This window comes from Vanellus vanellus (assembly GCF_965231255.1).
Source record: "Vanellus vanellus genome assembly, chromosome: 3".
NCBI classification, from domain to species: Eukaryota; Metazoa; Chordata; class Aves; order Charadriiformes; family Charadriidae; genus Vanellus; species Vanellus vanellus.
In genome coordinates, this window is record NC_138907.1 from 106,796,252 (window position 1) to 106,859,999 (window position 63,748).

The 63,748-nt window shown below is 40.7% G+C and overlaps 1 protein-coding gene across 1 annotated transcript; it reads left to right on the plus strand.

Annotated features, from left to right (window-relative positions):
* Nucleotides 1-28,555: 28,555 nt before the first annotated feature.
* TDRP (testis development related protein) lies at nucleotides 28,556-58,766 on the plus strand (the record flags this gene model as incomplete). The annotated part of the gene is made up of 4 exons (XM_082480570.1): nucleotides 28,556-28,681; nucleotides 43,877-43,936; nucleotides 55,675-55,778; nucleotides 57,984-58,766. The coding sequence occupies 4 exons, from the start codon at nucleotides 28,556-28,558 to the stop codon at nucleotides 58,327-58,329; spliced, it is 636 nt and encodes a 211-aa protein (XP_082336696.1). The 3' UTR covers nucleotides 58,330-58,766.
* Between the last annotated feature and the right edge of the window lie 4,982 nt (nucleotides 58,767-63,748).

A 63,748-nucleotide genomic window follows, 5' to 3' on the forward strand; every position in this document is an offset into this window, starting at 1 on the left:
GCGGTTTGGTATCTCACACTGAGGATCAACACATCTACTCATGGATCAATCAAGCCATGGGTTGGGTGTTATTCCTCTTGGTGAGGAGACGGGATCTTGATGGATCCTTTGGGACATGGGGGGGGGCTTCTGTCTCTGATGGTCAGTAAAGTCCTGTGCTACCTACACTTTAATTCCCATTAGCTTTATATGCACATGGCTAATGCGTTACAGGTGTTGGCAGGATACCTCATAAGACAGTGAAATCATAATATTTTCAAGTTACCTCATCCAAGTTTCGTATGAAAGCTTTTTGTATGAACTACAGCTCCATTCCAACAGGCCAGAAAAAAACACCTAAAAATCCCATGTAGCAGCAAAAGATTCTTCACTGCTGCAGCTCTCAGCAAAAGGACAGTTGAAGTTTCTGCTGGGCACAGCTGAGTGATTGGTAATGCTGTGCCGTGGCCTGGGCTGCAGCGAGGCTGGAGAGTTGGATGGAGAGGAACCTTATGAAATTCAACAAGGGCAAGTGTAGGGTACTGCACCCGGGGAGGAATAACATCAGTACAGGTTGGGGGCTGACCTTCTGGAGAGCAGCTCTGTGGAAAGGGACCTGGGAGTCTTGGTGGGCAACAGGATGACCATGAGCCAGCAATGTGCCCTGGTGGCCAAGAAGGCCAATGGCATCCTGGGGTGCATCAAGAAGAGTGTGGCCAGCAGGTCGAAGGATGTCATCCTCCCCCTCTACTCTGCCCTGGTGAGGCTGCATCTGGAGTATTGTGTCCAGTTCTGGGCTCCCCAGTTCAAGAAGGACAGGGATCTGCTGGAGAGGGTCCAGCAAAGGGCTATGAAGATGATTAGGGGATTGGAACATCTCTCTTATGAGGAGAGGCTGAAGGACTTGGGTCTTTTTAGTCTAGAGAAAAGAAGACTGAGGGGGGAACTTATTAATGCTTATAAATACGTAAAGGGAGGGTGCCAGGGAGATGGGAACAGTCTTTTTTCAGTACTGCCCAGTGATAGGGCGAGAGGTAATGGGCACAAACTTGAACATAGTTAGTTCCATCTTAACATGAGGAGGAACTTCTTTCCTTTGAGGGTGGCAGAGCACTGGCACAGGCTGCCCAGAGAGGTTGTGGAGTCTCCCACTCTGGAGACATTCAAAACCCACCTGGATGCCGTCCTGTGCAACCTGCTCTAAGGTGACCCTGCTCTGGCCGGGGGGAGGTTGGACTAGATGGTCTCCAGAGGTCCCTTCCAACCCTGACCATTCTGTGATTCTGTGAGGGATCTCTGACCATTCTGTGATTCTGTGAGAGATCAGCGCTGCTGGGCTTCAGCAGAGGACCATTGATGGTTTCAGCAGAGCACAGAGCTGGGATATCAAAGTTTTCTGATTCCAAGTTAATAGGCAACTTTTAAATACTCAAGTAGAGTCCTCAGATGCCACAGATCAGATAACACACTTCCAGTCTTTTTGTCACAAGCATCTGCCTTTTGTGCAGCCACTTGTGTACCCTTTCCAATAGGAGAAAATGATGACAGTCAGCTATTTCTTGGATACAGTCATGTTTATTGGCAAAAAAAGTTCTCATAAGCACAAAGATCACACTGAGCCAATTTCCCTTTTCATATTTCCAAACCTGCCCTTCGACTAGCACTCTGTCCAAAAAAGTGGTCTTCTGGTTTTCTTTCTGACTCACAAATGTGACTTTTCCTGCCTGCGTGGCTTTCTGCTGAAATTCTGCCTGTTCTATAATGCACACACACACACACACACACGCGCGCACACACACACACACACAAGCCCTGAACTAATTAATTCTCAGTGTTAGTGTTTATGTTCAGTCTAGTCCTTGGCAGCCACTACCATTGTTTTAGGTCTGACTGAGCAGTGGGATATTTAATTGTTTGCTCATTTAGTTGGAGGAGAGAGCAGCCAGTGTAATCATATAACCCAGTGAGGACTGTATGCGACCAGCTTGAAAAACAAAGATACGTTTGCTGGATTTCACCCAACCTCCCGCAATACAGTGCTTCAGCAGTGCGTTCGGAGAAGGGCTGCCCTCTTCACGGGCTAAGGGGAAGACTCGACAAGCGTCTCATGTGGAGAGCACAGATCCTCTGCGCCATCTCTCCAGCCCACAGCGTCTGGGGGGGCTAATGCTGCTGCTTTCTCCTGCCACTCTGCATTCCCACCAAGGCAACCGTGTAATTAAAAAAAAAAAAAAAGAGGAAAAACTCTGCAAAAGTAAACTATTTTTTAAAACGTAATTTAATATGCTTTAAAAAAAAAAATATTTAGTCTCCTGTGTGGAAGTGGTCCTATGAGCAATTGTCCAGACATAGCTGAGGAGCGCAGCAGGGTTAGGGACAGTGGGTAGCTTAGGTGGGGGTCATGAGCCCAGGAATGCGTTAAGCCAAGCATTGCCACCAGCAGCGAAACCGGTACATGAAACTTAGGAGGGAAACCCTGCATCTTACTTCCCTTGCCAGTCCTGTGCCTGATTGCCCTTCCCTATATTCCCGAGGACCACCTTAAGACGTTTTTTAACATCAGGAAAAGCTTTGAGGTTCCTGAAAGGAAAACAATGCCATTTATAACTGAAGTTTGTTTACTTCTAACGCCTACAGGTTATACATCAATAGGACCATTTCTGTCACCACAGTCACTCTGTAAAGATACTGTATAAGTGTTTCCACTAAATAAATGATTGGATGAAGGAATATAATTTGCATAATTATTTCATTTCTATAATTTATACATTTTCAACACCCATTAACTCATAATTCACAACAGCAATTTATTCCTCTGTACTCATCAAGTATTTATCTCTCTGCTACAAATAGCAGCAGCCTATTTTTGGCCAGCCCTAGTAAAGAAATTAATAGACTGACTTTATTGTTATTTATTACCCCTTGGCCTTGTAGCAGTAACCATGAGAGTCCCCGGCAGCCTGGCATCTGTCTTTTGACAGGTGTAGCATCTTACCTTTTTGGGCTTGAGTGTAGGTGTAAGGAAAGTTCAGCCTTCCTGGTGTTGCTCTATGCTATAATTTTATTACTGACCTAAATGTTTGGAAGCAGTTAGCATCACACACTGTGAGAGGGTCTGTTGGAGAGGTAGGTAACCTTCCTCTACAGGCAATGGAGAGAAAGACTCTTCTAGAGAGCACTTCAGAGCACCTCAGCTTGGCAGCTGCTCTGACGTGTCCTTCAAGGGACTACTGACTATGAGGAAGGGTAGCTGCTCAAGGACCTTGAGCTCATGGCACCAATCACTTTCCTCCCATGCTTTCAGACACCCATCTTTACAATTTGTTACTGGAAAATGTATTAAATTGACAGTGGTCCTTACTGGAATATATACAATAAAAGAACTGGTCGACTCCTTCAGCCCAGTGGCATTTCTGTTCCAGCTGGCACCTCACTGTGGAGCTGTATGAGGCAAACACGGAAAACAAAAGCTACAAAAGGCCCCCCGGCCAGTGTCCTTCAGGCAGAAGGGAACAGAACCGATTCTGTCCGCTTTGCACTGCCTGGACACTGTTGTAGAAATTCAACAAATTGTGCCCGAGCACGGGGACATGCAGTATGGTTTAAACTGGTTGTATCCATGCTGCCTTGCTGCTGAGCCTGGGTTCGCGCCAACACTGTCCTGCTGCCGGAGTTTCCCCACCTGGCAACCCCACTGGCTAGCACCAGGGTGTTTGAACAATCAAGAAATTTTGGTTTAAATGAGATCTTGAGACCCAAGTACACAGCTTGAAATTACCCCCTGAGTACCAGGGTCCAGCGCCTATTGTCAGTACCTGCAAAACCCAATCTGAATAACAATGTCAGAGAAATAAACTGATGTATTATTTCAGCATCCTAAATGGCATTTCTCTTCCTTGCAATTAATTGCCCATGAATCATCTTTAGTTAGGTTTAAGGCAGTGAGTAACTCAATGATGCAACAGAAGCTACAGCTCAGAATTCATCTCTTCAGGCACCAGAAAGAAAGTGTGATACCTTTGATTGATCTATTGTCAAAATAACTGCAGTTTAGAGCAGCATTTTGTTTTAAAAGGTTTTCATTTTATTTCCCAGAACTTCAGCAAAAAGATTTTTCTTCACCTGATTGAGGAAAACACAGGTGGTAGAACGCTCAGGGCTCACCTCCATGTGGCAATACACTAGAAGAGATATTCCCGAATAACTCTGAGGCAGAATCTGATGCAGAAATGTGAGCTGTAATTATTATTCCAGAATAATTATTTTTGAATAGCTATTTTGGTTTTAAGTCTCTGTGCAGCCACACTGTTACTGAATTAGCTCTGAATATGGATTACAGTCAATCCAAAAAAGCACTCCTATTCTGAAATAGGAGGATCCAGAGAGGACATACGCCCAAATGATGTTCTGGAATAGCTATTTCAGAGGCTTTCCAAGCACTGAGGAACCCTGAGGGTAGGCAAACTGAGGTCTTTCAGTGGCATCAGGGTGGCCAAATTTTGTATTGCCAAAGTGCTGTCAAATCTAGGGCAGGGGAAGGGAAAGCTGCTGCTACCAGCCCTTCGTGAAGCTCCTGGGGGGGTTCGGTGTGGGGGGTTTCCACAGAGAAACAGATCCTGTCCCTCAACACACATCTCCCTGCTCCCAGAGCTGCGTACCCGTGATGCTGAATGGGTCTATGTCCGTCACTCCTGCCAGGATATTTTAGCCTGACCGCCTCTCTCTCGTGTTTTGGCAGACCTGCAGTTATTTCTATAGAGGTAGCCCAAATACACACTGAATATTCTGAACATATACATTTTAATTTCTGCTTCTCATTTGCCCTATAATGCGTTACATATAAAGAACGCTTCTGTGTCGCTTTTTATAAGGCAAAAATTTGGTATGGGAACTTCTCCTCACTATTCTCTAAAGAACTGTTTATCTTAATATTTTAGATTTTCTTTTTTTTTCTTTTGAAAGAATACTAGCGGCAGGGGTGTCCCAAACAGACCTGTGAGTCTGGAAACAGAGGGAAGTTCTCAGAGAAAAATTGCTTTTCTTTTCCCATTGCTATTCTCTTTCCTCACCTGCTGCAGAGACCTGAAGAATAATTGAAATAAAACTTCCACATGAAACATTTTTTTCTCAGACTGAACAGTGAGAGAATTATTTGAGTTTTATTTACAGTATAATGAATGCATAGATGAAAGTATAAAACATTTGCATATTCATTTTCCTAGCTTCTTATATAGAAATACAATTTTTCCCCTTTATGGCATTTCAACCTATTTACATATACAATTATAGCTTTCCTTTTTGCCAGTGAGTCAACAGCCATGCCTTGTTTTTAGTGTTTCTATTATTTTCACATTATTGCAGACATATGTTAACAAGTACAGTATATATGTAAGTAACTTTATGTTCCTCATAGCTACGAATGCAATACTAAGTGTATTTGTCATAACCCAAAATAAAAACACATTTATTTTTTAAAGACTTATAGAAGATCTACACAATATCTATCATTTCATTTCAAATGTACAAGATATATATCTATCAGGAAAGACATGGACCTGTTGGAGCATGTCCAGAGGAGGGCCACAGAGATGATGAGAGGGCTGGAGCACCTCTCCTATGACAACAGGCTGAGAGAGTTGGGGTTGTTCAGCCTGGAGAAGAGAAGGCTCCAGGGAAACCTTATAGCAGCTTTCCAGTACCTAAAACGGGTCTACAGGAAAGATGGGGAAGGACTTTTTACAAGGGCATGTAGTAATAGGACGAGAGGGAATGGCTTCGAACTGGAAGAAAGTAGATTTAGATTAGATATTAGGAAGAAATGTTTCACTCTGAGGATGGTGAGGCACTGGAACAGGTTGCTCAAAGAAGTTGGGGAGGCCCCCTCCCTGGAGGTGTTCAAGGCCAGGCTGGATGTGGCCTTGGGCAACCTGGTCTGGTGGGAGGTGTCCCTGCCCATGGCAGGGGGGTTGGAACTCAATGATCTTCAAGGTCCCTTCCAACCTAAACCATTCTATGATCCTATGATTCTATCAATTTCTGAAGCATTTAATAAAATATAGTTTTGGTAAGCACATAGCTACTTCAGATATTTCTGTTTCCCATATTTCCATTGTTTTGGAAGATTTTTCTGGGAAATTTTGTATTTCCATGGATTTTCTTCTAGCAATCGTACTCCTCTTGCCTTTGCAGGAGTCCAGTAGCCCCCTCGCCTCCCTGAATGCAGGCAGGCAGAACCGACCCGAGTAAATGGCTGATGGCTCATGATGATGTTGCAGTGTTGTTTGGGCAGGTGAGCTGACACCGCCCCCACGCGAGCGGGTGGGCAGCCCTGCCGCCTGTGCTCCCCACAGCGCCTGACCAATTCCCATTCAAACAAAAACATCTCAGGAGCTCCTAAGTAAATTCTAGCTCAACATTTGGAACTTGAAGTGAAGCAGCTAGGATTGTTTGCCCATGGCAGGTGAGACTGATAACACTCAAAAGTGGCTGCAAATTGTGGGGGGAGAAGGTGCTGAGGCTGCAGGTTCCTGATGCAATAGTGCTGAGGGCACCACCGGCGTCAGATGGGGCTGTCTGTAGGTATGTCTGCCATAAGCCAGACTAGGGCACTAATTAAGAAAACAGGATATGAATACAGGTTGTTCTGCTGTTGTTCTTTAGGTAGGTGAGTTCCTTGATTCACTTCTTAGCTCAGACACGTAAAAGGTTAAGCAGTAACAGGAGGTAACGGAGCCCCAGGAGTCATTGTGGATAATGTTAACAAAATATCAGGCAGAAACACAAAATTAGGGTTTGCTAGGAAACAACTAGAGAACAAACCAGAAAACATGCCATTACAGGAATTCATGGTGTAGCTCCATCTTGGATACTGTGTGCTCTTTTCTTTCCTCACCATATATAGAGAAGCAGAACCTGGTAGAGGAGTTGATGTGTGTCTCTGACGACAACATCTCACCACGGTCATGTTGATGCCATAGAAACCAAGAATGGAGGACAAATCGTATGAAGAAAGTGTGGCTTGTTACCTTGACAGGGGCAAGAGTGATGCCAACTTTGAGAATAGTCTTTAAAACCGTGAATAGCATGGATACAAGAATTAGGGAGCATCCAATGAAATTATCAGGCAAAGTTTTGAAATAAAAAAGACTAAACCACTTTTTTTTGTGCACTGGCAAACTGAAATGTAAACATGTATTGCTGCAGGATGTGAAGGGCTGCATTATGTCAAGGGTTAATAGTTTCACTAAGTGGGAGATTGCTGGAAGCTAAAGGCAAGGTGTACTTGGAGAAACACCACTCTATATTGTAATAGTGCTCCCTGAGGAACAGCTACCGGCTGTTGTCAGCCAGCAGAAGGATAGATCTTTGGTCTGACTCACTGCAGATGCTGTTATCTTTGTGATGAAAATCTGTTTTTCTTCGGTGTCTGCGTGAATCTTTCCTGCAGAACAGTTTCTTCAGATGTTGTCATATTCTGTAATGTCGGGTCACTGAAAGGGAAACAGATGCTTCAGAATAATTTTGAAGTAATAAATAATTTTTGTTTGAGGCATCCACAGAAAGCTCAACTATATTAACGAAGGCAAGGAAAAAACCACATTTTTCCTTTAGTAAGTTTACCCAAAGTGGCCTCAGGTGATTCTATGGGACGATGTGTACCCTACTGCTGTTATTGTGTAAATTATTATCTATAAAAAGGATATTGGTGCCTATAGTACAACCTATTAATTTCAAGTTTAATAAAAAACCTGTAAGAGGTCTTCTTCAAAGTTTATGCTTATATACTCTAATTCTCCAAGTCCCTGCCTGGTCCCGAGGTCTGCAGATATTAGAAATAGCAGGGGGGGATGGCTACACCAGCTAACAAAAAGACTTAAACCCTCAAGCACCTGCTGATCTCTTATGTCGCCGAACCATGGCACTCCTCCCCTCGCTGCTTGCTCCTCCACGGTCCATTGCTCTTGCACGCATCCGTCCCACTTCAGAGAGATGTCACACCATATTTCACATGAGGCACAACTGAGTGCTAATTTTGAAAAACACATGACGGTAACACCATCGTAGAGGTGGAGTTTCCCTTGCACTCACTGCACTTACTGAAGCAATATAGTGATAGTGTAGAGATAAAACTGTACAGAAACAATAGAAACCTTGATAAAGTGCATCTAAGCGTGTGTGTATGCGTTGAAATATGGCCCAATTATTGCCTGAAATTGTGAAGAGAGCCAGCTATTGTGTTTCATGCAATCTGTCTCGGAGATGAGGGATAGGAAAGCTTTCACAGATGTTTGCTTTTTTAATCACTGTTTTCAGAAGAATAAAAGGTATCTGCCCAGTCACAAACCCACTTTTTTATATATATATGGGGGGTGGAGAGGGTGGGAGCGGAAAGAGTCCTGTAAAGTGGATGGGATGATTACTACTTCCTTTCAGATCAGGGTGAGGGCTCTAATCACTAGGGTTTGGAGTCCAACTCAGTGACCTTGACTATTTAAACTGCATGGAGCCACCCTGTGATCAGGAAGCCACCCCTTGCTGGGCAGGCCAGTGGTCAGGGATGGGGGAGAAATCACTCTTTTGGTCTCATCTGCTCAGAGCTGTCATCCTAGAGCCCCACAGCTCATGTGGGTATGATGATTGCCCCTCTCCACTGGAAGAGGTCTCTTTTGTCCTTCAGGGACAGGGGTGGTTTTTATTGGTAGAGGGAGACCTCATGAGCTCTGGTAGAACAGAAATGCAAATACAGATTGGCTTTTGTTGTTTGGGGTTTTTTTTGTTTGTTTTTGTTTTCAAAAAACTACCTCTAGTTCTGCTATTTCCTATCCAGTCCTAATGATCAGTGTGCTCTGAATGTATCTTTTTCTTTTCCTCTTCCTGCTGTAAAACCATACTCACTGCTCTGTATACTCCTATAGCTCTGGTTTTGGTTTTCCCTGGAGGATATCCTGTGGACATTTACCAAAAAAACCCAAGAAAAATATTTTACCTTGTAAAAAAAACCAAAACACCCTTCTATTTTCTTTTGTTCCTGGATGTAACTGAACCTTTTGTACTGAGTTAAGGTGCTCTTTCAAGCTTGAATGCAATTCAAATACAAAGTACTTGTATACCTCCACTGAAATTTTTACTAGGTTCATGTAAGGAAGCAATGAACATGCCTGGTTGGTTTGTGTCATTGAACATACTCACTTTGGAGGTTTTAATCCCCTTTTTGCTTATCTTGAAAGACATCAGAACTGCTCTGTTGGCAGGAACTGTGAGTGGAAGGATTTCCTACTCCCACGGGAATATCTGAGGTGGAGAACCAGAAATGCCAAGGTGACCAAAGCCGCTGTTGTTTCTCAGTTGCCTACAAAAGGCTAAACCTGAGTCTAGAAAATGCTGTGCTATGGTAATGTCAGCTAGGAGTGCCATTTTTAAGACTTAAACAATTATACCAACAAATTATACTGACAAAAAATGTTTTTTTTTTTTCTGTTTTCACCTTTTTGCAGTTTGGGAAAATAAGGTAAGCTCTACCAACAAGCCCCACAAAAACAGGGAAGGGCTAAAACCAAGGGGATCTGATGGCACAAGGTGAAAACATACTGGTGTTCAAGTTAATTTGGTGATCCATTTGCGTTGGCTTGCTGTGGTATTTTCATCTACAACAAATGCATATCATTTCCTCATTGAGTTGGCAGGAAATTAATGCATGTGATGTATTATTACTGCTGTTAATTCAGTCTTCCACATACAGAAGTATAAAATGCTCACTTAGGTGGTGTCATCTACTTCAATCAGCAGTTATCAGGCACTAAAGAGAAAGCAGTAAGCATTTCACTGGCTCTTTTGTTCTCCATAGACTATTAAGCCTTGAAGGGAAGGACCAAATCTCAGACATACCTGTGAGGCAGAAGGGTTTCTTCTGTTTATTGGTATATAAATCTCAGGGATTGTCTATTCTGGTCTTTGCGCCAACTGGATGCCTCCTATACACAAGATTTGCTGAAAGCTAAATCGAGTGCCTGTGCCTGACCCAGCACGGATGCTTCCCTAAGCCCAGGCTGTCTCTGCGGTGGTTAAAAGGGTGGTATAGGGTCTCTTTAGGGCAGAAACACATCCACTTTGCATTATTAATCAATGAGCATCCTCGCTTAGCCATACTCTGGGCAGCGCAAACACAGATCTCATTTACTGCTCATCCCATGCACTGTGGCTAAAGGTACCTTTTAAACTATTTGGCAGCAAAGCAAATGGAGTCACCTGCTCTGCTCCGCTTCCAGCATTGCTCCACAACCTCCAACAGCGCTTTGCTTTACTGCTTACAACTGTGCAAAAGGGCAGAAAGCGCCTAGAAGTATGCAGAAGGGAGTAAAAGGTTACTCCCACGCTGCATTTCTTTCCACAAACTTCAATATTTACAGTGTGCTGGGTCTGCTGACTCCAGCCCAACATTTTTATGTTGGCAGTTAGTATTTCTGCCAGAGCGTTGCTAACTGTTCATCTGAAAGAATGAGATTTAGGGAGTTATTTCATCATGTGGAAAAGAAGAAACGTGGGTTTTTTTAAAACATGGTTTTACTACTATTTACTGAAAGCTGTCCCATATATCTTCCAAGGTTTAGGAAAGGCTAACTGCTACTAATTGAGGATTTGGGGAGTGTTTTGGAGGGTTGTTTCAGATATCCAGAGGTTTCAGACAGCATTTTCAAAACTGAATGTCTTAAGTTACCTGAATCCATAGTTAAGTATCAGGCCAGTTCTTTCCTGGTGCTGAGGGGCTGCAGTATTCCCAGCATCCTTTGAAGATGGTGACATCTGGAATTGTTCAGCAGCTTTAAATTCCATCCCTTTTAGGTGTCTAAGCATGGACTTTAAAAAAAAAAAAAGTATCTAGTTCTTAAGATACTTATCATGCTTTTTTCCTTCCTTAAATATGCTAACACAGTCCCCTGTGCTCATATTTACAGATAAACCCTGCAAGTTCTCAGTCAAAACTGTTGCCACATGAGAAATACAGAAATTGATTGAAGTGGGTCACTGTCATTATTTCCATTATGTCAGGTCCCTAATACATGACCTCACCAAATCTCAGAGTGATAACAACAATATTTTATGGTCCTCCTGTGTCTGTTTCTGAGGAATCTCAAAAAGCACTTCTGAAACATTGAGCCAAGTAATGAATGTAAGCCACCTTTTTATACTTGGAGGGCTTCTGCTAGGTAAGTAGTACACCAGTTTTGCAAGTGAATGAACTGAGATTTGGTAAGAGTCACAGAACAAAAACAAAACTTAAACTAGAGGTAAATGACTGCAGTAATAATAAATAAACACTTCATATTCTGTTTTTGCTATCTGAACTTTTCATTCTCTGATGTTTATTTGATCTGCTTTCTTGCCTCTTCCCAGGACTAAGGCGACTATTCTTCTAAATTTGATTAGATTTAGATCTTCCTCTTGCTCCAGCTTTGTAAGGGAGCAGAATGAGGTTCTTTATAATACTGAGGATCTGATTGTGCTGCTTTTCTTCAGTTTTGATTTCAATTGCCCTTTTTTTTTTCAGCCTCTCTTCCCCCCTTCCCACTTGTCTTGCCCTTATGCTTTGTCTCTGGAAGGCTGTGTTTCAATGTGCTGCTAGGAGTGCTCATACTCAGGGGCACATTGTATGTGGACCTTGCCTGGGGCATGTTGTGACTGCCTTACAGCCCACAGGTTTGGGGATGCTTTCTGTGGAAACTGAAGGGCAAGGAAGATGAGCCTGGTGCACACTCTGGGATGAGCAGTTCAGGTCCACTACAAAATCTTGGAGGTCAGGAGCTCTGCCTTGCAGGTGTAGCCCAGCAGATCTTTAGAAAAGCCAGATTCTCCATCCTTCTAGTGTTTGCAAGGAGGAAAACAAAACAGACAAAGTAGCTTTTATCACCAGAAAAAAAAATGTATTTTACTAATTGAGCAATTCCATAGAAAAAAAAATACATGTTTTTTTTGTAATGATTTTTTTTCCAATGATTTTTTTTCCCTATAACCCCACATCATTTCATATCCAGCTCAACATTTAAGGAAAAATGGGGTCATACAAAGCTCTAGGATCTACAAACTTGACATTTCCACCTTGCTCTGTTACACTTTATTTGGACGTAACAAAATTTTTAGCTCAGTGGTGAATGCTGGCCACTTTGTACGTCACATTGTACACCATACACAGCAATTGTGGACTGAATAGGAAATGTACCTTTCCGATTCTCTTGCTTTCTACAGCTTATGCTGTAACTTTAATACTTGCACATATTTTTTTGTGTTACTATACCATAGGTTAAATTATTATCAGCCAAAATCTTTTCAGCAATGCCAATTCAATAAGAACGGACTGAACTTCTATGCAGTTTTCGTCCACAATATAATAGCTTCAAGCCACAACTTGTAGACCTCCCTAAAGGACCCACATGTTACATTGCAGCAGCCTGGTAACATCCCCACAGCCACTGGCAGTGCGAAGTCATAAGCTTTAGATTTCTGTACAATAGCTTAAAATGAAATAGCTACTGACCGTTGTAATGGGCAAGAGAAATAACTTTACCATAGGGTTATGTTTCATGAAATACCTCCAACCACACAAGATATTAATTAGTGGGAAAGCAAACGCTACAAAAGAGTTTGTTTTTCTGCTTGCACTAAATAATCATGAGGGACTTTGCTGTTTCTGATGGCAGAGCATACGCACTGTGCACTATTATCTTAGAGTGTTCTTTTCTTACATTATAACTAACAAAGAAGCATTACTGATCACATCATAAAAATCAAAAATGTCAGCAAGAAAATTTTGAATACCAACGTCTCTCTGTGATGAAGAGCATCTTCATTCTGCTAGAAATCACATTTTTTAAGGCACTGTAAATAATTCTTCCATGCCAAAGTTAGAACACTCACTTCCACTTTCTGGGAGATGAATACTACAGGAAGATACAGTACAAAAATATTTTTGTGGAATATTTAAAATGCATTGTTATAACATTACTTACTCATAGATGTCTTAATCATTCACAGATGGGAATTATAAGATAGCAGAAACAAAAAGGGGAATAGATATTAATGGGCATGACAGATTTGTTATAGATTATTTTAAACTTAGCATGAAGATTTATAGTACAACACCACACACAATCATTTTGACACATGCATAAAAAACAAATAAATATTCCATTAAATAGAAAATGTGACTTCTTTTTTTTTTACTATGGCCAGTAGTTTTATTCATTCTGAGGTTGAAACTACAGGTTGCTTCAACAATGACTCTCTTTCATTATCCTGCAGCTGCAGAATTGGAGTAGGAAGCGAAACTGGTACTACACATTGGTGCCACAGATGGTGCTATGGATGATCTGTCCTATTAGCCAATGCTCTTGACTAAGCCGCCATGTATCACTTTATCAATGTAAGGAAATTTACTGGCAAAGCCACTCTTTTTTACTAGTTAAACTGTTTAAAGTGGAGATTTACCCTGCAATCAAGATATTTTCTACTTCTGATCTAACTAATGTTGCTTCAGGAGCAATATCTGCCTGCAGAGAAAGGCCAGTGTACCCAGAGAGATGTAATTCTACTGGAATAATGAGGAACTCCCCCATATGAACACCATGTGGGCTGTGGGACCACAAGGAGCCAACATTCACTTAGACTATATTGCATTTCTAGAGTGAAATTCATCAGATAATTTGCATCTCTAGTAAACATACCTAGGAATAACCTGTTAAAAATGCAACTACGCCGCCAATATTGGTGGGTAAGGAATATCTTTAGTAAGTCACCTTCCAGCTGTGTTTGCACAATTTAGACATGATGCTTCACATCTAAAACTGTCCAACATTATTAACTTCTGCCTTCAGAAAGCAAGAAAAAAAGAAGACCAACAAACACAACCAAACAAAAAGCCCAAATATCTTTTGAGCATGAGGTCTCTCTGTGAGCTATTCCCTGACTCATGTCATGCATTATAACCCCTGCTTGGGATTGTACTGAAAAGCAAAAGCTAGGCTTTATTAATGTTATATTAATTTTTCCACAGACCCTCAGGAGAAACACCAGTGACGTTTTTTCATAGAGTGGGGTCAGCACTAGGATGGATATTTTTATTGACTAGATCTATTGATTCATATGCTAGTGTAATTCACTTGTTTACTCAGGCATCTCCCTGCAGGCTTGTTTAATGGAGAAAACCTCTGCGTATGACTAGAAGAGTTTCTTTGGACTTTTATGTAACTAGGTTAAGAACTTTTGTTTTGTTTGCCTCAGTTTTTTATAGTTATTGTCAGAGATAATGTAATGGCTAAGTTTTCAAAAATTACCCAATAAAATTATGCTTCCAGATCTCTACACACCACAAAGCTCAAGTAATTAAAGAAAAATATGCAACATTTTATATATTCAAGACCATGCCCTGTAAACAATTCCCATTCTTTCTTGCAGTGGTGGTTAAGACAGAGGCGGCGTGACCTCTGCTAGACATTAGCCAGAGGTTTATTGAAGAGTCACAGGAGGAATTTTTGTGGGCTCAGGTCCTGCCTGTTGGGGGGCTCTCTTCAGTAGCATAAGGAATAGTGGCAGAGGGTTAAGATGGGCACACTGGTCACTGAACACACTGGCAATCAACGTAACACCATTGTGTCTCCATGTTAAGTCACCTACCATGTGGCATCTCCCTTGCCGCATCCATGCATCCTGAAAAGACCTACTGTGGGCCAAACAACTGAAACCTATTTGAGGGAGCTTAGCAGAAATAAGATGCTTTCCTTCTTAACACCAGGTTGCAGAGGAGGTAAGGCAGGCGCTGACCTCCCATCTCCTCTAAACCAGGTGCTCCTAAACCCAGGGATGCTGCATTACAGGGAACTTGCAGTCCCTGTGCTTAGGGAATTTGCTGCTCAGTTTAAACAGTGCTGGAAAGCAGGGTTTCTGGAGAGCAAACTAGGATTTAGATGGACAACAGGTACCCAGCTCCCAATCTAGGTCAATGGGATGCGTTCCCTTCCCACTGAAATGACCTCACCGCTGGGTTTTCATCAGCTTACACAAGAAAGATGTGGTGCAATACCGTATTAAGATGCCAAGCCTTTCTTTGCAAAGAAAACAAAAGAGAAGCGTTAAGATCTATTGTGTATAAATTGATTAATTTGGTGGCTTGATAGCTGAGTTATCCTACCCCATCTGAAACAGTTCAATATCTGCCTTTAAAGGCAGCGGCAAACTGATCAACTGCAGGCTCCTATGCTGCTGAAGTCATCCAGAAACCTTGCACAGGATGACTAAACCAGATGTTATTTGCTTTAAAATTCAAAGGAAACTTTACCTACTAGGTATTTCTTAAGACCAAAATGTAGGATGACGGACTTCACATGCACACATAACGGCTGGTTACCTTCAAGATCAACAGGCCAATTACCAAATCTAACATGAGGATTCAAATACAGTTTTGCAGAAGCAGGATTATGGGCTTATAGCACTACAACACAGCAGACGACGGGGAATTATTTGCAATGGCACTTGTAAATCTAAACATTTTTCCTTGTAGGAAATGTATGCTTACTAGTTTTGATATTGATTTATGTCTTTCCTGAAGCATATGAATTTCTTAGTCCCAAATAACTAATAGGTTTTTTTTGCTTTTTGTTGCTGACAATAGATGTAAGTTCTTGACCAAATGTAAAAGTACACTAGATAGATAGTAAATTATCATGATTTTAAAAGCAAAAGCATTTATGCAAAGTACATATTGAGACTACTAAAGCCAGGAGGAGGATATAGTGCAATTTCAAAGAAACTAGTGATTTTACAGTCTAACTGTAATATGTGAACATGTAAAGTCATCACCAGTGGATGAAACAAAGGAAGGGAAAGCTATGAAAAAAATTAAATTACATTATTTTAAATCCAAATAAAAACTATGCAAATTTAAGTTACAAAATTCTTATGAGAAATAAGTACTGGTATGCAAATTTCCCCACTGAAGATAAACTCTTGTAATTGAAGCCTTTGCTAAAATCTCTGAACTCTCTAAATCAAAGTAAGCTTCTTAAAACATAAGCAAATTCTCAGCCGGTATAAATCTCTCCAGCTTTAGCCTAAACTGAATTCCTAGATTGGAATAAACCCCTTGTGGCTGAAGCAAGCTTTATATTCCCTTACTACCAAACATAGGGGATGTAGTCTCTTTTACCTGACCTACATTAAGCATAACACACACAAAGCACTGTAAGTTTTTAGAAAGTAACTCTCACCTGTACCTGCTTTACAGTAAACCTTCTCTCAAGTATGACTGAGCATATTACTAGTGAACACCTGGGGAAAAATTTATTCAGAGCTAAAATTTAAAGTGCTGTAAAAAAGTGGCAAATCTAGATTATTGTAGATTTATGACTCACTGGAGATATGCTAAGAAAATTGTAAAGTAGCAAGCTGTCAGTTTCCTTGGTGATCCACCCTGGATTTATGTGCTAGCGTATTGAGAACAGTGACAAGCAGCAACTGGTTGCTGAAAACCTGATGATTTTGGAAGCACTTTGTATTGGAGTTCTGGTTTCTGAATACTAAATGCTGAGAAAACTATTGTCAATGAAGGTTGAGTTAGAGATAAGCAAATCTGCAAAGACTCAGCCACATAAACTGATATCTAGGTTTCCTAAATTTAGATTATCTACACAATTGGATAAAGTATGTAGAAAATTGGTAGAATTGCTTGTATGAGCTCGGCTCCAAGGGCTAACTTTAACAAAAGTGTCATGATTAGGAGATGCTTCTGTTTCAAACTCTAATCCTGAACACTTTTTATGTCTACACCACTACGCAGAAAACTCAAACGTCCCCAGAAGACTGGACCAGTGTTTTCAGAGAGCTGCAGCTCCAGTTTTGGAGCTCAGCTTGCCGTCAATGAGAGGTGCCTCAGTGTTTGGACAGGCTTTTTTAAATTTTTTTGCAGTTGGAGAGTCTTGGAGGCCTGGTCCAATATCCACTAAAATCTACATCCCTCATTTTAAGCATTCATTCAGAAACATTTTATGTAAGCCTCTGCCAGAAGAAATGGGGCAAACGGGAGGTCTCCTTTCATGTTATGTACCTGGTGCTACTGCTATGATCAAGAAGGAACAGAGAGGGGAAAGAAATCACACAATTGAAGTGAATCTTACTCTCGTGAAGTTTAACTGGGTAAAAAAATCTCATTTTTACTATCAATATCAAAGGCATAAAAAAGAATAAAACTACTTGGATGGATTATTAGTGTTTTTATTAACAGATTAGGAAACCTCAAATTACACACATCTTGATCTATCCATACAGAAAAAATTTACCAAGAGCTAATCTGCTAAAATACCTGTTTAGATTGCATTGATATTCCTACACTGTACACATGCAGGTTTTTTCTCTCTTTTCTCTTTTTCAAGTTATTTTGAATTAAAATAGACCTCTGCTAAAGTCAATGAAAAACTTTTATCAACTATGTCAGTGAAGCCAAGATTTTAGCACGTCGGTCTAAGTATAGAAATAAAAAGGAACTCTGTCTTGCATCGTTAGCCTGTGCATAGGAACATCTTTTTTCATGCTAAAGAAAATTAATAGGAATGGAAAATACTCCAGGCAAATTTAGGCAAATGCCACTGACTCCTGCACACTTTATTAGAAAACTAATTAATAATCAAAGCTGACTAATGACTTCTGTAGAAATATTTATAGCTCTCTTCCTTACTCTGTCATTATCCAATGCTACAGCAGAGTTTCCCATATTTGTGTGTCACACTAGCCTTGATTATGTAGGAGCATTCAGGGAAACGATGTGAATTAACTACAGGTGTGACTTTGAAGTGTATTAATAAAACTCTCTTTAATCCTGTGTGGACACCGGTTCAGAATTAAAGCACTTTTAATTTAATTTTGCATATACTTTACTTCAGAAGCAAAGTAAACAAAGTGAAATCAACGTCAATTCAATAGTAAGACTATATATATATATGAGAAGTAAATATAATTTAATCTACTTTTTAAAGACTTCCAAAGTATAGTAATCAAAATTCTTAATTGCAAAATGCTTCACTCTGAATAAGAGATTCACATGCAGTTTTATTGAGGTCACAATAACTTGCTTTAAAATTATTTGAATTTTCAACTTCTGTGAATGATAAGTCTTATGCTACAGAATTCTGTGGAAAATATATGGGTATAATTTCATGAGCCATAACTTTAACTACACCTGTCACACGATTGGCTCAGTTTTGTTGCTTAGCTAGTATTTTGTTACTTTTTCCAATTCCCTTCAAACTTTTAATTTCTTGGTGTGTTTGATTCTTTTATTTGACTAAAATTCTATGCCTCCATGATACACATCTACACTATGTACAGTTCTGTATTTCTGCAAATTAGAAATCAAGCATATATCTCAGATTCCGGATTCCATATTCCACTGGCATTCTCATACTCACAGGTTATAAACTGCTGAATGTTTAAAAGGGCAAGAGATGATGTCTTTGCATCATATAATGACAATAAGACTTGAGACACTTAGTAGTTTGGGCTAGAGCTTTAGCTTCTGCCAGCAATAGAAAGTCAAATTACTGTAAGTCCCTTCATCCTCTGAAAGTCCTTGCTAGAGCAAACACATACCTGGGTGCTGGGTGCCCTGGCTGTGTGCAGACGTGAGTGGAAACTAGAGGCCTGTTCAGATGGGCACGGGGCTGTCCTGCAGCAATATACAGGAGACTTTTTGCAGCAGATGGCATTGTTTCACCAATAGGGCTATGAATAGATTTTTGGGGGCAACCTTGTCCCACATTATCTTTTCCATCACGCTATTAACATTCCTAACTTTTGTTCTGTTGGTTGAAAGCAAAGTTCTCGGTGTGTTTGCTTTCATTAAATTAAAAAAATAATTAAAAAAAAAGAAATACTTCTTATGTATCATTGTAAGAAGTTGAATGCATAGTGAAAACTCATGGAAGAAAAGTCCATAAGGTTCTATTAAACCCAAAGATGCTGATATAGCTCCTAGCATAGGAAGCTGATGATGGCAGGATATGCCAGGGGAAGTATAACCCTCAACTTACCCTGTGCCTGTTTCTTTTCTTAAACACCATTGTCAGAGACAGGATGCTGGAGCAAATGGACTTTTGGCCTGATTCAGCCATGCTAAAGCAAGCATCCCTTTACTGTTCCAGAGGGATGTTTGTCTTTTATCAATATTGCTTCTCATTCCTTGGGTTTGCATCTCTTCTGTTTTCCTCATAAGTGTGGGTATTCCTACAGTTGCACCATAAATAGCATTACACATTCCCTTCTCTCCGAGGTGAGGAGATTCATACTCTTTCCTTCTCTCCAGACAAGAGAGTGGTATTTAAGTGTCTTCTCAATTTATGTGAGGCAATGTCTGCAATGTCTGCCTGCCTGCAACCTGGGATAGAAGTGGAGAAAATAAAAAGTATTTCTCAAATATGAAAGTTTCATATCACATTGATCCTATAGCAATAGAAATCAAAACCCCAACGGGACAATTGTTTTGAGGGAACAGGACATTGTGGAACTGGAAGATCGTTAGGAAGAACATAAATGAAGCAACATCTATGCTCCTGTTCTGTTGTAGGCTGGATAAAAGCTTCGGTGGCTTTGGGGAGGTTGTATCACTCAGATGAGAATAATTTGAGGTTTTGGTCACTTAGAAAAATGATTTGTAGATATACAATCCATGACTACTTGTTGACAGTTCTGCAACAATACTTGATAGTGTAGATGTGGCATTTGAAAAGAAAGTGGGCTAGTGGATAAACGGCAAGAATGCCAAGTCAGGAAATTGCTGCTTGCTTAGTAATGGATTTGACAAAGCTTGCTGGAAAAATCTGTGTATTTTGGCTTCCAGCATATATAGAACCTTATTATTAACATGATTTGTTGTTTGATTCTAGTAATAGCAAACTTCGAAAAAGAGACAAAAAAGATAAGATGCAGTTTCCAGCTATGAAGATATTGAGAAATACGTTGTCAGGATTAATTTACTAATATATAGGTGAGTACTTTCAGATCATTGCACTGAAGCTGCACTGTAAAGGAAGTATGTAAATTGTTTTCTCATATCCAAAGCCCATTTATTAATATAGCAAATAAGGAACATTTTAACTGTCAGGAAAGAACAGAAGTTGCAAATAAAAAAAATTCTGTCTTAAATCATATATTACATATAAAAAAGCAGGCTTTCTCACTACAGAACAGTATTTCAGTCTTGCCTAGATTAAAGAATATGTATTCTTCAAGCACATTTTCATTACCGATCACTTGAGATGATGGGCAGTAAACATAGGACCTATTCAGCAGTCTCCATCATCTGCTTCCAGTCCCTCATCTTCTCATGTCTTCTCAGCACTGTTGGGCAGCATCCACTGCTTCCCTTGGCACGTTCCAGGAGTGATTAATGGTGTTGGTGGCTGCCCTCCTCCAGTGCCTCTCAATCTTTTTTTTTAAGTCTGTGATACTCAACACACCTTCCCTTTAACCTTTCTTGTCCCCTGGAATAACTTTTTGTTCTCCTCCTATTCCTTTTTTTCCTCTACCCCTTTCTCTGCTCAGAGGGCTTGAAGGTTTGGTTATGGTTGGGCTAGCACCTGGCTTTAAAAGGGAGAATGACAGCTAACATGGTTTAAATAGGACTTAATTAAAACTTTTTAGCTCCTTCCTGCATGGTCTAGTGAGAGCTTACGTGCTCACTGCATCACTGAGCAATACTTGCAGAATAATTGGCCCCAGGAGAATCACATCCCGGTGTCTTGAGATTCTCCCTTCACATTGAGTAGTTTCCTTTGTTATCTTTCCACTGATGTCAACCAGCAGAAGAAGAGTTGAACTGGAATGTTTCTGGAGTACTTTTCTTTGCCAATCACTTTCTTCTGGCTGTCTTTTCAGAGATATTTTTTTGTGAGAACTGGCCTCACAATGCAATCAAGGAGAGAACATGGAGGTAAGCTTTGCACTCTTCAGAGTCCTTGTGCTGTAAATTTGGACCAAAACTGTAGGTGAGAATTGGGTCTCCAAAGAAAACTGATGCCATCTCTGCTATAGTCTGGCATACCCCTGTAGCGCAGAGATGTCATTCATGGCTAGAGCAGCTGCACTGGTAGGTAGCCGTTTGTAGGCAAATCAGTCCCCTGTTTTTCCCCAATACACTCTGTTTTGCTCAGATAATGGTGGAACTACAAAACAAAAGGCCCTATCTGCAGTAAAATTGTTTTGCCTGTTTGGAGCACCAGTATATCCATGAAAATATTTCAGGCTGAGATCACCAGTACACCTGGCAGAGAAAGCCTGAATATGCAACCAAAGTTTTACTGTTAACTTAAATAAAATGCTGGGGAGGTTTCTTTAGGTTTAACTCTTTAATACTTCTCCTGCAAAGCTGATCACTGAGTAGTCTAGAGGATAATGCATGTTTGATGACATTTACTATTCTTGTGTGAGTCTGGGCAATCTCTTTCGTGAGCAGTGTACCCTGTGGTTTCCACATTCAAAAGTTAGTCTCATAATTTTTCATTTTCATTAGCTTTTGGTAATTCAAAATTGTAAATGCACTAGATTTCTTGAAAAAACGCTTCTGACCAACATAATAGAAAATATAGCATACCTCAAAAAATGAAGAAGTGTGCCTACTTCAGATTATGACATTTTTTTCCTGCAGACAATTAAATTTTAGTACTTGCAATCTTCTGAGTGCACTTCTATCCAATGTATGTATTGCAGAGAACAGTACTGTTTCAGGTCATTCTATTTTAACTCTTTTGTACCTAGGAAAATTTTTGGAAAAGAAAAGGAATGTAAGTCCAGAGAGGTTAGGTAGTGGTATGCTTTATCTAATATTCTGTTTCCAGTAGAGGTCACTGCCAATTTGATTTCCATTACAGCAAGAAATTCTGCAGTAGAAAATAATGGAATATATTCTCATAAAGCTTTTTTATTAATATCTAGCTTGTGAAAATTAGCATATTCCCTGAAATCTGAGCCTTATACATCATATTAGCTTTTTTGGTTTTACTTGGGTTACCTCATGGTCTTATCCTCATAAACTTCCGGTTCATAAAATTCCTGCTTCAATGACATTCTTTGGAAATGAGTTCACACAGTGTGCAATTACACAGTTGAAAAATATCTATTTCCTTTTATGAGTTATAAATGCATTATCGTTCCACTAACTGGATGCCTCCTTGTTTATAACTGATTAGAAGAGGCAATTCTATTAGGTCTATCTACCTTTGCAGTCTTTTTCTGTGTACGTTTATTCCATTTCCTTTTATTTCTTTCTGGTTTAAAGCATAGTATTAATCTATCTTCATAAAAGTACTTCTCCATGTCTAACAGTCTTTGTCATCGGTTCTGGCCTTCTTCTATTTCTGCTATGTCATCCCTGGGGACATAAAATATAATAAATTGTAATGACAGAGTATAAATTAATTTAGCATGCTTTTGCATGCACTAAATCTGCTTCCTTTAAGACTCTTGGTATTTCTGGATCTGACTTCCAGTTGATTCAATCAGCTGTCATTTTTTTTTAATAACTTTATTTTTCAGAAGTATTTTGCTTTTCTCTCTCACACATTATCTTTGGACAAAGGGCCACAGTGAATAAGTGTCCCGGCGTGGGTGACACAGGACTAATTTATTTTCTAATGCTTGGGAAGACTGCACTTTTAAAAGATTCTAGTGTCTGGATTTGTGAAAATATTTACTTTATAGCCAGCTATGGTGCGGGGGCTTCATGGTCTCAGTGTTTTTGAGCTTGCCAGGTGCAGGGATGAGGAGGAGCAAGGCCTGGGCACTTGACCCAAGCTGGCCAACAGGATTACTTCATACCATGAACATCATATTAAATATAAATTAGAAAGTTTACTGTGAAGTTCTATCTCTCCCTTGATGGCTGCGATCCTGAGAACTTCTTGTCCCAGTGCTGGACCTTCCGAAGCCGTAGCGCTCGCAGTGTCCGACATTTGCTGTCCAATGCTGGGAGTGCACAGCTTCCTACTGATATAGTCAGCTGAGTATAATCTTTGCATATTCCGTATTAGTACCAGGATCAATATTGGTTCTTTAGTGCTATTATGTTAATTATCCATTATTCCATTAAATCTGTTTATGTTTCAACTCCCATCTTTCCTTTTTTTTTCCTGATTCCCCTTCCTGGTGGGGAGGGATCATCAGGTGATAGAATATTTGTCTAAATGACAATAAATTTTTATGGCTTTCTCAAACTATAACAATAAGATATATGCCAAGCCACAAGCAGCTTTCCTATACATGTCAGTATTTTAAATCAAATTGGTTTTGTTATCAATAAGAATTGAGTTTGGCTAGAGACCAATTCTTGGAATGGACATCACTTTTCTGTTGGTAAGTCTTAAAACAGTCACGTGACAGTTTAGAAAATAAGGTTCAACCATTTTGGGGTATTTTCTGACTCCTAAAACTGCTGTATTTTACAATTTTATTTAGTCAGGAATTATACATAAGTTCCAAAAAAGTAAAATGCAATGTTCTTCAAATTGTTCTAGAACAACTTTTCTATAATAAATGTGACTCATGCATGTGTATAAAAGGGTGATATTTAAGCATTTTATTTGAATGGGCTTGGACATTGTGATGACTTGCAGAACTCATGTACTGTAGTGCATATTCATGAAAACTGCATATTGTATCACACAATATGTATTCTTTCATACATATTACATATGTTTTAGCTTAAAGTATTGCTAGGGAACTGCTAGAAAGTATAGGCGAAAACACAAAGAAGAAAGTCTTGTCGTCCCTGGACTCTGTTATTGCTAGATGCTAAACCTTCCTCCACTTCTGCAGTTCTGAAGACGTAGCACTGGCATTGCTTATTTTTGTGAACTTTGATGTGGTTATAGCTAGATGCCTACAGTAAACACCTAAGAAAACTAAGATGAAAAAGGCAAAACCACACAGTATTTCTCTCCACCAATTAGAATGGGAGAACAACTGAGATTAGAGATTTAGGCATTTAAAATTTCTTGAGATGAATTCCAGCCTAGGACTCTGGCACTATCAGCTGCCAGAAAGTGAAAAACACTTGCTTCTAAACAGGGGTAGGAATTCAGGAAAGGATATACTGATACTTCAGTGCCTGTGCTATGTTCTGGCACAGTGCCATAAAGACAGTTTTCATCATAAAATGGCTAACAATGGGACACTGCAAGAGGAGAAGGGTGTCTCTCTAACACTTGTTGTGCGTGCCTAACACTGCCGGGAAGTGGTGAACCTCATCTTGCTGGCAATAGTTTCCAGCTGCTTGGTGAAACACTCTGAGTGCCAAGCGCAGCTAAGGAGGCTGCTGGTGGTGGCAGCAGTAGTGGATTTGTGGTTTCCAGTGCAATGTGGCTCGCTGTCCCTGGGCTTCTTTTTGCTTCTTGCTTAGAGCAGCGGCACTTCTGCATGGCTTGCAAGCTTTTCAGAACAGGCGGCCATGTCAACTTTAGTTTGCCAAATGAAGGGTGATAGACCCCTTGCATAAGATTGTGGCACAGATGAGTGAGAAATGCCATGAATAGTAACAGAGATTTGAAGGGCAAGCCCTGAGAGCTATGGGGGTAGATATGGTACCTGAACCATTGTGCATGTACCTGAGAGCATGGTAATATCCAAAGAGCCTGCAGCCTGGAGTCGCTAAAGCCACTAACTGTCATGCAGTTACTTGGTATGACACAAGGGATCATCACTTTACTGCTCTTTCCTACCTTTTCCAGTTTTGCTTTCTGTCTCCTGAGAGCCTGGTTTAGTCCACCAAAAGAACTCCACCCATCTCTCCCCTGGGTGAGAGCTTGGAGTAAAAGAGCAAAGGAGAAACAAGTTTTTCAGTAGTGTAATGTTTTGCCAGGTCATGAGGTGGCTGCTAAAACCATGTTGTCTGGCTTTGCATTCAAAACAGCTCTGTCTTCCCTGGGAGTCAGAGAAAAGGCTGCATTTTCAGTTACTTCTCTCACTTTTTTTTCCCCTGCTCTTTTTGTGCATGTCCCTTAAGAGACGGGATCAGCATTCAGAAGCAAAATCATCAATTTTTCTTCATAATAATATTTATAAATATGTTCACAACATTTTAAATAACATCCAAGAAATTTCTCAAACAGGATTTCACAGCCTTACTCCGCATACAACTTAGGGAAACATGACAATGTAGTTGCTTAGAGGAAGAAACTTTGTATTTAAGTGTTTTGTACTCTTTTTCATCCCAGGCACTTCCAGTCTGTTGATGTCAGCTTCTTATTCCAGAAAAATCTTTTGCTTAGATGGATATAGTTATTTTTAAAAAGAAATAATAAATTTGTAAGCACAAAGTCTGTAGAACAGATCAGCAGAAAATAATATTAATTTTAGAAGAACAAGAGATAGTGCTCAACCATGGCTTGGGGGCTTGAAAACAAATAGAAAATCTGGAATGAAATTCTCACCTCTCTGAAGTCAACTAGACTGATTTTCAGTGACTGAAGTAAAGCCAGGATTTCACAGTGAAGTCCAAAGTCATAAGAGAGTACCTAAGGAAAGAAAAAAAATTAAAAACTTAGTAAAACTAAAAAAGACCAAAGCCATGTAGTTAATTTTATTTGTGTGCATTGGGAATGCTGTGTGGATTTCTTCATGAGACCAAAACTGAGCAGAATCATAAGTATTTGCAGGATTTAAGCCTAATGGTAGAGCTGGTGTTTCAGATAACCATAAGAAAAATAGCATACGGAAAGCACTGAATTAAAATAGTAGGATCACGTGGTGACCAATAACTTATTTGGTCTTTCCAAGGGTCTAAATACAGAACTCAAACCAAATGAAATGGTTATTTACTACTTAAAGTTACCCAAACATGCATCAATGTAAATTAGAAACATTCATCTCTGCCTACTGAATATTTTTGTTTATAAATTTGAGGGAGGAGTGAGAGGTTAAAGAACTAGTTATAAATTGACCCAGCCTTCTAGAGGAAACCCCTGCTAAACCTGATCTGTCTTAATAACTAAGAATGTGTTCTGTCTCCTACCCTCTTGAGATTTGGTTAATATTAACACAAGATGTGAAAGGGAATTCTGTGCTTCTCTTTTTAGTAGTACTCAGTCTGCCAAGAGAAGGGATTGAAAATGAGATAAAGATTTTGTTTGAAAACTTATTGTAAAACTAAAAGCTTTTCCAGTCCTTCAAACACTTGTGCACTTGCTTTATGCGCATCAATATAATGTTGCTCAGTTCTTTTTCAAGACAGGGCTAAAACTGCACTGGTGTAAATTCCCTGATTCCAGATTCAAGTAAAGTGAATGTGTCTTCTGTGCAGTTAGGTAATAAATTATAGTTAGTTACACAGCATTCTTAAGTCATTACAGAAATCCTTAATTGGTACTAAAGTGAGATTATAGTTAAACCCATGATGCCTCTGAAGTTTGTCATTATGGATAAGGATGTTTTATGACAGAAAAAGTAGTGGTTTTATATTGATTTGTAAACCTTGACTCTGTGAGTGTTCATACCCCGCTGATGGGGAGTTAAAGCAACTCCCCTTACACAGGGGCAGCACACTCGTGGGAACCGACGTTCCAGCCCCGGGCTAAGCCCTTTTCTGGCTAAGCAGGTAGGAGCGCATTGCAGCCGAAAACACCTTCAGCAAAGCATTGCTGCTGCCTAATCGCAGCCCCAAAAGATCAGGCAGTCAAAGCAAGACTTGCAAGTCTTTCATGAGGGATCCTTGAGGGTTGTGGCCTTTCACTAGAGAAATCACAGCAATGTTAAGCAAGCAAAACAACCAAAAGTTGCTTTTTAGCACACTTTCATGGTTCTTTAGACATCCAACCCTAACAAGAACTGTTGAACATGGGAACTGGTTCTGTTATTTGGAGAGGTGATTCTTCTCCTCTGCTCTGGTGAGACCTCACCTGGAGTACTGCGTCCAGCTCTGGAGTCCCCAACATAGGAAGGACATGGACCTGTTGGAATACGTCCAGAGGAGGGCCACAAAGATGATCAGAGGGCTGGAGCACCTCTCCTATGAGGAGAGGCCGAGAGAGTTGGGGTTGTTCAGCCTGGAGAAGGCTCTGGGGAGACCTTTCTGTGGCCTTCCAGTACCTAAAGGGGCCTACAGGAGAGCTGGGGAAGGACTTTTTACAAGGGCATGTAGTGATAGGACGAGGGGCAATGGCTTCAAACTAGAAGAAGGTAGATTTAGATTAGATAGTAGAAAGAAATTTTTCACTCTGAGGGTGGTGAGACACTGGAACAAATTGCCCAGAGAAGTTGGGGAGGCCCCATCCCTTAAGGTGTTCAAGGCCAGGCTGGATGGGGCTTTGAGCAACCTGGTCTGGTGGGAGGTGTCCCTGCCTATGGCAGGGGGGTTGGAACTCAATGATCTTCAAGGTCCCTTCCAACCTAAACCATTCTATGACTCTATGAAAATACCAGCTGGTACATAGGGTGTTACATCTGGATCATTCAGCCACCGAACTGGGAGCTACTGGGACTCACTGGAGTCTACCCGGTCGCACCAGGCTTTTTTGCACCCGCTGCGGGGCTCGGCGGGGCAAGGGAGGCGGGAAGGGAGAGGTGTGTGGCGGCCGGCTTGGCCCAGGCCCGGCCGCGGAGCCTGCCCTGCCTTAGGTGCGCCCCAGGTGACCCGTGGGGGAAGAGTACCGGCGGGTACACGGGTGGCTACACCGGGACGCTTTGAGGTGGCACCGCGGCCGCCCACGGCGCTGTGTGGAGTGCCTGTCCCACCTTGCCCCGATGGGACATTTTGCGGTCACCGCTGCCGGGACAGCGCCATCCGCACCCTCCACAACACCCGCCAGCCTCTCTTCTGGGGGAGCGGGGTGGGCCCTCGGCGCGGCCTTCTCCCTGAGGGCCCCTCCTGTGCCAGCGGAAGGCTGTGGGAGCTCTTTTCTACCCCGGAGCGAGTCTGGGGGTGCTGCCGGGCGCCCGGCGGCCGTGCAGAGGGCCGACCTCCACAGCCAGGGCCCGGCGGGGCGGGCGGCAGCCCTGCGGGCCCGGTGCTGTCAGAGCGGGGCCGCCGCCGCCGCCGGTTGCCGTGGTGACGGGAAAGTTTCCCCCCCCTACCTCTCCCCCCCCCCTCCCCGTGCCCCCGCCCCCGCAAACATGGCAGCGGCGGCGCGGCGGCTGCGGGCGGTGGCTCCGGCGGGGAGAGGCGGCAGGTGAGGAGCGGCACAGCGGGGAGGCGTCACCCCCGCCCCGCTGCCCGCCTTACTGCCGCCGCCGCCGCCGCGGCGGGTGGGACCGTCCTCACACCCGGTTCCCCTCAGCCGCCAGGCGGGGCGGCGGGGCCGGGGCCGCCAGCAGGCCGGCGGGTTGAGGCGAGGCAGTGGCGGGGGGAGGCGGGCTCCCGGTACCACCAGGCAGCGCTCCTCCCTCCCTCCCGCCCGCCCCGGGAGCCCCCGGCGGGGTGACAGCCCTGCCGAGCCCAGCCCAGCCCCAGCCCAGCCGGCCCGGCCGGGGCTGCGGAGGCAGCGCCCGCTCCCGCTTCGGCCCTCTCGCTGCCGGGAGGAAGAGAGGCCGGCAGCCGCCACCCCCGGCGCCCGCCATGTGGAAGCTCAACAAGAGCAGCAAAGTTCTGCTGGACGACTCGCCCGAGGAGGAGGAGACGCGCCCCCGCGGCCCGCCGCCCGCCGCCGCCTGCGCCGCCGCCGCCGCCTTCGCGGCCCCCCAGGTAGGGAGCGCCGAGCGCGGCGGGGGCGGCGGCGGGGGAGCCCCGCGGGGCCCGGGGAGGGGTCGTGGGGCTCGGCCCCGCGCCCCGCTGCCGCTCCCCTCCTCTCCGGCGGCATGAGTAATCACTTTTCCCACCGCTGGATGTGCCGGCGGGTCGGAGAAGGGGGTGTCTGCGCAGGGCGTGCGGCTGTCACCCGGGTTTTCGGGGTGCTGACTGGTCTGTCCGCCCGTGTTTTCTGCTAACAGCCTGCCTCCGGCATTGCTGGGACTTGCTGTCCTTCATTCCAGTGGCTTCGTACCGCAGGGTACTTTCTCTCCCAGCCCTAGGCAGGGGCACTGCAACCCATCTGTTAAGCACAGTACATTAAACAGGGATCGGTAAGAACATAATCTTCGTTTGCAGATGTGTGCACCTTTGCGTAGAGCACTGATGTTTTGGCAGCATTGCGTTTTCTATAGTTTCAATAATGCTAGTTGGTTATCTTTCAATAGCCACAATCTTATTTGAAAGCTTTCATTGTTAAATGATAAGTTAAATACCAGCAGTGACCTTCTCAAAGTACTGGTTGCCTAACAAATACAACCTGAAAGGAAGGGTTGAGTATCAGGCAAACCAACTAAAAGAATGTTGACTTGCTTTCAAAAACTTGATAACAATTAGGCATCAATTCAGTTCAGAAGCCTGTTACACTGGCCAATACTGTTTTGTTGCTGAATTGATCTTCTGTTGCCACAGAGTATCTTTAGATGTATGACAGGTTGCAGGAGCTCTGCTTATGTGGAGGAAGAAGTTGCCCCAGGCTGCAAACTGGTGAGGTTTGTATTCAAAAGAAGGTACAAAAGTCCACCCAACTTCCCGTCTCTGTCTTGCCTACATTACCAGAAGGGCTGGGGTGTATCTGGATAATCTGCCTTCCGTTTGAGTTTCTGGTTGACAACTGCTATGGGTTGTCAACATGCATGGCTACTGCTGAAGAGCAGCCTCTCCCAATTGCAGCAGTTATTCCCTCCATCTTCCAGTAACCAAAATCACCCGTCTGCCACCAGTTGAGCCTTGCCTTGTCCTTTCCCCTGCGCAGTGAAGAGAAGAGCAAGCCCTAGCCCTTGCTACTTGTTTGGCAGCAGCTGTGAAGATTCATATGGTTGAATAGGATCTTCTCCTATGGGAGAGGAAGAACAGTTAGTGATTTTGGAGACTCCCTTCAGGGAATGAAGGGGGATTGTGGACTTGGAGGTGATCGGAAGTATCTCCCACAACCTCTCATTCAATATCTAAGCTCTCCCTCCTATGGTTCCTGTCCTCAGGTGCTTGGAAACTTCCACTGTTTTCACTAAGCTGCTGGCTTGTGCTATCCACAGCCCTCCTAGAGTTGCTTACCTCCTGAAAACCTACTTGAACACCAAAGGTAACCAAAAGCTTCCAGGAAATCCCATGGACTGTTCACCGCTTTGCTTCTCTACCACAAATGCTCCAACCCCCCTCTGAGGCTCCTGACCTTAGCCTCATAGTCAAAAGATGATTCTTCAGACTTCTGTCCTGACAATTCTCCCGATCCTCTACTTTAGCCACAGAGGTTGGGGTTGGTTGGTTTGTTTATTTGGTGTTTTTTTTTGTCCTGTCCAATTATCATTACTTTCCTGGGCTTCTGTTCCATTATTGTTGGCCTCAAGTTATAATGGTGATGACAGTGATTTCCAGTGCAAATAGTTTGCCATTTTCATGCATTTTCAGAAAATTCATTTCCAAATCCCATATGGTCTATTATCAATGGCACTGGAATGAGTGATGCTTTTTTGGTATTGGAGGTGGCAGGGGAAAAATAAATTATTCTAAGGCACTAAATGAAATATTCTTGAAGATAGAGGATTCAGAAAAATTAGCAAGGCTGTAGTGTAGCTTGGCACAGAAATTGGAACGAAGACCATAAGCTATTAGTTGTTTTGTTAAAATCAAGAAGATTTGACAACTGGGGCAAAAAAACCCAAACCCCACCCCATAAAAACCATTGAAATATAGTTATTTTAGAGTTTATGTACGCGTGAAGGAATGATACACTATATGGAAAACTATGGCCACCTGCCTAACATTGTAATTCTCATGATCTATCAAAGGCAGCTAATAACTAGGTCAGCCATAGGTACAGTGTGTCTAAAACATGGCTTAGACAGGTGTCAAGGAGAAAGCGTGAGGTAACCGAATGCACTTGTTCAGCTTGTTGTAGTTGATCTGGTTCAAGGGTCTTGCTTTTAGCCTTTGACATTTTTCATGTTTCATCAGAACCTGGTTTTGCTCCCAACAATAGGGTTGCAAGGGAGTGATATCCAGTAGTGTGTAGGGGGATTTGGTAATGATCTGTACTTTGCTACTGCTGTGTCCTGACCTGCATCGGCCCAAACCCCTGCCTTCAGAGGACATAGCACCACCAGAGCGTGGAGCAGTTACTGGAGCAATTCTATTGGTACCTTAGCTGTGCATGAGAAGGCCTCGGTCTTCTTCAGCCTCTGCTCTGTTTAAGATGTCATGGTACAGCCTGCTTAAGCTGTGAATGAAGGATTACCTCATCAAGAAGATGAGAATCCAGGACTTCCCTAATTTTCTGTCTTGAGGACCAATATCCAGCTAATTTGTTTGAGTGCTTTTTAGTAAATTAAGAAAGCCCGGTATTAGACTTCATGCAGAAGTTTACTGTTAGATTTCATTTCCTCTAGGTTCTTTTCTGATATGTCATTTGGTAAAAGAGAAGATGAGCCATAGTCATCACATTTTGACTTTGATTTATGATATGCCATTTTCCCCAACAACTATCTGTTGTCTTTATTTTCATTTTTAATGGGCAAGCAGGAAGAAAATCCTTAAGCTTCTACCACTTATGCTATAAATAGTGCTAAAATTTTTTATTTCAAAGAAAAAAAAAATGGTAGTCACATCTGCGTCATTAAAACAGACCAGGTTGAAAGTGCTCCAGTATAATAAAATGTTCATGCTATATGTTGTTTATTCAAACATGAGAAAGAGTGAAGGAGTTCTCACTGTGCAACCTAATAATTAGGACATTGCAGTAGCAGACAGCAACAAAGAATTAGGCTACTATGAGTTTAAAAAAACAACCAACCAAACAAAAAAACTTTGTTACTCTACAGAAATTTTAATCATCCTATTTAGATATGGAAGGCTGATCTGGACTTACTCAAGCAGACATTTGAATTTGTAGAAGTTCATAGTTCTTAAATAGAAAAGCTTAGTTTGATCTAAAAAGAGAAGTTTTGACAGTTCTGGTTTTGTGGACTACAGAATGGTTTGATTTTGTTCCAAGGGAGAACAAAAACAAATTTTAGAACATGAAAATTGCAATGGGAGGGAATTGTCAGCCTCTGGCCACTTTTTAGCAAGAGTTTCTGCATACATTCAAGTACTTTGAATTGTTAACACTTATTTAAAATAGTAAGGTGTTTCCTGAGATAAGAAAGACAAGTAAATTTTGAAACAGTGCTTGTGTAAATAAATGTGTGGATTATTGTATATTTTTTTAGACCAGACAGTTTTAGACTGAATCTTAGAAGTTAATTTTAATTTATGCTTCAAAGCATAAATACTTTGAAGTTATGTGATGAAGATGCTTTATTGGCTAAAGTTACAATTAATACATGAAGGCAACTGAAGACACATAAATAGTACACATGCATAAAATGAAATTAATGTGCTTTTTGTGTGTCTCTCCAAATATGCTAGAAATGTACAGTGAGGCATGCCAAACTCACATTCAGTTTGTAATATAGTCATTATGTTTGAAACTGTAGTTACATTTTTGGAAAGGGAAAAATGTTGGGTTTTGACTTCTGGAAGGCAATGTTTTGGCAGTTGTACCAAGTTCTCTTCGATTCAGTCCTGCTATCGTGTAATCAGTCCTCAGAGATGTCAATGCTGTGTCAATATCGCATGTAACTGACGTAAGATGGCGCTTGACTTTAAAAATACATCTATATATTAAGGGTAGTGGATGGGTGTCAGGCTGACCTATATTATCTTCTTCAGCTTTATCTTTCATGTAAAAATCTTTCAGATCCTTAGCCTTGATCTGTTCTCCCTGATTGTATTTTTTTGTTATGTTCAAAGAGAATATGTGCAAAAACATGTTTTATGCTGAATTTTGTTTGGACTTGCTCACTGGATGTTTTAAAGTTAGCTATACAGAATTTTAGTTATCTATTTTAATGAAGATGTTTGAGTCGCTGGTACAATTTTAATACTGGCTTTCATCTTGGAATGAGTCGAACTCAGACAGGCCCTGCAGGAATGGGTGGGAGCTGAGCAGCATTTGTTATGTTCTACTAATACATTGAATAAGGGTATTTTTTAATTAAAAAATAAAGCAGTCAGTGTTAATCCAGCTAATGCCTTTCCTTCACTTTCTAACCATTGCAGTGTGTCTCAGGCTTTGCCTGCAGTACTCTTATAATTCCTTCATACCTTCTCTCTTCTAGCCTGTTTTTTTCTTTGCATCAGAGTTGTTCTTGTGACATTTCAGTGACATTTTCCTGGCTAAAATCCATCACCTGTATTCTGTCATCATTCTTGAACATTAGATTGTAGGACTGACAGCAAAGCCTTCCCTGAGCCCTTCCTTGGCCTGCCTTTCTTGCTTTTCCTCCTTCTTGTCACATTTGTCTTTCAGCAGCTTCTTGAGTGGGTCCTGTTTCTTTCTCACATTCTTCCTGGAACTCTGAAACTCTACAGAGCTGATGGTGTCTTTTGGGGATTTAGGCTTTCTTCTTTTCAGCTTCATTTTCTGATTTATACTGTCATCTTTACACAGTTGACCTGGATCAGATCTGCTTCTCTCCTCTTACCCCCTCTCTGTTGGTTTATTCTCTTAGAAGTCCTACAAAGTGCATGTTGTCTGGTTCGTCTCCTACTATAGACAACATCAATATCTATCTTTTTCTTTCAGTCAAGCCTGTAAGCTGAAGGTTGTCAGTGGTTTTTATCTATTGTACAAAAGAGAATTTGTGTCCAATACTTAACTGCTGTTTCCTCTATAAAGTCCATGTCTTTTTTTTTTTAAATAATTATTTTTCTTTCTGTCTAGACAGCTGAAATTCTTGTGCAGACCCTCGCTTCTCATCCCGACGGTGATTACTTCCTCTGCAGCTTGTAGTAACCTACGCTGCATTTCCCCATTCCCTAGTCCCTGCAAATCCCATTGCTGACATTAATGTTGTTGCCTATAGCATAAAGTTTAAGTCCTCCTCATCCTTCAGTTTCCTTTCTTCAGCTGGCCTCCCTTTGTTTCAGGACATTTACATTTAAATCTCTGTCCTTGCTTTCAAGGTTTTTCTTAGTACATCCCCTTCCTCTCCCCTATTTGTCATTTTTATCACTTGTTGTATCTTTCCTAAAAGCCAGTTCTGCTTTACTGGCTCTGATCACCTTGGTTTGCCAGCAGCCTTGTCTGTCTGCCTCCCTCCAGCCTAGTACAGTATTCTCCCCTTTCACTGATCCATAAACCCACTATCTTCTCTACATCATTGCTTGAGATCCACTTTCCCTAAGCTCTTTGTTGTATCTTCGTGGGGTTTTGTGAGCTTTTTGGAGCCAATACTCTCCTAGCAGTGCTGGACTTGCTACCGTTAATGTATAAACTAAAATATACTGTTTTTTGAGAAAGAATTAATCATTTTAATACATTTAATTCTTTACTGGTAAAATAGGTTTACAATTTTTTCTGCGCTTTTATAGAAACTATTTGCCAGATTGCGTGAGGATATCTGTAACATAAGTAGACTTATTAGATGTTACTGAACACTTTACCAGGTAGCCAGTCTTTCAGTCCTGTCATCATCAGAGGTACATTTCCGACAACTTCTGCTGCTGGTTCTTTGTGAGGAGCTCCAGGACAGGTCTGTGTGAACACCACAAGTGCTGATAAAAGCTATGTGTCAAAAGGAAGCAGTGCATGTGCTGGTGAACGCTATAACCAAAAATAATGCGTTCAACCTGTTTTGCAGAAACTATACTATGAAAATATTGCTGTTACCCATGCAAGAGCTTTTTTTAAAGATATGTAATTTAATTACAAATGCCACGACTGAATAAAAATTCTATGATGTCAGCTACTGCCTTTTAAATTAGCATCTGTTGGTTTGTTTTCTGCATCAGAAAAAAAACAAATATGAACTTATAGTATGGATAAGCGGTAAAAAACAGTTGACAAATTTTCAGTCAGAAATTTCATCAAAATTGAAAACTTCACTGGAATATTTGAATTGTCGCAGCAATTGAAGTCAAATTGATTATTTGACCATCTTTGTTTCAGCTTTGACACTGATGGTATTTTGATCTTAATACAGCTGTTTCCATTTCTTGAATCATCTTTGAAATATTATAAGTTGGGCAAAACTAAATTCTTAATGACCTGAGCTTTTAAAAATATCTTTAAGGTGTTTAATCTTTAACAACATTCTTCCAAAAATATTTCAGAGAAGCAAAGTCTAAGTAAGATGTATTATAACCACTTACTACAGAGATCCACAATAATGTGAACAATTAATAGAATAACCTTGTGTATTGATATAAAAACAGAGAGCACAGGAATCTGGTGTTCCGATGTTTCTCTTTGTAATGCCAATAAAATGCAGAACTACAAAAGTATTCTTATGTAAATACTTACATTCTGAAATTAATCTTCTCCAGTACATTTGGCCATTTATATCAACTGACAGTAAAAATATGGAAATAATTTAGATACTCTGTTTTAAAATGTAATGGAATGTGAAGCAATAACTGAAGTGGTTGAATGAAACAGAGTTTGTGAAAATGCTAAACAAGTTCTTGACAGCTGTGGACACTGAAGGAAAGAGCATCATCTTAATTTTAACTTATTCAGTATTAATAATAATTTGAAAAATGAAAATATAGGAAAACTGTTATTCATCTTCTGATCGGTCTGGTGAATAATAGGTAGTTATGAAAGACTAAAGCCTAGCAGATGGAAGAGTTTTTACATACGTTGGATGGGTTGTCTGCTGTATCTGAAATAGTCACCTGGAGTTTTTAGTGTCAGCAGAGTGAAATAAGTTCTTCTAGAAACGGTCTGATGAATTATATTTTGAGAATTATGTTTTGAATTGTAGTTTGAGATCCTCGAGGCAGTGAGGAAGGTGCGCAGCAGGCTGACCACCCTTGATTTTAGGAGAGCTGACTTTGGCCTCCTGAAGAATCTGCTTGGTATGGTGCCATGGGATGAGGGAAGAGGGCCCAAGAAAGTTGGTTAATATTCAAAGACCACCTCCTCCAAGCTCAGGAGCGATGCATCCCTACAAAGAGGAGGGCAGGCAGAAAAGCCATGAGGCCTGCATGGATGAACAAGGAGCTCCTGGACATGACCAAAAGGAAAAAGGAGGCCTGTAGGGAGTGGAAACAGGAGTGGGTAGCCTGGGAGGAATACAGAGGAATCGTTCAAGTAGCCAGGGATCAGGTTAGACAAGCTAAAGCCCAGATAGAACTAAATCTGGCCAGGGACGTTAAGACAAACAAAAAAAATACTTCTTTAAGTATGTCAGCAAGAACAGAAAGACTAGGGAAACTCTGGGCCCTCTCCGGAAGGAAACGCAAGAACTGGTTACCCGGGACAGAGACAGAGCTGAGGTACTCAATGACTTTTTTGCCTCAGTCTTCACTGGCAAGGACCGCAGCCGCACTGCCCATGATACAGAATGCAAAGACGAGGGGAAATGGAGAACCGCCTGCTGTAGGTGAAGATCACGTGCGAGACCACCTGAGGAACCTGAAGATGCACAAGTTCATGGGACCTGATGAGATACATCCGCGAGTCCTGATGGAACTGGCAGATGAAGTCGCTAAGCCATCATATTTGAGAAGTCGTGGAGGTCTGGTGAGGTTCCTGCTGACTAGAAAAGGGGAAACAACCCCGATTTTCAAAAAGGGAAATAAGGAAGACCCAGGGAACCACAGGCCAGTCAATCTCACCTCTGTGCCTGGCAAGATCATGGAGCAGATCCTCTTGGAAACTCTGCTGAGGCACATCGAAAACAAGGAGGTGATTGGTGATAGCCAGCATGGCTTCACCAAGGGCAGGTCATGTCTGACAAATTTGGTGGCCTTCTACGAAGGGGTTACAGTGGCAGTGGACAAGGGAAGATCAACTGATGTCATCTACTTGGACTTGTGCAAAGCGTTAGACACTGTCCCACACGATATCCTGGTCTCTAAATTGAAGAGACATGGATTTGACAAATGGACCACTCGGTGGATAAAGAACTGGCTGGACAGTTGCACTCAAAGAGTTGCGGTCAACGACTTGATGTCCAAGTGGAGAGCAGTGACGAGTGGCGTTCCTCAGGGGTCGGTACTGGGACCTGTACTGTTCAACATCTTTGTCAGGGACATGGACAGTGGGGTCAAGTGCACCCTCAGCAAGTTTGCCGATGACACCAAGCTGGTTGGCGAGTTACACACACTGGAGGGGAGGGATGCCATCCAGAGGGACCTGGAAAGGCTGCAGAGGTGGGCCCAAGCCAACCTCATACAGTTCAACAAGGCCAAGTGCAAGGTCCTACATCTGGGTCGGAGCAATCCCAAGCACAAATACAGGCTCAGCAGGGAATGGCTGGAGAGCAGCCCTGAGGAGAAGGGCCTGGGGGTGCTGATTGATGAGAAGCTCAACATGAGCCAGCAATGTGCGATCGCAGCCCAGAAGGCCAATCGTATCCTGGGCTGCCTCAGAAGAAGTGTGGCCAGCAGGTCCAAGGAGGTGATTCTGCCCTTCTTCTCCACTCTCGTGAGACCTCACCTGGAGTACTGCATCCAGCTCTGGAGTCCCCAACATAAGAAGGACATGGACCTGCTGGAGCATGTCCAGAGGAGAGCCATGAGAATGATCCGAGGGCTCGAGCACCTCTCCTATGAAAACAGGCTGAGAGAGTTGGGGTTGTTCAACCTGGAGAAGAGAAGGCTCTGGGGAGATCTGATTGCGGCCTTCCACTACCTAAAGGGGGCTACAGGAGATACAGCCTATGAAGACAGGCTGAGAGAGTTGGGGTTGTTCAACCTGGAGAAGAGAAGGCTCTGGGGAGATCTGATTGCGGCCTTCCAGTACCTAAAGGGGGCTACAGGAGATCTGGGGAAGGACTCTTTACTAGGGCATGTAGTGATAAGATGAGGGGGAATGGTTTTAAACTGGAAGAGGGCAGGTTCAGATTAAACATTAGGAAGAAGTTTTTCACTTTGAGAGTGGTAAGGCACTGAAACAGGTTGCCTAGAGAGGTTGTGGATGACCCATTCCTGGAGGAGTTCAAAGCCAGGCTGGACGTGGCCTTGGGCAACCTCGTCTAGTGGGAGGTGTCCCTGCCTATGGTAGGAGGGTTGGAACTCGATGATCTTCAAGATCCTTTCCAATCTAAACCAGTCTGTGATTTTAGAAGCATTTTTCAAGATTAGTATTGTCTACTAAATATGTCCCAAGATGAAAGTATAATTATTTAACATAGTTAGATTTTTACAATTTCCTTTTCTTTATGGACAAAGTATTTCCAATTTTGCCAAGGACTGGCAGAAGAAACTTTTACAGTAGGAGTCACTGTCACTATTTAGTCACAGTGGCATTTAAAATGGTTTATTGTCATAATGTAGATGCTTTTCTAAGTGTAGTGAGCAATCTGGAGTGGAAAATTATTTTTTATAGAAGAGAAAAATAAGTTTAAAATACTATATTACTCTTGAGCATGAACAGACTTTAGAAATGCCTAGGTTAATATTTTTCATTGGTGATGTTAATAGGAAGTTTTCAATTTACACCACCTGCCCAGATGGCTAGTTTGGTTCACTCACATTCTTTAGGGACATACAAATGGAAGACTGAGATCTAGCAGTAGATGAAATATGGACAAGACAAATGAAATGATCTTGATTTCAGTCTAGGCTACTTGTGCCTGAACGGAGCAGAGGCAATTCACGGTTCAGCATGGGAGTTATGTCTGCTGAACGCATAGCCTTGTGTCCCAGAAGAAAGCTATGTATGACTGAGTAATGCATCCTTCATTTGTTAAAACTGCAAACCTTCTTCTTCCTTAAAGGGTATGTTCAGTTTTGTGTGAGTGTTCAGGTACAGTTCAGCTTTATTTTTCAGCTGTGTTAAAAGAATATTTTGAAAATAGTATAGTTGTTTCAGTGCCTGTTTACATTTGATCACTGTTGCCTCAATTTCATGACTTAGAAAACATATATCCACCCATTGAATTTTTCCAGGTGTATATTATAGGTGCAGCAAAGAAAATGAGGCCCAATGCTGCTGATCATCTGCTGATAATTTTCTTCTTGCCTATGTTTGAGTGCATTTTGCATTGTTTTTGATTCAGTTCTAAAATCAGATAAGCAGAGTGACTTTTGCATTAATAATCTGCTTTAGTTGTGTTTGTTTCATTTGACGTTATAGCAAGATCCTGCTCAAACCCAAGGAAATAGTTTCTTTTGTTAGCTGTATTTTAAGATGGTGATCTGGCAGTGTGATCTCCACTTCCGAATCTGTGCTGTTTCTGGTCAGGCTGTGTATATATAGTTGTTCAACTGTTTGGTTTGTAATCAGTGTTTTGGGAATCTTTCCAACTTCAGAGGTTAACTTTCAGGTTTGTGATTTCCTGAGTGATTTTTTTTTTTTTTTAATTTCTTTTTTAACCTTCTCCTCTCTTATCACTAAATTATTTAGTGTGGTTTGTGGAGTACTGGGAATTGTGTTAAATTCTACCCTGGAGGGTATCACTTGAGGTGGTGTTTGTTTTGGGGTTTTTTTCCACTTAAATTATACATTTGTGGATCATAATCTAATTTGCACTTATAAACATGATAACCTAGACTTTAAATTACGCTCTGTCCTTGATGGGATGTGATGATGGGCAGAGGGGATGTAATAGGTCAGTAGAAGGGCGAGAATTTGGACCAAAAGGACCTACTCTTTTAATAATAGCTTGTTTAGTCTTACATGTGCTTGGCTTTGACAGCTAGTGTGTGTACGATAGGAAGGTTCCACAACTGGGTAGGGAAAATCAATAACATACCATTTTATGTACTAGAGCAAAAGAAGGGCATGCAGGGTGAGATGATGCTATTATTTGCCTTAACTCTTGGATGTCCAGCGTTCCTCATCTTGGCCTGAATTATGAAAGTGAATGATCTAAAGAGATTAATTAATTACTTTACCACAAAGGAAGCTGAGGGAAGTAGATTACAATTTTGATCTCTGTACAAAAAGGTTTGTGTGCTAGTTGAATTAATCCCTTGAGTACCTTATGGTTTTCAGTATGTCCAACAAAAGGGCACTTGTTTCCTTATGAAAACACACTGCACATACCAACCTTCTCTTGCCAGAACTGGAAGGGTATTCAAGTTGCTGATCGGCATTTCCCACTAGCATTAGCTTTTAGTCACCTATTAGTTACTAAATACTATAATGTGGTCCACGTATTTCTTTTAAATTGAAGTAAAAAAAGAATTGTTGTAACTGTAAACTGCTCAGATTAAAATACACTGAAATAATTTGTAAGTGGTCGGTGTCAGCATGTGTTATGCAGCACGATAAAGAAAGCTCATCTTTGCTCTTTACGTGTAACTGTAGATTAGATTGTCCCCTGAAGAAAATTTGAAAAATCAAATTGTAGGCTCCCTGACCTCTGAACGGTTACAAAAGTAGAGAATATGTATCAGAAGAGGGTGTACTAATGTGTATCACTGAAAAATGCAAATTATTGTATGGGTAACAAGTGAAGATGGGTTGTATATGACTTCTCATTTTTTCTCCTCGGCTCTTCCCAGTGATAGCACTGGTCCCCTTTCTCCCTCCCTCTCCTTTTTCCCTCTGTCGTCTTTTTTTTAATACACAACGCATCCCTACCACACAGTGCGCAGGTCCCTCACCGTGATGTGGGCCATGGCTGGCTCTGAACCCCCACACGTGTTCCTCCCACACTTTCTTCCTGCTGTGGGGTATTAGTCTGCTTCTCTCTGCTTTCCCTAGCAATGGATTTTCCACAAAATGTTTTGAAATCTAGTCGCTTTGAGACTGCTGAATTCAAACCTACTGACCAGTGTCAATTGAGAGTTCCTGTGAGCACCTGGGATATACAGGTGGACATCACAAGCACACCACAGTTGTCCAAGTCTCCTTTTCTTAGGCAGTGGATCTTAAACAGGATGCTATGGATACTTTGTAGGTCTTCCACCCCAAAAAATGAATTTTAGGTATTGGATTCTCACCAGTTGCTTTCTTAAGGGTTTCATATATTTTAATCTTTGTATTTTGTATCTTTGAACTTTGTGTTGTCTTCTTACCATCAGCCACTGCTGCGTGAGCATAGTTACTGCAACTACTGTGTCATTCCTTATGAAGTAGCACCTTGTATGTCTGTGAGTAGTAGCACTGTATTACAGAAACACAGCCCTAGTTGTCACACTTCTAAAGAAGCAAATAATACCCCTTTTTGTCTACTCTTTATTGGGAATTACATCTTTTATCGACAAGGATATTCACATTTTATTATGCTGGCTCCCTAGCTGCATGAGGTGCTCATTGCATCTCTCATTTTTCCCATAAAAGCCTTCACTGTGAAAGTTGCTTCACACACTTGCTTCCTTGTGCTCTGGCTTGCTAGAGCCTGTATGCCTTCCTGCTTTCATCTTTTCTCTTCTTTCTAGTAGAGTATGAAGTCTCTTTATGCACTTTCATAATTTTATTATCCTTCTTAAGATGTTTGGAGGGGTGGAAGAATTAAAATGGGAGGTGTTATTTCTTTGGAAGGTACTAACAGTGTCTTATTTGTTCTGGAGACAATATTGTTGGTTGTTGAAACTAATTGCTCTCCCAGCTCTGGATGTCTGAGATAATTTCTCCTCTTACCATACTTTCCCTTGAGGCTTTCCTAGTTTTCCTATATTTTTTCTTCATGGGGAAAAATTTGGACAAATCAGATGAAGTATTCTCTAGCTCTTACCCTGTGTCCAAGCATGTTAAGTCTAAGGCTTTGCAACCCCATCCAAATGCTTGACAGCTGAGAGTGTTGAGGAGAAACAAGGAAACTTCTGAAATGGTATGTGTGTCATGTTTCTGTTTAAAACATTGCCAATGATTCTCTTAAAAGGAGAGAAACAAGAAAAAAAAAGGGGGGGGGTAATTGAATTTCATTTTAGAGTACTATAGAAATCTTAACTTTGTCAGTTTTGGTATCTCATCTACAGTAATACCCTCCTGTGTTCAAGACAGCTAACTGAAATCCAGAAGTTAAATAACTTGTTAAGATCCAGAGGAAGTAATATTCTCATTTTGGATGATAATGGGAGTTCCTGACTTTGTATTCTGCCCCAACAAGTAACGCTATCTGTCTATAAATAACTTTATTTCATAGAATCATAGGATAGTTTGGGTTGGAAGGAACCTTTGAAGGTCATCTAGTCCAACTTCCCCTGCAATGAGCAGGGACATCTTCAACTCGATCAGATTGCTCAGAGCCCCGTCTAACCTGAACCTGAACTTGAACGTTTCCAGGGATGGGGCATCTGCCACCTCTCTGGGCAACCTGTTCCAGTGTTTCACCAGTATCATCACAAAAAAATTTCTTCTTTACACATTGTCTGAATCTACCCTCTTTTAGTTTAAAACCATTACCCCTTGTCCTATCACTAAAGGACATTTCAACAGACAATTATTATTGAACTATAGTGTGATGGTCTTCATACTCGTTCTAGAAATGCTCCTAACTCCATCCCTGTCCCATGTATAATATAAAGTATTGCCTGTAAAGTAAATGGAAATGATAGTAAGCAAATAAATATAAGTATATATTTATAAAAAATAAATATAACAAAAAAGATGTATGGGATTTGAAGCTGGTCTCTCAAAATGAAGCTGATACATCTGGGACCCCACATGACTAGAAATTTCTAATGCTTCTCATGCTGCATTTCTCAACTCTTTTTGATGCTGTTAGCAAAGTGAAGGAGGTCTTTGGAAATGCATAGGAGCTGGAATACTGTGTGTTTTGTGTTTCTTGGAATATGTGTGTGTGGAGTTACCCTAAACCAAAAATTAAACTTATGGAGCAAAGAGCGTATCAACTCCTCAGCATTTAATTCAGTAGAAAAGGGAGTAGTTGATAAATTTGATTTTGAAACAGTAACTGGTTGACATAAGCAAAAGATGGACCAAAGTGAATACAGATGATTCTCTGAAGCTGCTGCTTCAAAGACGCTTTCCATAAACCATTCTGTGGCAATTTTGTTTTGTCTTGGAATTGGAGTTAAATAATTTCAGTTTCAGGTAGCTGTTCTTGTTTGTACTTGGGGCTGTTTGTATTTGGGGTTATATGCAGAGAAAAAAAAAAAGCAAGCAGCACTTTTCTGAAGAAGTTAAAATTATGTAATTCCTGTACGCTATGCCCCACTTTCTATATCTTTCTTTGGCCTCTGAAGTACTCCCGACAGTGATCTTACTTGTCCTGTCTTGGAGAGAACGTTGATAGTAACAGGATGGCCTGACCATACTGGCACCACTTTAACTCAGAGATGGACAGAAATGCTACCCTAATGAATTACCTTCACTCGCATCTTCAGTACTCTTTTTCTTCATAAATCTACAGTTATAAATGCAGGGGAAAGGAATGTGGGCAAAAGTCTGTCCTTGAGTTAAGGAAATGTAATGCTTTTTAACATGAAGGAGGAAATAATTTTGGGACATTCTGCTGCCCCCCAGCCTACAGACACTGCATAGACCATCACCTAGTATAGTATTCAGAAAATCAGTGGAGATCGAAAAAATACAGACACGATTATCAGGATGCAAATTAATTTTTTAATTTTAATTGTACTAAAATTGTTATGATGCAAGTTGTTTTTTTTTTTTATCTCTCTTTGGGGTGTGGCGTTTTTGGTTCTGTAGGGGGTTGGTTTTGCTTTTTACTTCTGGTGAAGCATTTTTCATCATTCTAAATGCAGTTGTGCTCACGTTTCTTACTTTAGTAGTGGTATTTGCTTAGTTTTGCATTGTGATTGTATTTTGTCGATTTTCTTTTATGAAGGGCTGAATAGAATAAAAGCATTTATGAATACTCAAAAATGTGTCACTGCTGATTGTCAAACCAAAACTGACTGTGGGCCTTTTTTTATCTTTATCTTTTTTTTTTTTTTTTTTTTGAGAATAAAGACCAGTTTCTTCATGATGAAGTTTCATCTTCAGTGTCACAACTTGCAACAAAGGTAAATACCTGTTCTTTGGTAGTGTAACATGTTTTATATAATATATATTTCAGTCAATGTATGTTAGGAAGTTACCTATTTTTCCTGTAGAGCCTGATTAAGGAGGATAGTTATGTACTTTATGATTTTTAATTACTTACAATCCCTGGTCATGGGGTTGTCACTGAAGTAATATTGGCAGTGCAGTATTAGTTAGAAAGCTACCTTATTTCCTTTCATTGTTGGGGAGAAAAAATTATCTTATTTTTTTTTCTTCAGCATAATAGATATTAAAACACAAAATGAAAATAACAAGTCACAGGAATAACTGAAGTGAAGTCTAAGGAAGCATTAAATATCGGCTGTAACAGACAACGAAAACATGAAAAGTAGATGGGATTGGGGTTATTTATTCCACTATAGGTAGCTCAGTTGGGTGTCTGACTACAAGAGGTTAAGGACTTTCTCTCATATCTCTTTCAGAAAAGCAAAGTAGGCATGCAAGTTATTTTTTTTTTACCTTGAAATGTGTCCAAGAACTTTTTTTAATGTTCTTAAAATACATTAGTAGAAGATGAAAGAACTGGAAGTTGTTATGATATGCTAGAGCTTGTTTTGAAATTCCATAGGTATAGAGAAAAGCATTTTAAAATAGTTTCATTAGTGTAATAGAATACTTTACATTAATATGTATGTATAAACTGAACATCTGCCTCAGTTCTTTTTGTTCTACTTAGATGCAGCATGATTTTCACTGAAAATAATTCAGATTGTACTATACATTTTTCTACTTTTTAAGAAGAAATTTATTCCTTTTTATGAAAATATAAACTACTGTTTATTTTATGCCAGATGATAAATGTTTAGGAAAAGAGTCTTAAAATTAATTTCTTTTATAGTTAAGCTCTTTTTGCCCCTTAGTCATTCAGGAAGGCTTGCTAAGTGCGTGTTTTGACTTTAAAAAAAAAACAAAGTCACTAGTCAAACAACTGAGCTGCAGTATTTTTGTTTTAAAGTAAAACCCTCTTGTCTTAAAATGTATTCACAAAGAAACACCTTATCCTTCTCATCTTCTTTCTTGTTGTTTCTGAAAGCATTTCTGTATTTTATTTGGTTGTTCTGTCATCTTAGAAGCTGTCAGTACAGCGATATTCCAGAAGTTCCAAAATCTTTAATATGTTAATAAAAGGCTGATGAACTGCATGTGTGGCGTTTTCAGTATGCACATGTCATGAATAAAATAGTCTCCATGTTGAAGCAATATGGTGAAGAACGCTTAAGTTCTTGAAGAAAAGGGCAGTGGATGAAGGGTATGTCTGCCCTTTAGGGACACAGCCTTCCTGGTCTCTTAAAGTCTGAGTTTTAAGACTGTCCTGATACCCGTTTGCAGAGGAAAGCCTTTGGCTTAGATTTGGAGGTGCAAAAGTGGGAGCTGGTCCTAATGGCTGGAGATGGAGGTTTGAAAATAGTCTTAGTTTCTGCTTATATAGGAAGCTGCCCACTCAGCAGCAAGGACAGGCGAACTGGAATACTGAATTTTTCTAGTTCCCTCTTCACAGCTCTCCTGAAAGATGGGCAATAGCTGGTTAAAATGCCTTGTAACATCTCAAAGTGAGGAACTGTGAACCCTCTAGTGGTGCTCCATGAAATGCAGAAATCTGGAACCCACGTTCATGCTGTGCCTGGCCCTTTGGTCTCTGCAAAGCTAACCTTGGGGGTCTCGCCTACATGCTGAGCTTCTGAGTTAAAAGCACAGCAAAGAATTCATCTGCAGTTGTTGTTAGGCCAGCTTTTGAAAAGAGACAAAGAGTTTTGAGAAACTAAATAAATCATTTTAATAACAAAATTGGAGACGCTGGGACATTTAGCAGGGCCTTTTGCGATAAGACAAGGTCTAATGGTTTTAAACTAAAATAGGGTAGATTTAGACTAGATATAAGGAAGAAATTTTTTACAATAAGGGTGGTGAAACACTGGAACAGGTTGCCCAGAGAGGTGGTAGATGCCCCATCCCTGGAAACATTCAAGTTCAGGTTGGACGGGGCTCTGAGGAACCTGATATAGTTGAAATGTCCCTGCCTATTGCAGGGAAGGTAGGACTAGATGGGCTTTGAAGGTCCCTTCCAACCCAAACTGTTCCATGATTCTGGTAGGGCCAAATCCTGAAGTTTCAGCTCATGTCCACCAGAGAATAGAGTAGCTGTTGGTCTGCACACCAGCAGTTGGTTGAGAAATTTCCCCCTCAAATGCTTTGATATCTGCAAGATAAATTTGGTGGGGGATTGTTTTTTCCCTTTCTGTTATTTGAGTTCTTGCATGTTATGAATAGGTTTCCTATAATGTGGGAACAACACTTCTTTAATTAAAGCTGATTGGCATTTTTTTTAATTATAAAACAGCTATAACTTTATTGACCTCTAAGGTACTTATATGGGAAATTCCCCTTCTAGCTTTTTTATTTTAGGCTCTTTTTTTTTTCAGTGGGAGGAGGGAGGGAAGCTGTAGGACGAACAATTGTTTCTTCTCAGTCAACGTTGAGAAGAAAATCCACTCTTCTTGTTTACATTTATAACTAATTTCTGCAAGTGTTTTGTGGAGTGCCTCTACTTTGCTAGAGAGTTTTGATTCACCAGTTGTCAATCCGCTGTGAAAATACTTGTGAAGGTCTGCTAAAACTTGGCCAAAATATAAGTTTCTGGAAATCTCATTTCATACATGCTGAGCAGTGACTTTTTAGGGATTAGCTGCTTAACTACATGATGGCATTGAACATGTTGATTCTCACTGCAAGTACATGGCAAGAATCCCCTGTAATTGCTCTTTTTGGTTGCTAAGACTTGTTATGTGGCTTCTTATAGCCGGCAGAGTGACTTCTGTGCTCCAGAGCCCTGCTGGCCAGGCAGTTGGGAAGTACCGGAATATATTGAAAGTACTGGTACCCACTCATAAAGCAGTACCATTTTATAGTCAGGGTAATATTCGAACATACTTGAATCTCTTGCTTTGAAATGTAAACTGTGTCTTGTAAGTCTAACATACAGTCTGAAATCCTTGCTATTATTCTTTGATGTGATTGAATTATGTGGGGGTTTTCCCTTCCATAATAAGGTGTTCATGTATATTAATCGCCTCCATCTGATGGATGGATTTAATTGTTTTCAGGTAAATTTACACAGTCTTCCTTTTTACTATAAGTTCATCTATACGTACATACTCTTTTTGTGCAACGTACTTTTTAAATTTGCTTTTAGGATTGAACTACTTTAGTTTGTACCCAACTGTTAGTATTCCTGTTTTGTTGTCTTTTAGCCTAAAGTTTCATGAACCTTCTTGCCCCTAGTAGAGCTCTAATGATGAACTATATACCTTTGACAATAAAATTAACTGAAGTCTTCATAGTCATTCTTTACTGTTTCCCAGTAGACTCTCTGATTGTTCATGTATTATGCATTACTTGTTTACCTAGTATGAGAAGCTGAGAGTCATGTAAATAGTCAGAATTTGTTGATGTGGTGAAAAGTGGTATACCTAAAGTCCTTTTTGGTACTAACACCTCTCAATTTTGTTGGAGAATTCCAATTTAAGAGGAGCTGTTCCTTTCTGGGGCACTTTATAAAGTTAACTGTCAGTAGACATTTGTTCCCTGTTTTATCTAAAGAAAGAAAAATGGTAGTCAACATATGCAATTTATATACAGTTGATTCCCACAAGTCAATATAGGTAACAAAGCAGAAAACCCTCACTATAAGGGTTGAGTTTACAGAGTGGTGCTTAGGGGGTGAGCTTGGGGAAGTCATAGTGTGTATGGAAGAAAGTGGATAGATGACTGCAACTTTCAGGGAGTGCTTGAGCTGATATAGTAGCTGCCGCTGCAAAAAAGATGCTATTGCCCCTAATTTCCACATTCCTTGGTGACTGTCTGACTCTGACTTCTTTTAATGAGCTGGTTCTTATCACTAACACAAAAGAATGCAAAAAATGAATGAGTTAGATTTCTGCTGGCTTAGTGACTTGAACTGGTTTTCCACAGCATCACAGAGATACAAAACCATAGTCTAAGGAAGGCAGTATTAATGCAAGCAGGCAATGGACTGGGCTGCCCCTTTTCAGCAGCAGTGTCTGATAAACCAGATCTGCCACCTTGTGAGACTTTTCTGGCAATCTGTCTGACAGATGGGCACCAATATGAAGCATCGGCAAAGCAGAGGGGAGGGTAGCAAGGGGAGAAACAGCAGACAGTTTGACTAGGGATACAGACTGCATCCTTTACATGGTGTTCTAGAAGTGACTACTTGTACTCACAGTTTTAGAAGATACGCTAATTAAATGGCAGCCTTTTCATGGTGGAGAAAGAGTACTTCATAAGCTGGAATTTCTTCTACTGAAGGGGAAGAATCTGCAGCCTGGGCTTGAGCTCTTTAGATACCTGTTGAGACAGACAATGACGATGGTTTTTCAGTAGTCTGCCAGTTGATGGATTAATATGTATGTGTAATTTCACTTCTACCAATTCTTTTAGGTGATTGCACAAGGCATTGTGCTGCACAGATTTTCTTAATCTAAAATGTAAGATATGGGAGAAACTTTATTAATGGCTGTTCTGATAAACACACTCCATGCTCCCATAGTCAAACAGGTATGATACCAGTCTGTAATCCTATTTCACAAAATACTGAAATAGTATCTTGTGAAGTTTCTGCTTTGTTTCTCATCGGTATTTTTGAAAAATAGTAGACTGCAGCATCCAACCTGGTCCTCTAAATGTTTTGACTTTATAACATCTAATGTTACAATTCTAGTCCTTCCAAAAGGGACTGCTAAGAAAAGAGAGAACTATTATGGGTATTTCACTTGATTTTTTTTATATATTTTTTTTTTAACCTGGAGGTTTGACTGTACACCTGGTTCTATTCTAGTGGTATCAATCAGCTTTGATTTTTCAAAGATCACCTCCTCCAACCTCAAGAATACCCCATCCCATCAAGCAGAGAAAGAAGCAAAGGTTGCAGGAGGCCTGTGTGCATGAACAAGATGTTCCTGAAAAACCTCAAACATAAAAAGGAAGCATACAGGAGGTGGAAGCAGGGTCAGGTGACCTGGGGGTAATGTAGAGGCACTCTTTGAGCATGCAGGGATGGGGTTAGGAAAGATGAAGCCCACCTAGAGTTAAATCTGGTGAGGAAAATGAAAAGCAACAAAAAAAGGCTTCTGTGTGTACACCAGCAGCAGAGAGGTGTAAAGAGGATGGAGTCTGACTTTTCTTGGTCATGCTCTGAATGGGCAAGACGCAACAGGCACAAATTGAAATAGAAGTATCGTAGAATCATAGAATGGTTTAGGTTGGAAGGGACCTTGAAGATCATCGAGTTCCAAGTCCCCAGCTATGGGCAGGGACACCTCCCACGAGACCAGGCTGCCGAAGGCCACATCCAGCCTGGCCTTAAACACGACCTGTTCCAGTGCCTTACCACCCTCAAAGTGAAACATTTCTTCCTAATATTTAATCTAAACCCACCCTCTTCCAGTTTAAAGCCATTCCCCCTCGTTCTATCACTACATGCCCTAGTAAAAAGTCCATCCCCAGCTCTCCTGTAGGCCCCCTTTAGGTACTGGAAGGCCGCAATAAGATCTCCCTGAAGCCTTCTCTTCTCCAGGCTGAACAGCCCCAACTCTTTCAGCCTCTCCTCATAGGAGAGGTGCTCCAGCCCTCGGATCATCCTCGTGGGCCTCCTGTGGACACGCTCCAACAGGTCCATAGGATCATAGAATGGTTTAAGGACCTTGAAGATCATCGAGTTCCAACCCCCCTGCCATAGACAGGGACACCTCCCACCTGTCCATGTCCTTCTTATGTCCTTCAGACTCCAGAGCTGGACTTCAGACTCCAGGTGGGGTCTCACGAGAGTGGAGCAGAGGGGCAGAATCACCTCCTTGGACCTGCTGGCCACACTTCTTTTGATGCAGCCCAGGATATGGTTGGCCTTCTGGTCTGTGATTGCACATTGCTGGCTCATGTTGAGCTTCTTGTCAATCAGCACCCCCAGGCCCTTCTCCTCAGGGCTGCTCTCCAGCCATTCCCTGCTGAGCCTGTATTTGTGCTTGGGATTGCTCCGACCCAGATGTAGGACCTTGCACTTGGCCTTGTTGAACTGCATGAGATTGGCTTGGGCCCACCTCTGCAGCCTGTCCAGGTTCCTCTGGATGGCATCCCTCTCCTCCAGTGTTTCTACCGTGCCAACCAGCTTGGTATCATCGCCAAACTTGCTGAGGGTGCACTCGACTCCACTGTCCATGTCGCCGACAAAGATGTTGAACAGTACAGGTCCCAGTACCGACCCCTGAGGAACGCCACTCATCAGTGGTCTCCACTTGGACATCAAGTCGTTGACTGCAACTCTTTGAGTGCAACCGTCCAGCCAGTTCTTTACCCACCGAGTCCATTTGTCCAATCCATGTAATTTAAACATAAGAAAAAATGTTTTCACCATGAGGGCAGTCAAGCCCTGGAACAGGTTGCCCAGAGAGGCTGTGAATTCTCCAGCTGTGGAGATATTCAAAACCCAGCTGTGCGTAATCCTTGGCAATCTGCTCAAGCTGACCCTGCTTTGAGCTGTGTGGTTGGACTGGATGGTCTCCAGAAGTCCCTTCCAGCTGTAAAGGCTGTGTGATTCTGTGAACTTTGCATGTTGAATTATTTCTTTTTCCACTGACATATGGAAAAATGCTTTAAAGGTTTGAGAATACAATCTAGTCAGTTATGCATATAAACTTTTTTGAAAATTTTAGGAATAGTACTTTTGAGTTTCATGTAGACAGTTACATCATAAAAATGAAATGCAGAACTTCTGCAAGTGGCTCGATGCTTAAAGACCATATCAGTACTGTATTTTCATACTTTGCATAACTTTAATCTTTTTACAGAAAATAAGTCTCCGGTGTGGTGAGGAGTCAGCTTACCAAAGTGTCATCTCTTCTTTACGTATTGACCTTCCTTAGACATCTGTTTCAAGGAAGCCAATTGTTGTGGGATTTGTGTCTTTCTCCGTGTGCTCTGTAAGAACGTAAGAAATTCCCAGCTGATTCAGAGACTGGCCCAGCAAGTCTGGCAGTCTGCCTTTGACTATGGCAATGGGAGATGCTGTTCAGGGAGAGCAGAGCTTGGCCAGTTTCTAGAGCCTATTCCCCTAGCGTCAAGAATCATTGTTTTGAGATATTGGTGGGTGCATCCCTCTAAACAGAGGGCATCCATTTATGGATCTGCTGTCTGAATCTGTCTAATCCTTTTTGTGATGGTTCCCAGCATTTTTTGGCTTTGCAGCTGCTGTGTGTCGAACTGATGGTTGCAGAGAATGGTGACTTCGAGATCTCCTTCCTGAGCTGTACCTACCAGCAGATACAGCTGTAACTGTTCCAGCTGCATTGGTGGTGGTGCTTGTCTGTAGGATAAAAGTCTTTAAAGAACAACGAAAAGAAATACAGAAATGCAGCAGGCTGTTTTGAGGGATTTTTTAGTACGTGACAGTTACATGACAGCTGTAGTAAAAAAGAAAGATTGTTGTCTTAAACAGTTCAATAGTTAGACAAAAGCTTCTGGAAATGTGAAATAAGTATTTGACCTCCTCCTCTGCTAAGTTTTATATTCTTAAGTATGGTACTACTGAGAAGACTATCAAGAGTGAGCTGTTCCCTCATTTTCAGTTGAGTGAAAAGATGCTTCAGGAGATCAGTGCTGGTACAAGGCAGATGTAGAGGAGGAGGCTTAAGCGTGGTAGGTAGAGGTTCTGGTTTTACTCTTGCACTTAGGAGGTTTCTTTCAGTCTAGGCCATTTAATATGCGGTAGCCTTTGTGCAGTGAGTTTTATCACATATTATCAAAACACGGTCTACTTGGACATTGATGCTTTTATGTAGATGATCTTGGCAGTGTTTCCTTTGGAAACCCCAAATAAATGTGGTGAAAGCATGGCTTAAAGGTTTAGTGTATATTTCCTCTAAGGACTAGTTGAGAGAAGAATAAATCAGTTAGAATCTGCTGCACAGTTATTATCCTTGTATGTACCTACTAAATGCCATGGATCCATTGTGGGAATATTTGTTTATAAAAATATTGAAGGAACAGTACAATGTGTACATAGGTACTGATTCACATACAGGTAGAAAGAGTCCAGAGTTTATAAATTCTTATGTGGAGACCTGCACATGCTATCTGCTTGACATTGAGTAGAACTTTTCTAATAATTGTTCTTAAAGTTATCTGTAAATCAGAATCAGGCTTAATGAAGTTAAATTTAAAAATATTCAAAGTTAAATATATGGAAAGCTTGTGGCTAGATATTAACAGGATTGTATTATGAAATGGTTTTGATGGTGTTTGTTGTTGGGTTTTGTTTTGGGGTTGTTGCTTTTTTTTGTTGTTGTTGTTTGGGGTTTTTTTTGGCTGGAAGGTTGTTTGGGTATCCAAAACAATGCAGCAAAGGTTGGAGTTGTATCGTTGAAGTATGTATGATGTTCTAGATTAAAAGAAGATGTGTGGGTAGGTATATCCTTTTTTACACTGAACGTTATGTGTGTATAAATGCTTATCTCCAGTCTTTCATCAATGCTGTTTTTTAAAGGCACATATTATTTAAGTATAGCCAGTCTCTGCATTAAATTACTATCTGAAAATCAGTAACAAGACGGGGTTTTGGGGGGTTGGTTTGGGTGGTTGTTTTGGGTTTTTTTGTTTTTTTGTTTTTTAATCTGCAGATTTATTATGTGGCAATGGCGTGATGAAACATCATTAGTGAAGAAAGAGAAGCTTATATATAAATTAAATCACTGAGGTATATTTGAGTCTTTTTCCAGTTTAAAGGCCTACAGCCATTAGGAGGCAGTAAGAGTTGTTATGTGCTGCTTTTAACTGGATTTGCCTACGGTAGCAAAGGTTACTTCCCAAAAAGGACTGAAATAGAGTTCGAGTAAGATGAAGGATCTTTTTTAATGCATGAAAAGCTAAGCACTTTCTAGAGTTCCTCTCTTTTTTTCTTCCTTTTTTTTCTTCTTTCTTTCTTTAAGCAGACTACTTCTTTCAGCCCCTAACTTCTTGGAGATTCTTCCTTTTTTTGGAAGTTTGTTGTGGATGAACTACTTTGCAGTGAGACGAAAGCCAAATCAGAGTAACAAATCCTCATGTTAAACTTGTTACAGAATTTAACTGAACAACAGAAACAGGTAACAGGATTAGGCCTTGATAGACTAAAGTTGAGGTTTTAGACCGTTATTTACACCACAGAAGCATTAAATGTTGAGTACTGCTTGGAGAGGCTGATAGTTAAATGCAAGAATTTTGTATAGTAAGGTATCTGTAGGTATCATCTGCAGCTTGTCAGGTTTTGTTTTATACGATCGACAGTACCAGCCTTCTATGAGATGGGTATGGCAAGTCTGCCACAGGGATGCAAAGTTGAAGTCTACATATTTTTAACATAATTAAAAATGGAAGGCATGTGTTTAATTTAAAATAAGAGTTTGCTTATTATAATCTGTACTCACTTTATTCTCAACCACGAAAACAGTGGAAAAAATATATATAGAAGCTGTTTTTTTTTCTTGTGAAGCCATGAGGAATGCTGTGGTTTACAGTACTATTAGGTGTGGGTTTAGGAAGAAGTGAGCAGAGCAGTTGCGGAGTCCTGGGTGGTGGTGAACCTAGCTCTCCTGTACCTCATCTGTCCATATCCTTTTAACGAGAGTTGGACATTGCTCTGGGCTTGCTCAGCTTTCCCTCTTGAGTTCTCCAGAGCTTTGCCCAAAGCTGGATCTATGTTTGTGTATAACCAAAGTGAAAATGAGTCTAGGTTAGACCTTTCTCCTGATCCTAAAATGGACCTGCTATTTCTCCTGAGTCAGAGTAGCTGAGGTGGTTCAGCTGTGAGTGGGGAAGGTGGGTGAGAAGTGAAGGTGCAGGATGTAGTGGAATGGGAGATGGAAATACTTCATGAGTAACGTGCAATAACAAGGGCGCTGTTTCACTCCTGTAAATGGTAGAGGTTGTGGGTTTCTGAAAGGTGACGAGGTGGCAGTACCAGTGTTTTCCTGCCTGGTGTTTGTACTGAATTTGTGGGTGAAGTTTCACATGTTTTAAGGCCTGGATGTACCAGTTATGAACTGTAATCAATTAAAACCTAAACATCAAATTGAGTCTAATTTGCACCGATGAGTTCTGCAAAAATAATAATAGGTGATGAATTAGCCTTCACTCATGTTGACAACTACAATTTTGTTTTGAGTGTTTATTATACTTCATAATGTATTGTATTTTTTAATGTAATCAAGTAACACTGATAGACTGTCACTCTGCCATTCGTACTAGACCCTGCGAGCAGCTTTTGTGTTCTTTGCTTGGCATGTGTGCATTTCTGTTAGAGTTGCTAAGCCTGCTATCAGAATAAAAATAACCAATCCCTGGTTTGTTGTTGGGTTTTTTTTGCTTTGGAGGAGAGGGACTCAAACCTTTAATAATGTTGAAAAAATAACTTATGCTACATGTTTAATTGTCAGAGTAAATTTAGAGAGCACACTGTAACGCACCAGTGCCATGTATTACATTTCACTGGTGAGCCAATGCTCTTACCCTTTTTGGTTGGTTGCTTGCTTGCTACCACAAGTAGTTTTTGCAAGTTAAAAATGCAAACAGTGACTGCAAAGCAGGTTAAATCTTAAGAGTTTCATAATTCAGCTGGATGTCCTGTCTGTTGTGGGCCCTTTCCGCATCAAAAGAAGCATGGCCAGCAGGTCAAGGGAGGTGATTCTGCCCCTTTACTCTGCTCTGGTGAGACCTCACCTGGAGCACTGTGTCCAGCTCTGGAGCCCTCAGCCCAGGAAAGACATGGATGGACCTGTTGGAGCAGGTCCAAAAGAGGGCCACAAATAATCAGAGGGCTGGAACACCTCTCCTGTGAGGACAGGCTGAGACAGTTGAGGTTGTTCAGCCTGGAGAAGAGAAGGCTCTGCGGAGACCTTATAGCAGCCTTCCAATACTTAAAAGGAGCCTACAGGAAAGATGGTGAGGGACTCTTTATCAGGGAGTGTAGCGATAGGGTGAATAATGAGGGTTTTAAACTGAAAGAGGGTAGATTTAGATTAGTTCTTAGGAAGAAATTCTTTACTGTGAGGGTGGTGAGACACTGGAGGAGGCTGCCCAGAGAAGCTATGGATGCCCCATCCCTTGGAAGTGTTCAAGGCCAGGCTGGATGGGGCTTTGAGCAACCTGGTCTAGTGGGAAGTGTCCCTGCCCATGGCAGGGGTGGGTGGGGGAGCTAGATGATCTTTAAGGTCCCTTCCGATCCAAACCATTCTATGATTCTAGCAATGACCATTTCATTTCTGTCTACTGAAGCCCCTTAGACTGTTTCCTAAGCTGCCTAGATTCCATTCTTACTGTGATATGCTAAAATGGACCCAGCACTCCTGCCTGCAGAAGAGCGTCCAGGAGGCCAGCTGTACTCACTGGCATCATTTGCCAGCCTCTGCAAACTGGCAAGGTTTTGGGCTCTTTGCTCAGCCGGAAAGAGCTCTTGCTGCAGTAACCCAACCTGCTTGTTTTCAAAATGCGGCCGTCCTCTGCTGGCTGTGTGGAGCTGCTGTGCTCCCAGCTCCACAGAGCACGAGAGGTAGGGTTGCTGCCTATCAGCCGCCCAGAGTCAGCACTGGCAGCCACACTCCATGCTTGCAAGTCTGTAATTCATATTAATGAGGATGTTTGCTTCTCTGTATAGGTTCAAGGTGCAAGTTTCCGGGGTTGGAAGGAAGTGACGTCTATGTTTAATAAAGATGATGAACAGCAATTGCTAGCAGGATGCAAGTCTCCAAAATCCAAAGGGTGAGTAAAACCAATTGGTCTGTTTGCTATTAAAATACACAAACTGGAACAGAGAATAGCTGTGCAAAGTAGTGAAGGTAGACACTGAGATGCAGTAGTGTTCAACTCCTGGAAGTTAAGTCACAGAGAAAAGTTTATGTGCATTTCAGAATTATGTGTACGTTAAGCTTACAATGAATGCTGTATTAGGAAAGGATGGATATTTTTAGTTCTGTCAGGAAGAAAAGGGAATTTAGCTGCGCAATAATTTTTTATTGTAGAAAAGGAGTAAAGGTTTCTGAGTAAAAGGGTCATTTCCACCCTGCCCGCTTTCCTCTTAAGGATTAATCATGGTTGAATTTACAAATTCCTTTTTTTACATGCTTTACTTCCTCTGTTGAAGTCTTGACTACACCTGAAAAGGTTAAGTGGAGTAGCTATACCAGGATCTGCAAATCTTCCCTGTCGGAGCTGAGGTGCTTACTTGGAACAGTTCTGCTGCCTGTATGGTTAGAGCTGTTCTCTGAAGAGAACAGACCTCTTCCCAGGACAGGCTGTTTTGCTGTTACAAGTATATGTAGGCTTTACCTACATGTGCTACCTAACTACCTTGGTTGCAAATAGGAGAAAATGTGCCACCTATCAGTATAGATGTTCCAGCCAAATACTGGCTTTGATAAGACTTGCTGCAGTATGTCTTGTTTCCAGTTTACTTTGAAATATATATATTACAGTATGCAAGTGTATATATAAAAACAATTTAGAATATAAATACATATGTTTCCATTTCCATTTGAGCTTGTTCAATAAAACTTCCCAAAAGTTCCTAGCTACTATTGCTGCATAATTTTATAGGTGTTATTATGTGCTAGGGTGCTTCAAGGATTCTTTGCAATTAATGCTGAATATAAGAGTCAAGTAACCCAGCGAAGAGAGCAGAAGGATGAAAACTGAGTTACCACAAATGTGGAAAGTTATTTTAGCATTACCATGAAAACTGCCTGTATTTTAAGTTTGGCGGTATTTTCCTATAACTGTATACCATGGTCTTTACTTTCCTTTTAAAGAAAAAGACAGCTTTTCAAGTGCATTACTCACGAAATATGGGAAGAGTGTTCGGAGTCTGTGACTGGCTTTAGCAAGATAAAAATTCTGAAAAATCTAATCGTAAATTCAAAGTTCAGTAAAGGAAGAGGTTTTAAAGCTATTGATTCAGTTGCTTCTATTTAAATATGATAGTGACAAGCTTTCATTAATGGAATAAAAGCTCTTTGAATAGAAATACTGAAAAAATTCAATGGCAGTTGTATTTGTGGCTAAGGAATTTGTATGCTACTAGCAGATAATGTTTTCAATTTGCTGTTTAGCTCACTGAACTCTGAAGGTTGTGTGTTTCACCACTGGTGTTCATCCTTTCCTTGTGGTCCATTATTTGATTACAAATATAAACTTGCATGTAAACTTATGCATAAACATTTGACATTCTATATTTTAAATACTCCACACTGCAAATAGGAAATAATTCAGATTGAAGGTTCTTAATCGGATAAGAAATGTGATGAGTTGTTTTCAAGTATCTCTTTGGGAGAGAAAATAGCAACAAAGATTGTTTTTTCTTGTTTTTGGGAGGGGAATTTTGGGAGTTCTTACCAGAAATACAGAACAGCTGTTTTCTAAATATTGTGCAGATCTTTATGTAAAAAATGCTGGTATCTTTAAAGTCCTAATACTGTGTACATCAACTATTTTAGGGTATAAGGTTTAACTGGCAAGATGATAAGAGGTATATGAAACTGAGGAACATAGTGAGTGATTGTTAAAGCTGGTGGTAGACAAAACGCTTTCGTATTCCTTCTGCTATCCTACCTCTGGGTTTGCTTTTGGGTTTTTTTTTGGTTAGAGTCCTAAATTGTTGTCATGTATGCTAAAATACTTCATACATTTACAAAGGCAGTTCTGTGTAATTCAGTGGGGCGGAGGGAGAAGCGTTACATTCTTATTATAATAGGGAATGGGCATACTCAGTCCACAGATTCTACTGTGTTTAGGCTTACATGTATATGAGGGTGTTTTTCGTGAAGCTGACAGTAATGGATGTGCAGTTGTAGGCTGACTGATTAGTGTTCCTTACGATAAAACATAATAAATTAATTGAATGTTTATTAGTAACTATTACAAGCATTTTTAAATGAAGGAATTAATCACCTCATCATTTTTATTTTCTAGAACAAACCTAAAGTTAAAGGAAGAGATGAAGTCTGAAAAGAAGCCAGGTTTTTGGGACAGTTTGGTGATAAAGCAGAATGTCCAATCTAGGAAACCAGATGAGATTGAGGGATGGGAACCGCCGCAGATTACCGCTGCTGACTCTACCAGTGATGCAGCAGCTACTTTAAGTGACTATACAGCCTGGTCAGGCTGGGAAGGTGAAACCAAAGGCTCCACAAAATACACAAACCTGGCCAGCTCAGGAAACAGTTCCAGGTGGAGTATCAAATCAGCTGGAAAGCTGGTTAGTATTAGACGTCAAAGCAAAGGTAACCTTACTGACAACTGGGAAGAACTAGAATGATACTGGTAATGTGAAATACTTCATAGATGAGAAGAGAAAGGTTTCATGATTTACTCGTATGTTTAAACCAAAATCAAATCTGCTCAATATTGCACCTTTATACAGTACTTTGTTTTATTCAGATTGTTACAAATTTTTGCTCACCTGATATAAATTTTCTTATTACATTGTTAAATAGCTATGTTTTCCACACTGAAAAAAGTAGAGAATCTATTTTGTGCCTATATTTCACACTCAGACTCTGCAGTATGTCGGATTGTTGGTTTTACCAAAAAAATGTAATTCCTTAGTGAATGTATACACTGGTTGTAAATTTGACTGCCTTATGTAGGAAGTTCCACTAGCTTGAGCTCCTGGTTTTATCCTGGTATTTGAGGGCCACTCAAAATTTTAGTTTTGATGCTGTCCCTTTTTAACTAAGAATACTGATCTGTTGCCTGCAGGGAAAAATGCTTATACTTAGTAGACTGTTTTCCAAATCTTCAGCCTCAGCATATGCTTCAGCTTGTGCACGCAAGATGCTCAACTGTCACAATGTGCTATACTGTGTATGAAACGGGGAAAATACTATTCTAATGTAATTCCTTCCATCACAGGATCTTCACCAATAGTCAGGTCAAATGGGTCTTCCAGAGGTTCAGTTGTTTGGGTTTTTTATATGGAACATTGTTTGATAAACCTAAGCTTCTCAGTTTTTAAGATGCGTGTTATGCCAAAAATAAAAATGATTGAAAATTTGGAAAGCAGCAGTTGAGTAGAGTATAAGAAGATCTTGATATTCGGTATCTGTAGTCCTGAATCTAGGGATAAGTTGCTTCTTATGGAAGGGCATGTGTTTTCATTTTTTGCAATAGCTGATCCTTGGTCTACAAACAACTTTTTTGTTCTGTACTGTATTGTTCCTCCCCCCCCTTGCCCCATAAGCAGTGATTGAATTATACTCTGGCATTTTCAGGATACCTGAGTAACTGAGCCATCGCAAGTATGTGCATGCATACAACTTCTGAAGCATTTTTGTTATATAGCTCGGTCTTATTAGCTACTGATATTTTAATGTTTGGTAAAAGAAGGGGAAGTGTTAAACTTGAGATTTGAAATGTATATAAGAATACTAAAAGTGCCTCTTTCTAGCATATTGTCTGTCATTAGCAGTGTGGCTGATGTCAGATCCAAAGTTGGTTTCCATTTTGTTTATATGACCTATATAAATACTACTTAACATTCATGGAAAAAAAATCAAACCAAAAGTTTCATAAAAAATGAACAGTAGGCCTTTTCTCTCTCCTGATTGTTAAACTGGTATAACAGAACTGAAAACTTGTTGACAGCCTAGCAATATGGCCAGTACAGTCGGAAGATCAAGTTAGCATTTCGGAGAAAATCAGCGTTTTTACAAGAAAGCATATACCTTTATATAATGGATGTCTTGTAAACATATTTTTGCAAGAAGCTTATGCTGATGAAAAGGGATGCATGCAATTTTCTTCTAAGCTTGTACCTTGTTTCTGTTACTGCCACATGACTCCCTTCTTAGCTGTCTCTTTCTCCTTTCTATTCCAATTCATGTATAGTTTTCTGGCTTACGGTTCCTGCAGAGCTGTTTTTTGGAGATTCCTGTTGAGATGTGCCTGGAGGGAAACTGTAGCAAAATGGTTTTTTTGTTGTTGTTTTGTTTTCTTTTTCCGGTATTAATAGGATGTTAAAAGACATTGTTCTTAAGTTTATATGAAAGAACATCAGTGTTTTGTGCTACAAAACAGGATCTTGTACCTGGAAAATATATTTGTAAAATTGGCATTATATATTTAAAAAGTACTAATAGAGGAGAAAGGGTTATCATTTAGCTTGTAAGTAAACTCTGTATTTGCCTTTGGCAAATGTGTACGTTGAGCTTAATTATAGGAAAGAATTGGTATTCTTGGGTAAAGTATGCTGCATTTTATAGTTTATGGAATACCCTCTAAGGCATGAGCTAGTATTTAGTTTGGTTGTTGGTGCTGACCTAAAAGAATGGAAAAAGATCTGCTAGGAGCCCTCAATATTTTGCTTTCAAAGATGGGCTGAGAGCTTTTGATTTCCCTCCTGGAGAAACTACTTATACTGTGACCAGTAAAGGTTTTGCCTTGCACATTATACTGTCAAGTGCCTGTTTCTCACCTAGATGATGTGTTTGATGCACAGCTTAACTGCGACATTTTTCAATTTATTTTTAAATGTATGATAAAGAATATGCTTACAAAGCCGAAGCCTATTATAAAACAAAAATTGCATCCAAGTGGGAAACTGAGATACGTAAACTTAAGGTTTAACTCCTAGTGATGAAAGTTTTGGTGTGCTTTATAAGTGATATTTCCTCAGAAATAACCGTTCTAAGGATGAACATTATTAAATTTAATATAATTTATTGTTATGCTTTAATAATGTATCTGTCTTTCGAACTCACTGGTGTGAGCTTTTCTTCTCTTATGTTTATAAACTTGTCTGAATTTTCAGAATGGGGTCCTCTTTTCTTTTACCTTCTTTAGATGCTTAACTACATTATATGTTTATGGGCTTAAGTTATACACAGCTCCATATGTGGAATAAGTGTAGAATATGTCCCTAAATATTTGTTTTGAAATTGCATTTCAATCTATGTGAAATGGTTTAGAAGAAGGTAGCATTAAGATTGTATGATAAGATTGCACAGAATAAAATATAGTTTATATTGCTTTCTCGTAGCCAATCTGCATGACTGTTGGCGTGGTTTTAATGGGAATTAAAAGCTTCATGTGGCTGTAACTAGTCACTTAACTCTAAGCAAAGTTCTTTCTGAGTATTTTTATTTATTAGCATCATTTGAAAAGAAAAATAGTATTTTCCATATGAATAAAGATTTAGTTTGAACTGAAATGCCTTATTCTTTGATATTTTTTGGTGACATTTTATTTGTCATGTGAATTTGTTTCCATTTGCGTGGACGTTACTCGCATCATTGTAGAATGCGGCCAAGGGAGTGATAGCTGTGTTTGTCCAAACGCAGGGAATCATGCCGTCTCAGAAGCTGCAGCATCTAGATTTAAAGCATCACCCATTGCTTTCACAGTGGGAAGAATTCATTGGTTTTGACAAACTGCAAATATTTTGTTTTACTGGTATTTATTGGTTTAAACATTTTATTATTATTTTTTTTTTAATTTATTGGTTGTTATGAAAGCTTGGGCAGAGCAGCATTCTTTCCCTGAAGATTTCACCAGCTACATGTAAACTGGAGGACCTGGAATGCTTTTGCATACACGGGCCCCATAACGAGGTGAGACCCGCACTGTGACAAAAGGGTGAGATGCAGCCGCTGTGACCGGTAGATCGGCTATAGAAAGAAGCCTATTGTCGGCTTCTCTTTCTTCCACTCTGGTCCACTGCCTTTGTGTCTAGACTGTCTAGACTCAGCAGAGAACATTTAGGCAAAATGTTTTTTATCAGAGCATGTGAACTAGCTGAAACAGAAAATTTTATTCATACAAGTTACATTCTTAGGGAAAAATCCTCTATGGAGATGCCTCTGACTATACCCAGGTGGGTCAGGGGCACATCTGGGCAGGTGAAAGGGAGTGGAGGGACCTGCATTTCCAGACCCTGGGTAGACAAGGATGCTGCCCAGGTGAATTCGGCCTGGCATCTGTCTCGGTTTCCAAAACTTTTTGAAATGCTCGTTAATGTGTATGAACATCAGATGACAAAACTGTATGTCCTCTCCCTGTACAGTCTGAAAAGAACATGAATGCGCGTGTTATTTAGCTGTTTCTTGCATATATAAACTGTTCTTACTGATTTTTTTTTTTTTTCCTGAGTCCCTGCTAGTTGGTTTCTCATGTGCAAGTGTCTGGGAAATGAAACCAGCACTATGAAGAAGAAAAATAATTTCCTAAAAGGTTTAGTCACTGGTGATAGTTTGCAAAGGTGTGTATCGTTAGATGTCTGTCTGTCTCAAAAATTTCTTGAAGCATGACTGCTTTGTGCCGCACGAGACAGAGAACCTGACAGATAGGCGAAGAATCCAGTTTAGAAATTGAAAGGAGGGAGTTGCATTTCTTGTAAGCATAATAGCAGAAAAAAAAATGCTTCTTCTATAGTTGAAATGCTTCTTCAAAAGTAGTAAAGAGTATGAAACCAATCAGCAAATAGGGATGGAAATAATAGAAAGTGGTATTTAGTACATAATAGTAAACAAAGTATGAGAAGATGTTTTTTCATATGATATTTACCAACGCTTATCACTGATACTGAATAAAGAAATACCTGCTCTGAATCTGGTAGAAGCTTGGCTGGCACTTAAATTTTTATGCTCTTGCGACCCAAATAACACCCGTGAAAGCTTAATAACACATTTTGAACTGTGCGTTTGCTATTGGAAAAGAAAAAGCATTACTCTCTGTGGAGAAAAACAGAGAGCTTTATTATGTAAGACTAGTTTGTTCACTACTGGAAATAATCACGTGGTATTCTGCTTTCTAGTTGCTCTAATCCCTTCTACTGAGAAGACTAATTGAACAGTTGAGTTTAAATAATTTTTCAGAGAATTGGCTAGTTTGATTGGTTGAGGTTAGATAGTAAGACAGCTCAGATTTGATACAGACCCATTCATTTAAAGTTAGCAATGTCTTCTGGCCTTCCTTATCTTGTACCTCTTTCCTTGAAACCCCCAAATGCTGTTGTCTGGAACATCTTGTTTGTCCAGCAGTCTTGCGATTCTCCCCAAGATTACAGTGCTAAATGCTTCTGGTATCAGAGAGATGGAGAAAACACTGAATTGCATGTGTTTGTCCTGGAAAAGGGAAGGGAGACTCATGTATCCAGAGTCCAAGTACTGTACTTGGTATATTATTTTTTTTTGCTGCTAAAGCTTTCTTATGTGCAAGATAATCAATATTAATTATTCTTTGCTTTGGTTTATTTTTGTACTTGTCCCCTATTAGCTTCTTCTTTTGGTCACATATGCGAAGACCTCCTCTCTGATGACGTAAAGACCTAATCTTTGCTGTGTCTCCCATGACGGATACCCACTTTTAAGCAGACTTGCCTTCAATGTAATGCCTGTAAACAGTTTATCTTTTGAACATTTGGACAGAAACTTGGCAACTAACATTTGACAGGACAAACAAAGGAAAACAAGTCAAGCATCATTTCCCATTAGGAAGTAAGCTATTGTTTGATAGGATGGAGCACAAGATTCCCAGAAGTTGTACTACAGATACAGTAATGCTGCACATAGGGTTTTTTTGAAAATTTGAGACTTAATGAAATATATACATGCCGGTTTGGGGTTTTTTTGTTTGTTTTATAAAATCACACGTCTCCTGAAGTGCATTAACCTGTCTTTGTAGCATGGCTGTTGCACAGCTGCCTGCAAAAGAGCACATGCATGTCCAACCAAACCGTT